General features: G+C 38.4%; 1 protein-coding gene across 1 annotated transcript; it reads right to left on the minus strand.

Moving 5' to 3' along the window:
* Positions 1-16,474: 16,474 nt before the first annotated feature.
* On the minus strand, positions 16,475-50,235 carry GABRA1 (gamma-aminobutyric acid type A receptor subunit alpha1). The gene is made up of 9 exons (XM_009091345.4): positions 50,148-50,235; positions 46,349-46,461; positions 36,648-36,715; positions 32,430-32,650; positions 30,739-30,821; positions 26,058-26,201; positions 22,940-23,092; positions 20,206-20,408; positions 16,475-16,872 (listed from the first exon to the last, which is right to left on the minus strand). Exons 1-9 carry the CDS (start codon positions 50,219-50,221, stop codon positions 16,564-16,566), a joined length of 1,368 nt encoding a protein of 455 aa, XP_009089593.2. The 5' UTR covers positions 50,222-50,235; the 3' UTR covers positions 16,475-16,563.
* Positions 50,236-72,089: the final 21,854 nt, after the last annotated feature.

A 72,089-nucleotide genomic window follows, 5' to 3' on the forward strand; every position in this document is an offset into this window, starting at 1 on the left:
CAGACTCAAAAAACACAGCAAGAAAACCACGGAAAAATCTCCATGTTTTTGTCTATGGCTTCTGTCCTCATGATGGAGTACTGAATGATCATGTAAAATGCCATTGGAGTACTAAGTGTCTGAATAACAACACAATCTGTATTAACAGTCTTTCTGTGATTGTACAGATATAGCTCATTCATACTTACCACTCTATAAAAACCTCACATAAACAATAGAACAGACAGAAAACACTCCATTTGTCATTATGTAATTTTGAAAGTACTTGGACTCTGTAGCTCAAAAACTTCTGAAATCTGAATTCAAAATGTGCTTCACATGTTAATATTTATCATGAAAGCTTGTAAGTTTTTTTCCTCTTGTTTTTTCACTGTATCTTTTTTTTTTAATGCCCTTCAATTCTGGATAATAAACTAATGTGCTGAAACTCAGGAATGTTGGGAAAATGTAGCATACAGTCCCTTGATAACACAACCCATCTTGCTTGGTGCTTGAACTTGGGTCTTAATTATAGAAAAATAAATTACTTATTTACTAATCCACACCATATACCCTAATTTGCTACTTTATCTCACGAAGAATAATTAAGTTCCATCTAAACATCTTATCAGTTAATCCTCCCCAGAAAATGAGCTCATTAAATTAGTGTAGAAGGGTATTTTGTGTCACAAATCCTTCTCCTGGCTGAATAATCAGAGCTTTATTTATGTTGCAGAGAAGGAACATTTTTAATTTCTTGGTGACGTTTTAATTATGACCACTGATGCTACAATTAGGAGCACAATGAAATCAGCACAGTGAGACAAGGCCATTCCCAGACTGTCTCTTGGTTTCTCTTTCTGGTCCACATGAGAATACATGGTAGAGGGGAAACACAGAGGTAATTTCTAAGCAAAGAAAGTGCTAATTAGGGCCATTGTTCTCAGTCCAAAATGATGTGATCTTATCTCTAATCGTCATTTCGTGGCTGCTTTTGTTTCCTGTGAGTACCAAGCTGGTTCTCTGGACTATTCACAGGTGGTTAAACTCAGTGCACAAAATTCCTAGAATGTATCAATTTAAACATGACTGTTCTAGTGAGACCCTTGCTGAAGGCAGGGAGTGAGAGAAGGTGTCAAAATGGATTTGTGATTTCCAGCTACACTGATCCTGAAACAGAAGAATGCTCTTTTTGTGTCAAAGAGTTGGTGAGAAAAACTAGCTTTCAAGTTGCTTTTACAAGTCAGAAAGACCACACTAATTTCTTTAGCCCATGTGTGTATAGTACCTGGACCAACATAGTATTGCCCGTGCTTGTGATGTGAAGCATGATAAAGGCAGGGAGAATTAATAATCTCAGGCATTCAGGAGGAACAGGTGGCTATTCCTGTTAACTTCCCTTTGTTTAAATAAAATAGTACATTATCAGAACTCTGGTAGAGGAAGACATTCTGAATTTTAGAAATGTTCAATCCAGTAGTAAGTTCCCTTTTTATAGTTTGTAAAATCATACTGCATGTATGCTTACTGCATATTTGGAAATACTTGTTTTCTTTGCATATGTTTGTTCATTAGTTTCAACTATTGCACAGATATTCATGAAATGAGTTATTCTGTGCAGGTGAACTCATTTAATTTTTCATTCCTGGATGACTGCATTCATCTCTAAACCTCACTAGAGGTCTCTGCTATGGAAAAGCTGACTATGTCTTTAAATGCCTGTCTTTGAAATGAATAAAGAAGCATTTGCAGCAACAAAATCTCAATGAGCTAGCACTAGTCTGGTTATTAACAAAATTCAATTTTCTATGACTTTTTTCTTTAGTCTCTTTGAATCTCTACTTTAAGAATCCTGATCATGAACCAGCCTGACAGCTGTCAATCACAGGCTAATTGGAGTGTATCTGTGCAAGAAGCTTGGATTCAGTTATATGTTGAAGAAAATGCCTTAGAACTAACCTTGACTTCTTTTATCTTGAAGCCAGAATAAGGAAAGATGTGTTTCAGTTTTTGGTTGTCTGTTGTTTTCAGAATGTTTTTCTGTATGGTAAGTCAGATCTGGAGAAAGAAAAGTAGATAAAGAATAAGAATGCTCCCAAGTACAGATTTTTCTTTTATGAGTAATGGCTAAGGGCAGAAATAATTTCTTTAGGTGTCCTGCACTGTAACTGTTCTGGAGCCATTGTGGGTTAACAGAATTTTCCAGGTCATTTATGATAATCCTTTTGTGATTGCAAGATTGTCTGGCAGAACAAGTGAGCTAAGATCACTTAAATCTATTTATAACAAGGGCTATAGCACTTAAATTATCCTGGGATTCAGAAGAGACTGATTTTGTATTTGAGTGGTGAGGTCTGTAGGGGATGGAGATTAATTTTATAAAGAGGCTATATGCCATCTCTCTCAAATCTTTGGTTCCAGCAGAGCTGGAAAGTGAGATCCAATCTGTTGTCTCAGCATCTTTCAGTGTCTGAAAGGACATGGAAATAATCTGTGATTGGGATGGGATGGAGGAAGCAGGGGGGTGAGGGGGAAGAGTCCAGGATAGAATTTTTATATCCTGATGGAGATGGAGCGTGGTATGGAAGTGACACTGGGCAAAACTTGGAAGAACTGCTTCTCTTTCTGGTATTAATCTGCTCTTATCTGTGTCTGGCTCCCTTCTCAACCTTTCTTTCTCTTTGCTAATGGCCATTTCCTGGAGAGCTCTCATTTATATAAAAGTGCCTTTTTCAAGGAAGCCCCAGCATTGTCTGGGACTCTGAGCTGTCTGTTGTGCTGGCTGAAACTCATGGGGGGCCAAATGAGCATTTACAAATATCTCTTTGAGCTGGTCATCAATCAAGATGACTCAGGGAGGGCTCCCAGCCTGCTCTGCTCCTGTGCTGTGGGTGCTGAGATGGAGAACTAGCCCTAGAGCTTACACTGGACATGTCAGCAGGATTTGCTGATGAAGCAGATTAATTTCCTCACCTCAGATTGGGAATTTGGCTTTTCTGACAAATAATAATTCTACCTTTACAGAGGGTATCCCAGTAGGGCAATTAATTTGACTTTGCTGCATAATATTCATGGGTTTAGTCAACTTGATTACTGCTTCTTAATGAAACAGGTAGCATGTCATTTTATGTGTAGTTGTTCAAACTACTGCACAGATTCCTTGTTCAGACCACATATTTTAATCTCTCCTATTCTATCAGAGACAGTTTTTAATTTTTAATTTATTATATTTTAAGAAATCTTTCTGATCTATATTAGTTTTATGATGTACATTAGTTGTGGTGCTCAGACATTTCTCATTTTTTGTCTGTTTTCTCATCCAGAATTGAACAGGATTTCTGTGTTTTTTAATCTCTTATTACTGTAGATGAAAAAAAAAAAGTAGATATCAGCACTAATTCATTTTATTTATTTTCCACTTCAGTCTTTTTGGAGCTCTGATTTCAGTTTGCATTTTCTCACTTCATGACTGCACTGTATTGGGTTGAAATTTGTAAATTTTCAGCAGCAGCTCTCAAATCCCTACCCTGGTTAGTTTGCAGCAGCATGAGCCTAGACCTCATGGCAGTGATTTTACTGACATGTGTTTTACTTACAGTTTGTTTTTCTGTTTTATTTTCCCAGTTTGGGTTTGTATGTTTTTATTTTATTGCTAGCTAATAGGATCCTGCATTCATCTGCTATTTCTATCTGCTAAGCCCAGGAAGTAAAATGATACTATAATCCACTTCAAATCACATTATAACAATCCTTATTAATTGAGTCTTTGTCTTTAATCACCTCATAAGATTATGATGATGGAGTTTTGCTTAAAAACTGCCACCCATGCTGTCAGTAGGGCCACTGGATCTCCCTGGAATCCTCTATTTCTGCATAATTGAACATGTTACTTCCTTAAAAACCTTTTTCTTTTATCCCAGCCTGATTCTGGCACTCACTTTTTTCCACACATGACTCAGCCCCATGCAACCTGCAAATTGTACCAAATTTCTCAAATCTCTGTTTAATGTTGAGGTGCCAAAAGCTCACAGATAAAATCCTCCTAACTGTCAGCTCTGATTGTGTGTCTAGAGCTGGGTGATCCAAACTGATACTTCTAATTAGGGCTGAAATTTCTCATTGGATATTTTGGTCAGGTAGGAAATGATCATGGGAATTATATTGATTAGGGTGCAAGAATATTTTTCTTGTTCTTTTTTCTTTTGGGGATGTATTTTCTCCTAGTTAATAAGGAATTAAATTCCATTTTAATTACATTTATATTGGCTCAATTGCTACACTAGCAAAATTTTGTGATTTGGCTGGAGAGGGTCCTAAGTCAAATCACTACTTAGGTCTTGCTTTCTTAACATGAATAAAAAATGTAGAAACACAAATCCAACTAACATTCTGGGATGTACATTTATATTCTCAAACCTCTGGTTACTGGTGGATGGAAGCTCATTCCTTCTTATATCTTTCTGCTCTAGCTTCTTTCAGTCTTCCTTGTACTGCACATAGGGCTTTTTTACTTCTTAATGCTTCCCAGCTGAATCTCTGAAATCCATCACCTGTGCTGCTTTTTTCTTCCTCTTTCTTCTTGTCTTTCGTACAGAATGCTTTTTTATACTATTCAGTATAAAATACAACACAGACTGCAGATAGAACAATGTTTTATATAGCAGAATATACCTAACATTTATAGTATGCTTTATTAACTCATGAAAGTTGAGCAGAATTTTATTGGTCTGCCAGCTACTATTTCATGTGAATCATTTGATAACACAATAATAGAATTGCTACATTATCAACCTTGCATTTTAGTGATCATATATAAACCCACATTTTTTTCATAGCATCTTATATTGCCTATTAACTTAGAAATAAAATACCAACATCATTTCATCAAAATCTTTTTTAGAGCAAAAATATACTGCTCAAAAGAAAGTATATATGTATCTTTTAAAGAAAAAAACCTTATGGAGCACAGGCAGTAAAATTTTATGTTTGAGTATTTACCAGGCTATTTTTTATACTGATAGCTCAGTCTTGCACAGATTGTAGTCTAAACACAGTTTAGACTTCAGCAACTGCACATTGGTCTTCCTAATTCAGGTTTGCCAAATGGTTTGTTCCTGATTCATTAAGATTGGACTACACAAAGGTTGATGTTTTACCTGCTCATCAAGTATCATCTAATCCAAGTAAATTCCAGTATTTGTTTAACACTCACTAGGGTCAAACTCACTTCTCCATTTTTTCAGTCCAAATACATTTGTCATATGGAGGAAAATTATATCAAAAAATAAAAACAAAAAGGGGGGGGGGTTGTACTCATGGAAAAAGATCCAGTTTGGTGATTCAGCATCTTACAGAGAGCAGCAATACACTTTTGCTCCAGAAGTTAATTTTTCATCACCTACAAAGTCTGTGTTAGTTCAGGATAAGAGTCTCAGAATGGACTGGAATGCAGCAACTACTTAGTTATTCCTTTCTATGTCTTGCTGTCTCCTTTGACTAGATTGGAGATGACTAAATGGGGATTTGTTTTGGTATTTAGGCCATATCCAGTTGTTACAAGTCACAGCTCTGGGGCACTGCTGTCCCAGGACTGCTGCTCTCTAATTCTGACACAGGTTGCCTGCAGCCACAAAATCTTTCCACGAGCTTGTTGTGTTTCTTAATCCCACAGTCCCTTGTGGCATGAAACAATCTGTCATCTCACTTTTTTCCTGAGTCTCTTCCCTATATTTTGCTCTAACAACTCTTGGCAAAAGCAAGAGTGAAACAAAAGCAAGCAATTGAAGGTTTAGCAAAATTGAGGGAATCTGCAAGGAACTTCTAGCTCAAATGTTCTATTAATACCACTGAGAACAGAATTTCCATGATTTATTATTTTACCAAGATCTCTCAAGAGTGAAATTCAATATAGTTCAGCCTCCATGGGCCAAGACTTCAGACTGGTTTAGGCACCCACATTTCAGTGGTTAAGATATATCATGTGCTGACTTATCACCCTAACTTTCCTGGGTCATGAGAACTCTGGCTGGGTACACACAGCTTGAGAAACAGCTCTGTAGAAAACTTCAAGACTGCAAAGCAAATTATGCCCACACAATGGGAATTTGTAGAGAAAGGAGGAGAAAAAGGTGGCAAATGAGTGAAGAGTTCTGGCTCTCTCTACCTACTGAAACAGGCACTTAGAATCAGACCTCCAGGTTAGGTGTATCAATGCCATTCACACATTGGAATAGCTCTCCATGGGAAATCAGATCAGAATTTTGGGGTTACTGAGATGGACATCACTCATGAGTAGCTTGCTCTGGCTCATTTAAAGTCATTGTTATGTTTTACATATGGCTTGAAGTAAAAAAGAAAGCTTGGAGTGTCAAACCCCAAACTTTCCATTGGTTTCCACAAAATTTAGGAGCTGTGGTTTGTTCATCCTCCTCAGGAAATTATGCGGTGTGGCATTCTGTGCATGAATTTTCTTGTGTTGCAGGTGTCTAGACATCAAAGTTGAAGTGCAATTTAACACTAATGCTATGACAGATAGAAGAATCACTTGAAATTGAGGAGAAAATTCCTATTTATGTGTATAAATTAAAAAAAACTAATAGCATTTTAATAATATGATTAGAGGTTTAGAACTGTTTCATTAGGTTGGAGAGTTCATCCTCATCATACCACAATTTAAGCTCTAAATACACATATTTAAGACATAGTTATTTTTCCTCAATGACTTTGTGCCCTTGTCAGAGTCCCAGAGCTGATGCAAATTTCTCTAAGGGTCAGCAGGTTTTGCACTCTTTCTGTTATGTTAACCATAGAAATACTTTTGAAGTATTTCACAGAGATAAGCACTCTGCCATCCTCCCCTCCCTCCCCCCCAAGCAAACAGTAATTAGGAGCAATGAAAAAAGAAAAATCTTTTTTTTTTTTTCTTTTTCTAACTTGCCCTAGACTGTTTCATATTTATTGAACAGCAGCCTCACAGTGTCCTCCTTGGAAGATTCAAGAGCCATAAGGCAACTGGTTGCATTTAATAATCTTCTGCATCAGTAGTTTTGCCTTTCGGGCTCCAGAATTGATTTTCCTCATCTTGGCATATTTTTACAGCTCTGCCCCTTGACCTCTGTTGCTCTGCCCTGGCCAGCAGTGACACGAGTGGCAAAGGAAATGTAAGTCAGGCTGGTGATTTCTGGAACATCAGAAATGACAACTGTAGGGTAGAACTGATGGGGAGAGTGAGTTAGGACTGTTGTTTTGAAATATATTACATCTGGGAATCACTCACCACAGAGAGACCATTCCAACTTAGGAAACTTTCTTCTTTAGGAGGAAATTCACTGCAAGGAAGGGAACATGTCTACCCTGCAACCACAAAACCCAAAGGTGTTGTCAAGACATTTTAGGCTTCAGCTAAAAATTCCATAAACTGTGTGAGAACCATCTATCTCAAAAATCTTTGTCTTTGATTTTTCACTAGAAACAGGCTGGGGTAAAAAACTTCTCCACAAAATGTATTTCTGTTTATTTTAGAATTCTCTTTTAAAGCTGATTTAGCCACACTGTATGCTATTGCCTAGTATGGGCTAGAATTTTGGGTGTTAATAGCACATTCCAGGGCTGAGACTTGTAATGCACATGAACATTACCATTACTGTGGTGAGGTTTTCAGCTCCCCTTGCCTTTTTCCAATTACCTGCCTCAAGCTCTGTGTACAGCATTGACTGCTGAGAAGTCCCAGTTGCACACCACAGATCCTGGCTGCTGTTAGAGCTAACAGCAGTAATACCAGCTGATACCTGACATTTTTTCTCAGCAGAATATAAAGGTCATTGTAGAAGCTTGGGAGAGCAAAGTGAGTAGATCCTTGCATGATTTGTTTAAATCTGGTGAATTGCAAACAATTCTCCCTCTTCAACATCATTTGTTTAAAGAGGGAAACATGAGCATCTATAAGCAGCTCAGCATGATTATTACCATTTCACATTACTGAAAAACACTTGGTAATTTGAGTCCTTGGACAGTTAAACCATAGCTAAACTTTTGGGTTATAGCCCTGAAAATATGGAATTGTGACCATGGTGAAGATTTTTCTCTTGACTGTGCAGAAGTGGACTGAAAGTACATGAGTACTTACATGAGTAGTTTCCTAAATCTCAGACATCCTGAGTTACCAATTATTGCAGCTAACAGGTCATGGTCTGGTCTGCCTGGCTTTTTGCCTGGAGAAGTCTGAGTTTCTTGGAAAGAAAACTGTTGGCATACATCCAATGTTAATGGTTTCCTGGACTTTCTGAAACACTTGGGTTTAATTGTAGAAATAATCAAATTAATACAATTAATACATTTAAATAAGAATTATTCAGAGATAAGGAATGGTGTTTCCTGTGAGAACCATTTGTCTCTTTTTGGAGCAAGGAGTGCCCAAGGATAACTTTCTGTCCCTTTCAACGTTATTGCTCAGTGGAGCACCTCAGAGACAGCCCCACAGCAAGGCTGAGCCTTTTCCCCAGAAATCTGTGGCAGGCACAATCCTGCTGTGCCAGGTCACTCCTGCAGGGAGCCTCTTTGGGTCAGGGGCTGCCAGGCAGAGCAGTGGCCAGGGAACCAGTCCAGGTGGCTTGGGCACACAGGCACTACCCAGGAGTCATGGGTCAGCAGCTCTGACCTCATCTCCTCCTCCCCTCACACAGATGCACACTTGCTGCTTGCCAGCCTCCTTCAGCCTGTGTTGAGCTGCTTCAAGTCTGATTTTACACCTTGCTTCCTTTCAGTAATTCCCTCTGGTGTGGTACAGGCCAGGTTTGTGTGTTGTTCCCTCTGTGTGCACTGATAGAACAGGGTGTCCATTCCAGCCATGCAAAGGGCACTCTGTAATGGCTCAAGTACCAGAGCTCAGATCTCAGGCAAGTTCTTCTCTCTTCCTATACAGAACCTCATAGTAGTAGAAACAAGATCTATTTTCCATCTGAGATTGTCATGTGATTTGTTGCAATTCTATTTCTGCTGTGCTGCTTTCTCTTCAAGATCCTTCACTGCACTGACCTTGATGTAAGCTTGTTTTCCTTTATTCCTGCCCACCATCCAGCCACAGTTATGGTGTGAAAAGAAATCGATTATTATTTGCTTTCCACTAACTGTACTTCCAGATACTATCAGCTGTTTTATCTTTTAAATATACATTCCCAGCTATTAAATGCTAGATATAATAAAACAAAATAATAGCTAATAATCTGTGTAGCTTGCTTGCAATACAGAGATATAATAGCTTGTCTGACATTTTTTAGAGCCAATATTTACCTTTATCACTGGCAAGTGCCTCATGAGACTCATTATTCATGTAATTCCCATTAAGAGGCAGTAGTAAAACAGGCTGTTGTCTTACAGCTCTTGTTGTTAAGTACATTATGTTTAGTAATAAATACGTCAGCCTTTGTTACATCAGAGAATTATTATTATTTCTTATCTCTAGACATTTATAAATAAATGAATCATGTTTATTTATAAACTTCTTTCTATTTATTTCTTGCAGTAGCCAGATAAAACTCCTTTTCACTAGGTTATTTTTCTTGAAGCTTACTTATCCCTTTGGAACCTAAGGCTGTAACAAAATTAATTTTCTTGCCTTTTCTATCTTGTACTTTTTCAGTCAACCAAGGATGGTATTCAGGAAAAATAAAAGTTTTATTGGAAACTTAATTCTGACAGTTTAGAATAATCTGGTAAAAGTATCTCACAGAATTGACTTGGCTCTCTGATTGGTATTCCTACTGCCACTGCTAAGGCCTGATATAGGAACATAACAAGTAACTTGGGTCTTAGATTTGTCTGATCAGTGGTTCCATGCAGATCTATGAAAACCCTCAACATAAATTTCAAGCTCTGTTATATAATTAAGAAAATATTTTGCAGTAATGTGAATTTCAAAGTCATGAAACCCAAGTTTCCAAGGCTTGCCACCTAAGTGTTTATGGCAGTGTCCATGTAGCTGCAAGAGGAAGATTCTTAGCTGCATGCTCTGGTAGAATTCAGACTCAGAAAATTTTGTTAGTAGAACTTGCTGCATGATCTGATGATGTTTTTTGTGTTATAATTGCTTCTTAGCCTCACCAGTATACTTTTAAAAGTCATTCTGTACATGGATAGAAATAATGAGGTTTTCAAAAGCATCAGGCACCTGTTTAATTCTGCTCATATCCACTTGAAAGCATTTTTGTTGTTTTAATAACTCATTTGCTAGGAGCAGACCAGGGGACTGCATGATGGATGGTTAGTTATTAACTAAAGCTATGATAAGGACTTTCCCAGTTCTTGGTATTGTCCATAATGACCTTTCTCTTCTCTCTCAGTAGTCTTAAAATTACTCTTCTCTATACTGCTTGGGAGTTGCAAGCCAAAAATCTGTCTGTTCAAAAACTGGTAAATGGATGCAGATCTTTTGGCCCTGCAAACTTTGTTGGAAAAGAAACCCTGTTAGAATCAGAGATTAACATAAGCATTGATATTCAGTGATCAGAACACAGCTCCAATACACAGCTCCAACTTTGAGAAAGCTGCTAGTGAAGTCATGGCTTCCATCATCCTCTGAGCTGGGAAATACTCACCTTTTCTGCAAATCTGGCTGTCTGTTGAGGGATAGATGATGTGGATGTAAAAGAAGTTCTTGCAGGTGAGAACATTCTGAATTTGCAGCCACTAACCATTGCATCAGTACATTTTTTACTCACACTGTCCTTTAACTGTGGAAATGAAACATTGCTGCAGTTACTTGATCAAAGTTTTCTTTGCCTTCCTCAGAGAAGAGGAGAGGTTGGTCAGGAACAAGCTGGTGAAGGCCAAATTGCCCAAAGTCAGATTTTACTTGGTCTAAATTAGCAGAGTTCCTACAAATCAGGGTTGGTGAGGCAAGGTAGGGATGGATTTCCATCAATGGAACCAAACCCTGCCAAGACCACGTTTTTACATTATCTGTGAATTATTTTCTCTTGTCCAGGAGGTGTAGCTGAGCATTATGTGTAGCTTCAAAAATACTTTACATGGTCATGTTAGAGGTAATGTTTGTTGTAAGATTTCTGTTTCCTGTGAAATACATCACTACCTTGAGGAATGGTGTCCTTCACCTTTTCATGCCTGCCCCAGCTCCTCAGGCAGAACAAAGATTAAACCAGAAGAGGAGGTTTGTGGGGTTTTGTACAAAAAAAAAAACAAAAAACCAAAGCAAAACCCTCTCTGAAACGCCTCCTGAACTATTAAAATTAACAATTTCATCAAGAAAAAGAGATTAACTCTCATTTGATTATGTTTAATTGATAAATCGTAGTTTTCTTTCTTAAATTTATGTTCCTACAGCAGATCCTAATAATTGGTAGTGGCTTTTACTGTGACCTCCATTGTCTTTTTCTCTGATACAAAAGGTGTATTCATATGGAAGATTCTTGGCTGAAATCCATTTCACTGTTTCTATAAAGTATTTCATAAAAAGATAATTTAATTAAAGAGAAAGATCTTTCTATTGTATTTTCACGATGTTTAATATTTGGTTTTAGATAACCATAAAAGATTTTCTTCCCTTTAATTTTTTGTTCTGCAACTTTTCATATCCTTGCAGTAAATTTGTTACATTATAAATATCACTACAATGGAGAGCCATCCTAGAAGCTCACCAACCCCCTCCTTGAAGTGTGATTCTGCTGCTATGGGCAGTAATGGAACAGCATCTCCAAGTATGAGAGGTCTTGAATCAACTTCCATTAATTCCATGGCAGCTGAATTATTTTTTCCTTTGAGGCATGGCAGGGATCTGGTGCTAATCAGATGATCCATGTAAAATCAAGAGTGTAGCAAAGGTGGTGTGCTGGGGAGCCAGCAGCAAATCACTGCTGAACCAATGGAACAGCTTGGGGCTGGTTTAGATCCTTGGGCTTGTACCACTTGAGGCTGATCAAATATTGCATTATAAGGACACTGGAAAAGGAATTGGTTGTATCTGTTTACATTCAAATGTCCCTGGCTGAAGAAGGAGCTCAGCAAACACATCTTTGCTCCCTTGACAGCACATTGAGAGAAGCTGTGCCCTGTGCTGGCTGGTCTGCAGGTTTTTGAGGGGAAGTATCTCTAGTCTTTGGGTGAGGTGCCCATAACAGCTGTGCTGCAAGTGCAAAACCCACTCAGAGCATCTTCAAACGCCTTAAAGCACTTTAATCAAATAAATTTATCAGCATCTCTGAAGTCATCCTGCCAGTTTGGATGGGGCTATGGCCAGAAAGAATGAGCCTACAGAAACTTGTCCTTTCAAGACTTTTACCTCTCTTGTTGTATTTGATGTAGTTTGTAATCAGATGGAACATGACAGCAACAGCTTGACAAGCTGATAATACACTTCACTTGCAAAATTCATGTGCTAGGACTGTAAACACATTTTTATTTAAGCTATGTCATGTTTATGCATAGCACTAGGAATGTTTCTTCCGTGGATCTGCTATAGAAAGTCAGAGGAGATCTGGCATTTTTATATTTTAAAGTATGACTGATATTTCTACAGCCCATAAGAAAGAGTTTGACTTTGCCCAGTCACACTAATTTATTTGGACAGTCATTCAGATACAAAGCACAGGCTGAAAGAAGTTAGCTTGTTACTTGCTCCTTGAAGCATGTGTGCCCCATTTTCCAGACATTAGAGTGTTTCATAAGCTGTTATTATTTATCATATTGATGAAAAATAGGAGATGGAAAGAAAATCAGGTTTTTCAGGTCTTAGAGTCCAAGAAAAAGAATTTAATTAGAAAAGCCATTGGGGGTGTAAAAAATCACTAGAAAATTCCTGCAGTAGCTTCTAGGGATGGTTCAAGGAAAAATGAAGGAGCCTCTGTTGAGGTAAGATCAGAACCATCACAGAACTCCCAAGTCAGGGTGCCATGCTGGGCTGACTGGTGGCTGTGAATCTGCCACCTGATGAGGCTGTTCTTCCACACTGTGAAACTGAATAGTGGTTTGGTTTTTTTTTTTTTTTCCTCTGAGTGAAATCTTGTTGCCTCTATATTTTGACTCATTTTTACTGGAGTAAAATTCTGCCTAAAAATGTCTGAGCAGTGACCAAGATGTGAGAATCCCCATGTATGCTCTGCATCTGGCATGTGAACATAGGAGGTGGGTGTTCAAACGCTTTCTTTACCATCCTCTTCCAGAAAAGCCCGTGTGGGTTTTCATAGGGATTCATCTCCGTGGAGTCAGTTGTAGGAGGCAAGGAGCAGGGATTCAGGCTGCATTATCCTCATTCAAAACAGAGGAAAGCATAATAAATTAATAGAACCTGAGTCCTTCCAGGCTTTCCTTCCATTTTGAAGAAGCCTTCTCTAGGACTCATGCTTGAGAACACTAGGGATATTGTTATGTGAAATACACACTTTTATCAGCCTTTGGGATCCTCTAAAGCTGTGTGTCTGTACAGGAAGACCACAAGCCTTGCTTTCCAGGATCATTTCCAAGAGAGTTTGGGGGCTGAATGCACTGGAATGACTTTTCCTCTCCTTTTTTCTATTTGGAAAAGAAAGAGGAGTTGAAAACTCAAACTTCCAAGGTATTCATTCCTATGCTTGTTTTAAAGTTATTCCTACAACTAAAATAAGTGAAATATTGTTTTATACAGCCTGAGGTTCTTTTCTAACAGTCTTCCTTAGATCTGTGTTTTTATTTAACCAGTAAATATCTAGCTTAAATAGTCATACTTTTACTCTCAATCTCTGGTTTATCTGCCATTTGATCTGGGAGAAAATGCATTTTATTTTGTTCCTACCTTGTATGAGTCAATGTTGTGCTACAAAACCTTAGCAATTGTTCATCTGATGCAATTAATTGCCTTACTGGATATACATGGTACAGAGTGAGCTATCTTTTCTGAATGTCAAATCAGATTTGGGAAACATTCCTGTTATATTTGTCCCTGGAAAACACTGGACAGAAAATGACATCTATTAAAACTGCATTCATCACCAAATCCAAGGAAACGAAGGCTTTGAATGAATAGCAGCTAATCAGGCAATGTGTCATAAAAGGCAGTAACTAAAGAAAACCAAAGTAAAACATTCACTTGCATTATTGAACATTTTTAGCTTTATTATTATAATAGAATTACAGTCTGACATAAAATAAAGAGCTTTTGCTAAACTCTGTAAAGCAATACATGCTTCTGCCATAAACAACCTCTATTAGATTTAGGTTTTATTGCCACATCACTGCACTGAGGTGCAATAAACATTCAATGTCATCTTTTTTAAATTATCTCAGGAGTAAACAGAAACTGTCCTCTATAAGAGTGTATCATTATTTTCAAGGAAGACTTACTATTATTACATGGTTTAGCAAAGCATTGTAAAAAAGCTACATAGAGAATACCTTGTCTTTGATAAACTGTGCAGTCAAGTTTATACAGTATAATACTATTGGCATAGACTAACTAAGAGGTGATATAATGCAATCATTGCATAGCAAAAAGCAGACTAGGTAAGTAATATTCACATCTAATGTGCAAAATGCAGACCAAAAGGTAGCTATGAATTGCTAGAAAGATAAAATGCCCTAAATGAACACACTAGTTTAACGCCAAAAATAACAAGATAAACAAGTACACAGAAGGTAAAGAGCCATAGTTTATTTTTTTCTATACATATATCTACACATGATACCAGAGATGAAACATCCCCTTTTAAATAAGATCCAATCAGATAACTTAGCAAGTCAGACAGGACTAAATGTTAGACAATGAAGAATTATTTAAAAAAAAAAAATCTCTAAATAAAACATTAAATATTTCCTTTTGTAGATTGAGAATGTCAACTTCTTGATTTATTAAGAGTTTAGAAATCACTGCCTGTTAAACTTGACTCTCAGTAGCTGTTTATCTAGAGGCTCATGTAGCACTGTTTCAAAATCCATTCAACAGCATAAATTACATTTTTTAATTAATTCTTGCAAATATCCACCATTCTTCCAGTCTCTTTGAAAAAACTTTATCTGAAAGTTTATTTCTAAGAGTTAGCAGTAATGATACTGACTAGAATTTTTTTAAAGGGAGCACAATACCTGCAAAATGGACATCTTGTATTTAAAGCCCTTACATATTGTTCCTACAAATATATTGCTACAGTAAAAATGAAATGTAGTAAGTTTACTCAATAAAATCTATTTTCCTGTACATTCTTTTATGTATGACTTCTTTGTATTTAATGCTACATATATTACATCGCTTATTGTAACAGTTATGTTTCAGCAAATATAGCAGTAATATACAGATGAACTTCTGTCTTAACAAATATTTCACCATTTTATCTACCAAATATAATCCCATACTTTAGTGTTTATGCATGACCTGAGCAGACCAGTCATTAATCTAATAGTATACGTTGGATGACATTGTCAAATTGCAAGCTGCTGTACACTTCACCACTTTACAAATGGAATAAATTCCAAGCACTTTCTGCTTATTGATTTTTGTAAGCTTTCCAGTACCACTGATTTTTTTCTTTTCCTTTAATTCAGGCTCTAAATATGTTTTATTGAGCATTTAACAACATATTAAGAGCTAAGAGGTGAATCCTACACAATGTTTTAAGAACACAACTTTAAAAAAGTAAAAAAATGTACAATCTCATGCTGCATATTTACAGATATTATTTAAATACTATATTTTATCTTTCTGCTATTCATAAATCTCAGTCTAAAGCTTCTTTTAATGTATCATTTTATAAAAGAATACATTCAACATATCTAGAGCTTGCAAAAATTTTGTTGTTTGTTTTTTTTGTTTTAACTCTCTAAAACATAGTGATGAGTAAAAGCTATCTTTAAAGCATCCAGGAATTGTTTGGATTACACAGGTGATAGTAGAAATTTGGGATCTGCACTTGGTTGTGCAGCTGGTTTTAAATCTAGTCTAGTGACAACTTAATGCTTGGAACAAGCTTGCGGTAAGAGAGCAGATTAAAGCATTTGTTACCATTAGATCTTATGTGCTATACAGTGACAAACTGTACCTAGAGTGAGTAGATTTCCTTTCTCATTAAAGACTATTTAATATTGCAAGTCAGGTAGTTTGGAACATAGAGAAAAGGGATTAGGAAAATAAAATATCTTAAGGGATTCAGCAAATGGAAAGCTTTACATCCTTGAAAAGATTATAAACAGTGGCTGAATAAATGACACAGTCTAAGATGTGCATCAGGAATGTCATAAAGAATATTTCCCCCATCCCTACAATCTTCTGAATAAAAATATCTTTTTCATGTACCTATACACTATCTTTTGGGGATATTCAGTACTAAGCTTGCTACAAATGGTTTCTTTTTTTTTTCCACCCTCCCGTTACTCTATAACTCTTTTCCATTTCCAAAAATCATTTTTCCAAAGTATATAGTTTATAACATTCTCTCCCTCACACAGTTTTTTTTTTTAATATACAGTTATATTTTACCTTTTGCTAACTAAAGAAACCTTTATTTTCTTTAAGACAGAGGCAATGAAGCAAATGGGAATTACTGTATGTGAAAAGGGGAAGCAATTCCCAGAGCCAAAGACAAAACAGAACTATACCGAGAAATGAGGTTATTGATGTGGAGTTTGAACCTTTAGCTGGGGCTCCCTGTTTAAATAGGTGGCCCAGTACACTAAATTAAAGATCCCAAAAAGCAGAGGGAAGGCTATTCTCGATAGCCGATCAATTTTACTGACGCTGTTAAAAGTTTTCTTGGGCTCTGCAGGTTTTGTTTCTGGCTTCACTTCTTTGGGCTCAATTGTTGCACTTTTAGCAATGGTTGCCAGCCCAGGGTCCCTTGCAATGTTAGGGGTGTAGCTCGTAGCTGCAGCTGTGTATGTGTTGTTTTTCTTGATGAGAGGATCCTTCACTTTCTTTGGCTGAAGAAAGAAGAAAATATTTCATTCTCAATGCTTTCTCAACAGATGAAATTATGAAAAAGCACTGTAACATTTGCAATTAATCTATTTCAGATCACAAAGTTAATGAGCTCTAAGAGAGAAGTTAGTTCTGGGTATATAACTAAGGCAAAATATTTAGGTGACAATAAATACAAAATTGTCCATTTGTATTACTTGTATTAGGTTAATCAAATTAGGTGATGGATAAAAATGAGATCTGATACTGGGCTCCCTGGCAAAATCACCTTTTATGATAATAGCAGTGACAAAGCACTCACAGCTCAATATTCTCACAAACTGTTTCCCTTGCTCAGGATAAAAACTTACAAGGTGCCAAATTCTTAATGTAGCCTTCCAACATTAAGGCATATATTGTGATATGAAGAGTTTTAACGTAATTTATACACAAAAATACACACGAAATTATCATGTAACCATGCACAAAAGGAGTGGTTTACTCAATAAGATGCAAAGCTCAGTATTCTGCTCACTAATGGTTTACACCAGAGACTCATGAATTATGGATTAGGAACTTAATGTTCCTCTCTGAATCTTAAAATTGGATCATAATGGCTGAAGTGGCATTCCATATGCAAAAACTTTAATGCCTGTATGACTTTTTCATCCACCTACTTATATTGCTAAACCAAGAATATATTGAATATCTTTTTGGGGAGGAAGACTTACTGAGCTTATTTGAACTTATTTTATTCCTAGGTCCTTATATTTTCTAATATTCTATTTTTGGGATCTAGTTGTAGGAACAAAATTAAAATTTGATGTTTGGGTATACCAGTTAGAATTCAACTGTCCAGTTTCTGGCAGAGCAAACCCATTCCTCAGCCACTGCCCAAGGGAAATGTAGTGGGGTCATTAAGAAGGTGTAAGGATTCCTCCAGTTATGAGGAAAAAAACCCAACAACAAAACTAATAGCAAAAACCAATTCCAGCGGCTTAGCAAAATCTTCAGGCAGTATTTGCCACAAAAAGAAAAGGCAAATGTTATCCATTTTATCCTCTTGGGATGGGGGAAAGATAAGGTTGAAGAGAAAATATCAGTGGAATTTGATCTGTTATGTCATTTCACAAGACAGCAAACACAATTCTCTGTCTTCAAGAAGCAGGGAGGCAAAACTTTTGTGTGGACACAGTACCTTTAAGGACAGATCAGACAGGCTAATGGCTACTCTGACCCCCTAAAAATGGTGAACGTTTCAGGGAATGGAGACACTCCTGCTGCACACATGGGAACAGGAAATGAAGCTGCAGAAGCCTGAGGGCAAGTGGGGCAAGGCTTGTGGAGGAACAGCTTTGGAGCCCCGTCCTGGAAGGAAATGGAGGCTCAAATGTTACAATTATGCAACTTAGTAAGGAAAGGGATTCACCTAATGACTGTGATGTAGATGTTTTTTAATTCATGGCAATCAAGTTCTTAGCTTCAGGCCAAGTAAAAGCTTCAAATCTCCAGAACAAGCAGGTTAAAAAAAAATATTCCAACAAAAAAAAAGGCGTGTCAGGTTTTATTTTGTTTGGTTTTGTTGTTTATTTTGGGGTTTTTTGTTGTTTTGTTTTTGGTTTGGCTTTTTTGTTTGTTTTGGGGTTTGTTGGGTTGTTTGTTTGTGGCTGTCCATTTTTTCCCCTCCCAGGCAGGGAGGCTGCTAGCATGGTTGCTGAGTGTAAAAGCAGTCCAGTTTGCTGCTCATTCAGATATTGTGGTGAGCAGCAATAAATCCAGCAGAAAAAGAGCAGCTGCACTGAAGTCTCAGAGCAAAACCTTTCAATAGATTTAAATGTCACTAGAAATCTGATCCACAGAAAACCCTGACACCAGCCTGGGTCTCAATATTTCATGTCCAATTCAACTTCATGAACAAGCAGTATGACAGCTAATTAGGGCTCTAAATTTGATTAAGCTGTGATGCTCTGATCATGGTGAGCTTGCCTTGCTCACTTTTCCTCACTGCAGAAAATTCACAGGCACCAGCAAATGACACACAAAGCCCTTTTTGGGCTAACAAGCCCAAAGCCATAAATCTTCCAGTGTTTTAAACTAGGTTTGTTGTGGTGGGTATTGTGTAGGGCTTTTTTTTTTTTTTTTAGAATGTAATTTTCTTGGTAACAAATGAACCAGCTCATTATAGTAACTACATTACGAGGGAGGATAAATTAGCAAGGCAATATTTAATATTTAAGAATACAGTTACATCAGTGCAGTTCATTTTTATAACAAGTGCCATGAAAACACAAAAATAATAAAAAATATTATTTTCAGTGAAAGTATCATCAATAATTGAAAACTCAACATTCAGCAGCAATTGTGCAGCTCATTACTGTAAGTTTGTTTTGATACTTCCCTCATTTGTTCTACAATACTTTCGTAGTAGTTGCCATTGAATAAACGCCCTAATTTAATTTGGAGGGTTTTTTCACTTACTTACACAACCAATATGCATAAATATTATATATGCATATACTCCTGAATTAAAAACAAAGCTTTGCATACCAGTGAGTTACAGCTGCTCCTCCAAATACCTGTTCTGTTGGATCTCTAGTCTGTGAGTGTTCATGATTACCAGCTGGGGAAGTTAGCCCAACTGAATGAGCTTGCTCACCGAAGCAGCTGATATGGTAATTGATAGCAAACAGCAAACTTCTCTTTCATCCCCTAAATGCACTCAACAATTTCTTGATGCACCTGTGGTTTACGGACCAGGTCTGATCCCAGACTGAAAGGAATCAGTGGGAATTTTCTCTGGTGCATTTATGGAGATACAGATCAGGATTGCACACTCCCAGCACAGCTCTCAATTCCTCCTTCTCAATAAACACATTTTTTTCCCATAGCTAAGAACTCCTGTGATGATTTATTTGGTCATGATGATAGAGCAGCCCTTCTGAACTTTGTGCTGGGGAGCACTGTACCTTGGGAACTATCAAAAACTGCAGCCACAAAATTTTTTTCTTACATTTACACTGAGGCATCCACACTTTTTCTTGTTCAAACAGGAAAAAAAAAATTGTCTTCCCTTAAAATATTACACGCTGATCTTTTTTTCTGCTCAATTCCCGGAGTCAGAATCTCAGCAGAACATTTCATCATTAACAGCATTAAGTCAGAATTAGTATTTAGGTATTAAATGTCTAAGTAATCATGGCACAGAAATGCTGTGTGTGGACACAGCAGTAAACTCTTTTGGAGCAATAACTGTTGTGCATAATAGGAATTTTTAATGTGCTAAACCCCCTCCCACAGAGTGACCAGGTGTGGCAGAGGGAGTGTGACCTGCTGGGGGGGCTGTGGGGAGGGGTTACCTTTTCTGGCACGACGCTCTTGCCGTCCCAGGCGTAGCCCCTCTTGGTGAAGTAGTTGACGGTGGCGAACTCGATGAGCGCCGAGAAGACGAAGGCGTAGCAGACGGCGATGAACCAGTCCATGGCCGTGGCATAGGCCACCTTGGGCAGGGAGTTCCTGGCACTGATGCTCAGGGTAGTCATGGTCAGCACAGTTGTCACTCCTGCAAAGCAGAGTTTGTGTCTTCAGGTTATATTTGTGCTTCATTTCCCAGCTGCTGTTGGTGGTGAAGCCTTTTCTACACCCCTGATTCTTACCAACTTCCACACCTGAGCTCAGTTTTCTAAATGAGGATATCAGGTTTTGAGTTCTGTGGAAGTTGCAGGATTTTCAAAACATTTTTCATGCTTTTATTATTTGATGTTGTTATAATAGAATACTATTTTTAAAGGTGGAATGGAAATGTAATTTGTGAGCTACTTTACTCTTCCTGGTATTTGAGGGATTTCGTTGCAGTTCTTTATTCATGCACTGCAAATTATACTACAGATGTAACAGGTTAACATCTTTAGTTCTTTCTTGCAGCAGTACTGGGATGCTTATAAAACTAAAAAAAACTTGTTTCAACTTATTTGGAATACTATACTTCAGATATTTTCAAAGGCACCAAGATTTATGTGTTATTTCATTTTTTTTGAATCGACGGTTTTACAGATTTCTGTCCCTTTATTCATAACAAAGATTTGATGTAAGAGTGACAAAGTAATTTGCATTTCTGATATCAGAGCTTCTCACTGCTGAACCTTTCCTCTCAGCTGGCCCCAGAGAGCAAGCAGGACTGTACTGAATTCACTCTGCTTGCAGCTGCTTGGAAAAATGGATCTGCAAGCGCACGCAAAGCATTTACATCAAATCACATGTCCACAAGTTACCTTGACAACTGCACTGTCATGTCTCCAACGTGTCTGGCAAGTTCATCTTTGCTGCACTGAGTGTTGGTGGAAATGAGCAGTGCTCTAAAACAGGTCAATTAATGAACAACATATTTACGTGCTAGTGTGAAGAGCTTGAATTATTAGCGCCTAATGAGGAAGCAATTTCTCTTTCTTGAGATGCAAACAAATGTGATCTTTGATTTATTGCTAGTGACCTTATGTTTCTCTTACATAGTAGCAGAAGAGAGATTTATAACTTTTATTATCTGTGGTACTGAGTGGGCTAAAAGATCACTGTTGTGCTTCTGTGTGTAAATGCATTCATGCAAGATGTTCTGGAACTTTGTTTCACTGCCATTTTGAAATGAAAAAGCTATCTGATACATAATGATGGAGCAAACCCAAGAGTATTTACTAAATAACTGAACTCTAAAATGAAAACTGAGACATTTTTGGGTTCTAGAGCCTGTGAAAGACAGCAGTTTGAGAACTGTATGGTATTATATATTATCCATTGAGACTAGGAAATTCTGTTCTCCATCTAATGACTGTGAAGTACAGAAATTCAAACTGATGATCAGACATTTCTTTTTAAATAGTACGTGCAAGAAGAGGTAAAATAGTTAAAATTTCTATGGATTTGACTATAAAACTCCCTAGCAGGGTAGTTCTCAGCAAAACTGATGTTAAAAATTCAGAATTAATTTTAGTTGCTAATCTAAACAATATTATGTAAATCAACTTTATTTATGCTATAGTCTAAACCACTGTTCTGTAAATGCACATCTGTCTATCAACAGAGTCACTGCTTGGTTCATGAGGTCTAAGGCTATGCAAGTTGTGATTGATTTCCAGAGAAATTGAGAAACTAAAGCACAGCTGTGAATGGTGCAGGAAAAGATCCATAAAAATAGCTCCTGTTCTACAAGAGCTTCAGAGGCTGTATTTCTCAACAGTGACTCTCTGGCTTTGCCATGTTCAGCATAAAAGGGTTAATTCTCTTTGGCAAAGCCAGAGGGCCCAAAGCATCTTGTCCTTGCAGTGCCCTGAGGCAGCAAAAGGAGTGTCAAAGCCAGCTTGGCTGGGGATGCTTCCACCTCCTGCCAAAGGTGTTCAGCAGTCCCAGCTGGATATCACCAAGGGCTAGGTCACATGGCAGAAATCTCAGCTTCTAGTTTCCCTAAATGAAAATTCATTGCCTTTTTTTTTTTTTTTTAATATGTACTTGACTTGGGTTAATACCTCCAAAGAATATAAAAGGATATAAGAGTTTTAAGTTTAGTATTTGCAAGCAGTGGTTAAATTCTAGGGACCAGCTGGATAACCTTGAGAATATTTTAGCTGCCTGCTCACTGCATTCCTTGAGTGCATGTATTCACTGCTGTAAGCACAATAAATTGTTGCTGATCTAACAGTAGACTGTAGAAGGGATTAAGGAAAAAATTTAAAATAAGAATTTTCCGAGGGCCTGAAGATGCCAAATGACAGATCCCCATTGATTAAAGCCTTTTTGATAATCCCATGATGAATGTTATTGCCATTGTCAGAGATGTTTTATTCATAATGTGATTGTTTTGGAATATTCAAATGGTAATGGACGGCCTGAGGTATTTTCAGGTCTCTTTTTACAGTCAGTTCCAAATCAGTTGAAAAGTTTTGGACCTGTATCTCCACAATGAAATTTGTTATTTCTTGTGTGCTGCAGCATGCCCATGCTCACACTGTTCCCCAATACCCCGTTACAATAACTACATTTACAATAACATTCCTAAAACCCAACTGCCTCATGACTGCCAGGAGGTTTGTAGGTCTTGCTTACCAAACACAGTCCTTGCAGGAACAGATTCTCTGTTCAGCCAGAAGGACACCTGTGACAGTATCACTGTCATGATGCATGGCAGGTAAGTCTGGATGACAAAGTAACCAATCTTCCTCTTCAAATGAAAATGTGTAGTCATAACAACATATTCCCCTAAAACCAAGAAAAAACATTAAAATACACATCAGAGGTCTTTGTAGGAAGTATTTTTAATTGCATTCACCCCTATTATGAAATAGAAGTCTTCAAATCAAAATGGGTCAGCTCTGAAGAAAACACTTAATAAACCTGGTGGGTTTTTAGAGTTTTCATTAATAATACAAAATTAGACATTTCTGGAAAATGCTAATTAAATTTGCATATTTTCTCTGCTGAGTAGTGGATGAAAGTCTGCATTAACTGGTGGCTGTTTAAAGCTCTTGTAGAAAGTCTTATTCCATTAGAAGATGGAAAAGCCACCACAGCAGCACCATGTCAACATAATCTAAAGACTAAATCAAGATAGCCTCCAAAAAATGTTTCTGCTGAGCCAAGCTTAAGATGTAGCTGCTGATGTGATGCTGTTTGCATTACCACTGTTGGTGCCTTATGTATTCTGAGGTGTCCCTGTTCTGCTAATTTAGGACCTTAGTAAATGATTATTCTCTCCTGAAATAAATGATTACTACAAGAATACCTCACAATATTTTCATTAGCCCTAATGCTTTTGGAGCTGCAAAGTTGTATGAGCTGGGTACTCCAAATGCAATGAAATTTAATTGGTTTTTTATCTACAAATAAATTTAATTTATAGTTTCAATAACAAATATAAATATATCTAATATTCTAATATACTTATGTCATTGCACAAACTCTGTTTCTTGCCAGCAGAGCAAATATTGCTCATTTTCAAATCATTATTTTCATAATTTAAAAGGATTTTGGCAAACAGTATATTCTCCAAAGTCTGAAAAACCTCTTGTTTTTAGTTATTAAATATTTTTTTTAGTAGACTGATTCTTCTTATAATGCAATGAACATCTTAGGAATGAAACAAGTAGACATGCAACTGAGTGCAAACTTCTGTCTAGATTAAAGATGACATGTGAAATTGCTGTAGCTCTATTTTAAAATGTAGGCAGATGGAAGGAGAAAACTGCTCTTGTACAGGAAAAGCTTAAACTTGATTGAAAAACTATGTCTAGACCTTGACTGCTTGTGCACAGAGCATGTCAAATGCCCGTTTCTGTAATGCAGAGTCCAGAAGAACATGCATTTGAGCAATCTTGCTCAGTTTCTAACCCCAAGGAAAGCTTATTTATAAGATATGACAATACTCTTTCAATGTAAAAGCAGCAAAGGGAGAAAAGAAAAGAAATTGAATGGTGAAGTAAAGGATATACAAGGAATTTTTTTGATTTCAAAATTAGGAATGGCTGTAGTATAGTGGGAATTATTACTTAAATTTTGCTCACCTTTCTTTAACTTTCACTGAAACAAACTCCTTCTTCTCTGTACCAGAGATTATGATCTTACAAAAGGTGCCAGTCTTGGCTAGGAGAGCCAACAATTTAATTTTATCCACTTAAAATATGACGTGGGGAACTATTTTAATGCAATCAGATATAGAATGCACACAACGGTGTGTCAGAATTAATTCACTGATTGTAGATGGCAAGCTAAGAATACAGAGTGAACACACCACTGTACTCTGATGCTTTATTTAGCTGCCTGAATTATCAAAGTATTTTTAACCTCTGGAAAATGAGAACAAGATCCAAAGCATAAAGGCAATTAAAAAGACAGGGATTACTCTTGTCTGTTAAGCTCTGCAGCAGGTCTGAGCTGGGAGGCAGATAAAGGTAATGCTGGGAGGAGTGAATTGGGCAAAGCAGAGCCTGCAGGAATGCTCTGCACTTCAGTTACAAGGCACAACCATGCTCTGGAGTTTCCACAGTTCCCATGGACTGCACTCATTGGGCACTCACTCGTTAAAAGATAGTAGATGTTTGATAAGATGGATTGAACTGACTGCAGGACATGAAATCACTCCAGTTATTCCCTGCAGCTTTGGCTTTCCATATTTTCTGGCTTTCTTTAATTGAATAGCGTCTCCACATTTGTGACAGCTGCTGATCACTCTCAGAACTTTCCAATTGCTCTGGGATTCTATTTTGAAATCATTGCAATACAGTCATAAAATTCCCTACGATCTAAAATTTCAAAAAGCTCTTGAGCAAAATATTGCCTATATTCACAGTGTCTGGTTGCTAGGCTTTCACAAGCTGTAACTTATACATCTTATATTTGCTTATCTCTCATCTTTTCTTACCCAAGGAAGTTAGAAAGAAAGGTATTTCTTCTTAGATAAATTGTGTTTGGTCCACTGACCAGTCCATCTGGTCGGCAGAGCTCTTGTTCATGCCCAGTGCTCAGATTCTTACTGCATTTAGATCGTCCAAATTATTAAAAAATAAACTTGGAAAAATTTACATCTTGAAACAAGCACTGCAAAGCTAAAAAACAAGGGGCTGTAGCCAGCTTCGAGGTTTCAGGTATGTCATACTATAAATGTCAGCTGTATTTCTGTATCTCATTACATCTTTAGAGTTAAAGCTGGTGCCAGGATTAAAGGAAATCGTGTTTGGATGTTTTTGAAAAAAAATCATGGGTTTTTTTGTGGAAATCATGTTTCAGATGTGTTTGAGTTTGATGACAGTTTGTTTTTCATTCTCTAAATACTTCCTTGAGAAACTAGGAACTTGCTTTTAGTAACTTGACTGTCCCCAGAAATACGAATCTCTGAGGATTCATACTGTTATGCTATTTTCATCAGCCTGTATAGTAAGCAAATAATATGAGAAGAACATGAGGAGTGCTTTTTTATTACATAAATTATTGGTTTTTCTGACTAGATCTGACACTGTAGGAAGCTTTTTAATTGTTCAAATATTTTTACCACCAGTTGAAATGGGAAAATAATCACAGGATGTATTATCTTTTCAGAGTCATGCTTTCCTAATCTGAAATACAGATATTATCATTTACCCCTCACTCTTAGGTCTTTGCATTTTTCAATCCTGCTCTGAATTTCACATTGACAGTTAAATATCACCCTTCCAAAACATCAGTCACAGACCTGTACTGGACTGCACAATCCCAGAGTCCACAGTTTGTCCGAGCAGATCGTACTGGTTCAGTCGAGAGCCGTCTTCAGCCACAACCACCGACCTCGCTGGCTCCCGTGTCCACTCATACACAACCTCTGCTCTGGTATAAGCATCTGATTCCAAAGAAACACACTGCATGTAAGCTTTGCACTTCCTCTTGCCTGATGGCTTTGTCAGAACAATGTTTCGAGCAGCAGTTTGACTATTTCATTCTCTTTAATTATCTGTAGAAACCCCCAACTATCTTACTGGAATTTCTCTATAGGAAGTACAACTGATCTTTACAAAATAGCTAAGTATGTGCTGTAGGGCTGGATTAAGGTCGGTCCTCCATGGCATGAGAATATTTCTCTCATATATTTCCTGCTTATGTAAAGAAGTGAGAGTGAGAAGTGGAATTTCATGAGCATGCAAAAAACCCAATGCTTTTTCTAACTTCTAGCTACTGTAAAGAAAGATGAGCCCCAAACTTTTCAATTTTTCATAGTGTGATGTTGTCTGGGCCTCTGTAAATCCTTCTCAGAGTGGCTTCAGTGATCCTCTCATCCTCAGCCTGGCTACAGCTCCATTTTGGTCATGCCCCATCACACTGTTCTTGCTGTAAAATGGGCCTAGCAGACACTTCTGAGGCTGCCTAGGAGAAAGTGAATTTAAATCACAATTTGTTTATTTTCTGGTTTTGGCTTTGGTTATTTCTGACTAGTCCTCACACTCAAGAGGTGAGTTTGGAGCAAGGCAAAAGAAAAGTACTGTGGGCTCTTCAAGCCCAAGCAGTGTGGTGTGTTATACAAATCATTCAGCAGCATCTACACCTGCCATTGAGGGGCTTTGTGCTGTTATTTGTGTTCTTTCCAGAATCGAGCTACACATAAATATTTTTAATCCTAATTCCGTAGTAAAATTCTGCTGTCATTCTGTGGGGTCTGGAATCTGGCAGCTCTCACTTGGAGCAGTTGGGTGGGAGTTAATTGACTACATAGAGGCAGCTCATGTAATTCTTTACACCTAAAAAGTACCCAAAGACATGAATGGGAATGAATGTGTGGCCAGAATCTGCATCAAGCTTGCAGCCACCAAAGGCAGCTGGAGCAGGATGGGACATCTTAGGGCATCCAAAATAACAGAAGGATTCTACCTACAAGATGAGAATTTCCCTTTTTTCACACTGACAAGCAGGAAGGGAAAGGGAAGAATCTGATTCACTTGACCTCATTTGTGAGTTAGCAATTTTACCTTATCAGTGTAAGAGATAACAGCTAGTAATTGAAGAGTTGCTTGGGTAGAATGGGCTGGTAAATTAATTGCATGGCATTTGATTCTGCATTATTGAAGCTGAAGGGTGCTTTTATCTTTGGGCTTCATATTCCCTAAGCACTGCAACAGATCTGGGAATATGTTTTTGGAGTCAATGGCAAAAGCAAATCTACATCTTAATAATTCTGACTTTAAAAATAATGGCGAGAGTAAACACAGAAATTGACTTGCTAATCTAGTCACATAAAGACAGTAATACAATTAATTTTCAAACATTTGTTCTGGAATATGAGAATAGCTTGGAAGAGAGAGGTGTGCTTTTCTGAGCTGCTGAGAATGACTGGATTGGTTTAGAGGGAAGGGGCTGCACTGGGCAGGGCTAGAACTGAGCTGCCAGATTTGGTGCTCAGTTCTGCTGCCCCCCTCAGCTTCCAATTCTTGTTGCATAAGCAGCAGTGCAGCCATCTGCTCCTGTCACTGCTGGTTTCCAGAGTGGCCTCAGTTTTAAACTGACAATCAGATGTTTGTGGTAAGAGTTGAGGAGAGCATCTGCCTTTCTGATTTTGTTTTGCCAACATATGGCATTTTGTTGTTCCAGAATTTCTTTAGCATTTGTCACATTGAATTTACGCTGGAATAACCTCTAGCTTGAGCTGCTCTTGGGCAAATCACTTTAGCCTTGGAGTTGGGTCAAACATTTATTGGTCCCTACAGTATGGGCAGAGTCCACAGGAGATGTGCAACTCCTTCAGTGTGAGGCTTTTAGGAAACCAGCTCCACAAAGGGACAAGTAACAGTGGAGGACATAAAAAGCCTCTTATCCAATTTAATCTAAAACAAATGGAGCTAGGCAAACACTACCTTGGGGAGCTAAGTGTTAGATTGTAGTTGGCACTTTAAGCATGGATTTTGTGACAATTAAATTCATTCCCAGTAAATTTTCCAGTCCATTAAGATGATTATAATTAATTGTTTTAGTTTGACAACAATGTCCCAAATGTATTTAAATATGATTCTCACTTAAAAAGTGGAAATTAATTATAAGATCTGTTCTTTTTTCATGTCTAACAGGGAGTCTCACTTTCATAACTTGCTTGGATCCAGCCATTTCTCCTGTTGGAGAGATTTCTATTTTTATCAAGTATGAAATATTGAGAGAAAAACTTGATAATAATAGCATATGATCTGATGAGAAGGAAGAGGGAGATCCAGCTTTAAGGACTGTTTTCAACAGTGAATTCTTCATGCAGTATTTGCAGTAAAACCGTGTTACAGAAGGAACTCCTCCCCACGAGGATCCCAAATTAGGAGCTCGCCTGAACTTAGTGGGTGAATGAAAAGTTTCCTTGAAAACTCCTTGATTTTGTCTAATGATCTTTCCAAGCATTTGTAGGTACTTGTTTTTTTAGGACAGCTGCTATAGAAAGTAGTGTTCAAACAAACAAACAAAAAAACAACAACAAAAAAATCCCGTAACACATGACAGTCCACAGCTGTACCCTGAGTATAGAATGTCAGTAGTTGCCTTTGAGTGGTGTAAGAAATGGTCTTTCTGTCAGAAAGATCAATGATGTTTTGGTTCAATTAAGAAAATTAAGTATATTATGAAAATATTTTTTAAGGATAAAAAGATCAATTTAGATACAAAAGATGCAGATACACTTGCATGGTTTTCTGCTGTCTTGTTATTGCCTTCTGCTGTAGTTCTGGACTTTTATGCAAATCCACATTATCTATCCCTTTTATTTAATAATTTCTGCAAATCTTGGTCATTTAACTGAGGCAAAGTCCTCAGTAATCTGGAAAGCTGTGCACTGTGTGAACAAAGAGTACATTAATCTGGGACACAGTGAGCCAGAAGGAACTCAGTGCAGGAAAAGAATGGGAAACACTGCTCATACTAGGGAAGGCACGGTGTGTGGGCTAAGGTTCAGGGATGCACAGATGTTCTGATAGGTGTCTTGTCGTGTCTATAAAATTCAGTCTAGTAAATCAAATTTGTTCCTGGTTTAAATTGTCATTAGCAGGTTTGGTGCAGGATCAGCCATCTCCCTGCCTCCAGTTCCAGCAGGATGCCTGCAGGGACACTTTAGTGAGCACATCAGAAGAAATTCAATCCTGCAGCCACTCCTGATCTCAGGGGATCTTGGGTGCACAGATCTCTTACTAATCGAGAACCCAGAGCAGAATAAACTGGAGTCAAGCTTCCCTCCACTCCACTCTCTTTCACAAAATATTTGAAAAGATTTATTGTAAGTGCTCTTTAAGGAAACTTATCATTCAAGGAGCACACTATTCTTGTCAGTTATACTCCAAGGTTGTATGAGCTTTTTGTTCTCTAAGCCTTATCTAGGAGATGAGCAGCTCTTTAAAGACAAAACATCAGTGCTGTCTCATGGCAAACACAGAGCTATTCAGCCCAAAGTAAATTATCTCCCTGTCGGGTACCATGTGAAGAATGAATTGGGTTTTCTGTTTGTTGACTTCCAAAATTGATCAAGCCGCTAAGTAACCATTATCAGTGAAATGACCCATTTCTGTTAGAAAAATAGCAGCATTGAGAAAACAATTTGTACACTATTACATCTTCCATATATTTTACCTCCCTTGTTTGTGTTAAACAAACTAGAGTAAATTAGATTGTTACTTTTTTTCCCTCTATGTCTTATTTCTAAAAATACTTGATTTAGTTAAGTGTCAGGCTGGTTGCTATTCACATTAGAGTTTTGGAGAAAATTCTCAACTTTCCAAAGCTTTGTCAGTGATTGCACTGATTTCAATTATATTTCAATGACTTTGTTCACTATGTTCTCTCACCTAAGGCTAGGTATGCTGCAAGGGTAGGACTCTATTTGGAGATTTCTGAGATTTTTCACTTCCAAAGATGTTCCACGAGTGTAGAAGAGTATCTTCTAATGCTAGGAAAAATGCTGATCTAAAGACTACAGTAGTTTAGGTTTTCACCTAAACCAATTCAGTTATCCATAGCATGTATTGCTTTTCTTCAGGACCGATATTGGGGTTTAACAAAACAAAGCAACAAGATTAACAACATTTTCTATGTGACAAAATACTTTTCTAGATATTTAGAGCACTGTCATTTTCATCTTTGGTGAATGTCCAGGCATCACACTGTAGAATACTTAATATACATAAAAAGGTCTATTATATCATATTTTATATGTGTGTGTATATATATCTATCTATCTATATATGTATATATAGATATATATATGTATGTATATATAAGTATATATATATAAAAGAATAAAGATACAACCCTGACAGAAAACGTGAAAAATACACAAGATTAAAACCTTGAGGTTTTCTCAGTTGCAAAATACTCTTTTAAAGTGGCCTAAAAATGGGAGAAACCTCCATTTAAAATAAACTTACAGCTTCCAAATTTCAAGGGGCAAGCATGTGCATCCATAGGAAAGTCTTCTAAATGCATTGGACATTCTGCTCTCACAGTCAATCTATAATGGATTAATGAGCAAAAGGACACATTTATTCTAGTTTCATAGAAATAGCAAATAGACTTCTATTAAGACACACAGCATAAGTACAGCACAGTATCTGTTATGTGATTAATCGGTGGTTACAACTGGACCTGAATTGTCTGGCTGAGGGTGCAACTGCTCTGCCCCTCTGCCCTTCCTCATGGTCCATCAGAGGCATACTCAGGCTTCTCATCTGGTGTGAGGATTAAAATCTATTAGTAACTGCAATTGCTGCCATCATTAAATTGGCCCAATCTAGATGCTCAGACACTTGCTGAAATCATTTCATTGCTATCAGCTTGAGTGCAAACATGTTTCTCCATAAAAGAGGTTAAATGAGCTAGAAACAGTCACATACCACACATCAGCAGAGAATGAACAGTACTACTTGAAGAGCAGGCTGAAGATTGCATTAAGGCACTTGCAAAGGTGAGGAAATAGGAATGGTTATGATCAAAAGAAGAGACACATGTGAACAATGTGCTGCCAAGATAGTGCTCCTGAGGATTAAATCCCTAACAGCTGAGCATTTAGAAAGACAAGAAAAATCGACCCAGACTTGTGTAGCTACCAGCCAAGATGACTCTGCTTTAGTCTAGCCAGCCTTGAAAGATGTTGCACAATAAATTGAACATCCCAATGCCTGGAGAACTTGTTTTCTCCAAACACTTGTACTGATTTTAATAAACATCTTTACATTTTTTAAAGAAAACTCAGCGTTCACCTAAGTACTAAGTTACCCAAGTAAGTTACTAAGTTAACTAAGTACTAAGTTACCCTGTTGAAGTAAACAGAGTCCCTTTATCCCTTTTTTTGATTCCATGGGAGACATAAAGGGGGGCTGTGCAGCTCTACAGAGACATCATACCTTTTTTTTCATTTTTTAATTTGTAGGTTTTTAATCCAGAATGTTTGCATGACTGTATATCATCATTATTTCAAAAGGATTTATTTAACTCCTCGAACAACTGGACAGCTAAAGTTCAGTTATCCATGAAGAGAATAATGTATTTCCAAGGAATGCTGTCAGCACAAAAATAATTTTTTCTCCTAACTTTCTGAATGCTTCAATCAATGGAAAAAGAAATGTCTATTTTTATGCTGTCATGCTTTATAATCCCAAGCACAAGAAATATTAAGGAAGGTCAATGAATTCTGTGAGCATCTGTTACTTCTTAGAACCTGCTTTCTATATGATCCAAAGATTAAAGACCCTTGCACACAATTTAGGAGTACAGATTATACTAAACTTTCAGGCTTTATTATACCTGCTGATGGAATCCTTGAAAGCAATGCCAAATCAAGATTCTCTGCAAACTGATGGATTCCTAATACTGTATGAACCTTTTTAAAATCAAGCATTAAGAGACATCCAGGGACTGTAGAGGTAGCACAGCAGGAGAGGAGAAACAAACACTGCAAACAGCTCCAAATTTGCCCATCATCCTAAGGCCTATTGTGAAAATAACTATTAAGCAGGAATCAAATTATGCTCCAAAAAACAACCAGTGTCCTATCTGGAAAACATGCTTTCACAAGTTAAACTGTAAAACTGAATGAAGAATGTAATATTTTAGGGCTCACCTCATGGTGTACAGCAACGTCCCATCCTCTGTGATTCGTAAGAGTTTATTTGGCATTGTCATGTTATGAGCCACTGACTTCTTTCCATTGTGGAAAAAGGTATCAGGCGTCCAAATTTTGCTGGCCATTAAATTATTTAACCGGAGAACAGTCATAGGTCCTTTGAATTTTAATCTCTCATCTTTCCAGCTTTGGCGGAAAAATACATCTATAGTGTATTCCTACATCAATTCAGAAAAGAAGGGAAACGTTTATGATGTCATATTTTGCAATATGAGAACTTGGAAAGTATGCATTCCCTAGAAGCAAGATGACTATTAATGAAATTAGTCATTATCAGACAGGTTATTTTTTATATTACTCACAATGTACCTGAAGCTGGTTATTAAACAGTTAAAATATCATTACTGTGTTCAACACAATAAACATCAGGAAGTATTTCAAAAGTTGCCCATGAGTTAGGTGTAATAAAATGGAAACAAAATAATTCACCCATTTCCCACCTGAACTGTAGATAGCTGCAGAGAGGTGGTCAGTATGTGTGGCACAGGAAATGTGTGTCAGAGTAAAATAAGCCTTGCGAGGCAGGGTCTAACTACAGCCTGATGTGTGTTTTTCCTGCTTTTAGGGTATGAAATACCTGAATTTTTTTTTTTGGTTTTTTTAACATGGAAATGTAGTTTCAGGGGTTGTTCTAATTTTGGGTTCTTTTGGTGGATTTTTAAATTTAATTTAATTTTATTTATATCCCAGACCTGTGAATCATTTGTGTGCATACTTAGTTGCATTTCCATTTTTTTAATCACTTTCTCAGTGAACAGCTGAAGCCTGAGTTTATTCAGCTTCAGTGAAAGCAGATTGCACTTATAACCAATTATTAGCTTCAGAATTTTGCTGGGTCCTGGCCTTAGGTTAAATTGTGACCAAATCCTGTCCCAGCTGTGGAGTAGGAGAGAAGGAGATGTAGGAGACAGTATCCATCATTAAAATTTTGGATTTCCTCTGTGTTTTACAAGCACCAAAGAAAATCTCCTCCTACACACATGGGGAAGGTAAAAGACATGCCCAGGAGGTGACATCACTTCAGCATGTAAGCCATTCCCTTTTTCTCTTTCAGCTGCAAAGAGGGTGAGTGGGAGGTGGTGCAGGTTGAGAAAAGAGAATCTGGTTTTCCACTTCATACAAACACAAGGTTCATTTGTTGGAAAAGGACAAGAAGTCAGGAAAATTTGATAAGGGTCCTGACAGCATAAGATAAAATTCAATTAAAAAGTAGCTGCCAGGTCATGCCTGGCACAGGCTGGATCTTTCCCTATCCCAGGTCATCGTACCATACAGAGTGAATTAATTTTGGCTGAGATATCTCAGCTCCTCAGCTCTCACTACCCACTTAAGCATGTACATTAATTCTCCTGAAATGAATCCTGACAGACAGCTGATCTTTAGGGCTGAGCCATCAGATACTCTGATTAGGGCTTTTTGCTACAGCAGAGGGCCATACAGAGCAGGGGAGCACAGCATTTTCTCTAGACTGTGTACAACAGCAGTGGCACATGTGCAGACATATGAGTGAGATGGAATTTGGAATAAATTCTCCACAGCAGAGACTCTTCATTCCACAGTATGCAGGTTAAAAAACAAGATTCTTATCTGCACTTTGAATAAATTTTATGGTATTGAATATTTACAGCACTTTGACTTAGATGTTCTCTAGTTTACTCTTCTAATACTTCTCCCTGGAGATTGTTTGTTCACAGGGTAGACTGTAGGGGGATACAGGATGGGTAAATGAAGGTGGTATAGAAGATAATCTTATCCTCCAATGAGTTGCAGCTGGACCAATTATTAAGATTAGAAGCAGGCCTGATCTTAACAGGCCACACCTGTAGGCAATAAGGACAAGTGGTATAAAAGAGTGGATTGGTGGGATCTGGAGTCAGATGGCTGCTGCAAGGATTGGGAACAGTCAGTGCTTCGAGGGGCTGCCTGGGAGAAACATCCAGGAGGTATGAAGCTCTGGTGATATGAAACCCTTGCACTATGATGACATTAGAACTCGTGCTCCCTAAGACAATGGTAGATTACTCTATGTTCTACATGAGGTTCTGTACAGGAAGATAGCAAGGCAGATAATCATTCCTAAAAATCTTACTGTACAGAAAAACTGGGAATCAAGGTTTATTAGAAAAAAAAAAAATCTTTACTTTTGAAAAAGTTAGTTTTGAAACACTTCTTATTCCAAATAATATGCATAAAAAATTTCACAAAAATGACAGTTTGTATGAGAATAGCACCTGATGTTTAGTTCAATCCACCGTGCCTGCAAGCATGCTGAAATGATGTCACCTTCTGGGCATTTCTTTTACCTTTCCCATGCCTGAAAACCTGCCAAGCTTCTCCCAAAACAATGATTTAATTTTTTAAAAAATGATTTTTTCCCATATAACTTTATTTACAAGTATAAGAACAAGCCAAGACAATCTCTTTCTAGAATAACAGGCTATGTCCATGATGCTCTTAGAGGAGTGTTGAGAGTGGGTAGGAGCGCCCTGACTTCCCCATGGAAGTGCCTCCCTGGATCCTGCAAACTGGCTGAGGTGTGCTGGCAGCTCAGGTGATGACTGTGCTTTCCTAACACTCAGGGTGAGCTGGAGGAGCCCCTGGCCAGCCCCAGCTCAGCTCATCCTCCCCTTGGCTGCCTAAAGCCTCCCCCCCCAGCCCAGGCTGCACGTGGGCACCAGGGGAGCCCAGCTGAGGTGTCTGCTGCCAACCTGTCTGTGCTCAGAGCACACTGCACTGAGTGTGCACTGAAATTCATATCAGCTCTGGGTTCTGGCCAACTCTGCAATTTATCTTTCTGTCTCTGGTTTCACACCTAGTTCCTCAAGCAAAGGTTTAACATGAGTGGGCTGCACACACGTTGCTTTTTATGGGAGGTGAGTAGGAGTTTTACTCTAAATACTTTTCTGTGAATTCCTTAGTTTTCAAAATATGTGAACACCTGCCTCTGTGTTTCTTGGTCACACATTTTATTAAGAAGATGATGAATTCTTTCTCCTGTTTAACTTACTGAAAAACAGGAGTCAACATGGTATGGCTATCTTGGCATTTATAAATTTAACTGTACTTCTGTAAGTACTGCCTTCCAAACGTTCAAAAAATGGTGTCTTTTCATAAAGTTCACTTAGGAAAATAACTGCCTTGTAAAAGTTACTTTTTCTGGTTTTCTATCCCTTAACAATGTTTTGAGTAGTCAGAAACGTGTAATAACCTGGTGTTTAAGGCTTAGCTACATTTTTACTTCAAATTAAGCAGCTGACAATTCTGTAGTCAGAAATGGAACTTGTTCCCTTTCCTCTACTGAACTTTTTCTTGAATCTTTCTTTTGCTAAGTGTATTTAGGTAAATGTAGCCGGCTACAAGTTTGAACTGCTTTCATTTCTTCATTTAGATCAACAAGGATGTTCCTAGCACTCATCCTAATACAGCACCCAGCAGATACTGGGGGCTGCAGACCAGGCTTTACCCCTCTCAACAGCACCTACTTGTGCAAACCTCAGTTATATGGAAAATTTTAAGTACCTTATCCATATTTCTACACAACTCTTGGTATCTCTTAAGACCAGGGCTCACAACATCTTCATTCAGTTTTCTGAACATCTCCATTCCCTGCAGTTATCTGGCAATTTGATTTTAATATTCATTCTATAAAGCAGTGACACTAATTCTCTCATTAATCTTCTCTTTTCAGCAGCCAAGATCTAGGAAAGTCACTTTCCATTGATCAGAAGCTTTTAATATAAAAATACAGGTTAGACTGTACAGATGTCACACCATAGGCATAAGTGTTAATTGCATTTTAAGATGATGATCTTTCTTGGCAAATTGGATCAGTGATGTGCCAGCAAGGACCTGAGCAATCACCCTCAGAAGAATACAGATCCAAACCCTAATGCATTTCATAATATATTATGTAGCAAATATAAAGTCTGTTAAAACACGTTATTAAAGTCACTGAGGCTTCTAATTTCAGGGCACTTAAATGCAGTCACAGCAGCAGGAATGGCAGCACATAAAACCTGATGGCATCTTCCAATCAAGGGCTTAAAGAAAGCCCAGCCTTAAAAGGGAGAAATAAGTTATTGCAGAGATTTCTTATCCTCCAAATTAAAAAGGCAGGAGCAAATGAGTGTTGTGGAAATGCAGGCCATCACTTACCATGTCATGGTCTGAAACGGGCCCAAAACTGGTGACGAAGATGTCAGTCTTCACTTCAGTTACACGCTCTGATGAAGCAGGAAATTAGGACAGTGAGTGTCTATAAACAGCCTTCATTAGATCTAACCACTACCAATTTTCACAATAAACAGAGAAATGATTGGCTTTGATTAGCCATTCTGAAATTGGTCTGCAATACAACCCTGAGAATTTACCATAGAAGGAATTTCACAGTCAATATTGTCAGCAATGGGGTTTTTTTACAGTTTTTCCACAGAACTTTTGAGGTGCAGAAGCAGCAGTGGAAGCAGTTCCACTGCTGTGGAAATCTTTAAATAAAGATTTAAGATTTAAAGATTTAAATAAACCTTCTTGTCTGACACTGTAACCAGTGCTGAATACTGTACACAGTACTCTAATAGCTCATTGGGTTTCTGGGCAAGCTAAAATAAGGTCTCCAATAATTAACCCTGGGTTTGTGAGTGATGTGTTTTGTATGGAGACCAAGAGCATGGAAGAAAGAGAGAGAATACATTATGGTGTATATAAACATGAATATACTTTATTGCTACAAGTTAAAAATGGCTGTACTACCCCTCACTTCAAGAAACAAAAAGGAGTTGAACTCTTCCAAATAAACATTAGCTAAGCTTCCCTTCTGGAATCATCTGTGTAAATGTTTTCAGAAAGAGAGCTCTTCAGTCCTATAGGCCCTAAATCATAGATTAGCACAAATAATACTTCAGAAATCCGTAGCATGCACGTAACACAGATTATATGCATATGCTGCATCATCAAGCTGGAGCCCTCCATGGTTTCCAGGATATCCGTTCTCCCCATGGCACAGTGACATTGGATATTGCAGAAGAAACCAGTGATTTCAGTGGTCACAAGTGCTGGGATGCCTTAACTGGGGGTGATCAAAGAGAGAGGTCAAACATCTGGCTTCTCCAGATGGACTGGCAAAAGACCTTGTGAGAAACACCCAGGCTTTACTCTCCCCCTTCCTCTCCTCTCCCTCCAGACACACACAGGATCAGTCTCTTCTGAGCATGCTGGTATTTTCTAGGGCACACAGAGCAAATATTCCCAGGATGCCAAATATCACAATAACCCTGCTGAATTAAATATAGCTGCAGGAGTAACACCACCTGGAGGCAGGAATCCAGGCAGTGCTGAGTGCAGCTAACCCCATCAGCTTCCCAAAATTAAGGTGATTTAATCTGAATACTTTCACTATTGTGCTCCACAAGCCAGCAGAGGGGTTTTGGTAGAAGTTTCAAACATGGAGCAAGTGATAACATTTCTGAAATAACTTTCAAAACTAAATAAATTGAGCAACCTGGAATATTAAAAGTAATCCTAAAGAAAGCACTATAGTAAATGTATAGCAGGCAGACAGCAGCAGATGACATTTCTCCTAAGACAAAGAAATATATATGTGTAGCTACTTGTGTAATTTTATTTAAATAGTGCAAAATAATTAATGAAATTGTTGCAAAATAATTAATGAATTTAATTAAAAATTTAACACAACCATCTGATTGTGTCCAAAAGACTTTGGACTGTTTATTTACAATTTGTTCCATCTGACAAGAAAATTCAGACTGAAGGGAAGAAAAAAAGAACTCAGGATTAAGAACCCAGTTAGAATAAACATTTCTGTCTCTGTGCAAAAGGTCTAATGAGAATCAGTGTTCCACTATGCTCTTTCAGATTTTTCACTTTTATTCAAAAACTGTGCAACTTCTAATGATATGAAAATGGAAACAGTTTCCTATAAATATCTAGTATAGATACAATAAAATATGTCATTTGTGAGACAGCAAAAACCAAAAAAGTAATATTAGATTTGATTCTACTGTTGGTCTAGGAATGCAGCTGATGAACCATTTTCTGTTAATAAATTAATGCAAAAATTAAGTGCTATCAAAAGTAATCTTCAGGGCTCTTTAAAATGATGATATTTCCAATGTATTAGTCAAAATCAAGGAAAGTAAAATACTGTGATGTGGCTGAACTGCTTTATATTATTTTTATTCTTTATATCTGTCACTGAGAGGTGTACAAAATACAGCAACTATTGAGAAAAGCACTGGATAGGGTGACATTTCCTCCTTAGGTGCCCAGTTGAATTAATATGTGACCTCACAGTTTTTACAAACTTCAACTGACTTCAAGAAATTTCAGTATTTTCTTGACATCTAATTGTCTCTGGACTTGAAGAAGCTCATGGTGAGAATTTGACTTTCTGGAGCTGAAAGAGGCATATGGCTGTTCAGATCTTACTTGGCTTGGGAGGAAAGGATTCTGTCCTTCAGCCCATCACTGTCACCAAGGTCAGGAGGCTGTGGTCATGTGGGAAACAGGGCAGAAAAGGACAGGGACAGGGTTCACTAAAACACTGCTGAAGGGACTCCAGCTACCCAGTCACCTTTCCTTAGGACTGAGAAACTGCAACCATCCTGAAATCTACCAGCCTTTCACTTACTGAAAAGTGAATCTCAAATAGCTTCTAAAGACCTTGGTCCTCACTCCTCTTGTCCTCTTTCCTCTGAGGCACTTTGGGAGAGAGAAGATTCTGGAAGCTCTTCAAACACAAAAGGATGGTGAGTCCCTCAAGGGTCCCAGCTCTGAGCAAGGTTCTATTTAACATAATTCAGCTGGACTGCCTGCACAAACACAGAATATGCTCCTTGAATCAGCAGCATATCATGTGTGCTATCCTCAGTTCTGGCTTTGGGAGACTTGGAGTCATGGAACAGAGGCTGAGGCTTAAGGAAACCACTTGTGGACACAAAATGGAATCTTAAGACTTTAGCACTAAGAAGGAAGATTGCCAAGGGAGTGAAAAAATAAGTGATGCTTTTTATTTCTGTATAATGTTGAAAATAATTTAAGCAGCACGTAAATCACATGAAAATTAGAAAATTCAGATTGTGCACTCGGAAGATATTATGTTATCTTTGAGGGGATGAGGTGCCCTTTTGCAGTGCACCTCATCCCCTCACATGCAGATAAACCAATGTACAGACCACCAATTATTTCTCCTTTGGTGTGTGCCTCTCTTTCAAGAGCAATGAAGAATGTATCAAAGCACAGAAACAGATCACTCACTCCAGAGCCATATGGAAGTTTGGAAATTTTTGTTTAATGTTTCACTAATTAGATGATTCAGCTGTGCTTAGTTAAGTGCTTCAGAAGTTCTGAGTCACTCCTGCACAGGACATGTGTTTACTGATACAGTCGAGCTATGTCTATTTAGAATCAAGGTTACCCATGTTCAGTTTGCATCTTCATTGCCATGGGAAGGCTCCAATTGTGCTTCAAATGCTCAGAATGCTTTTTTCAGCAACCACAAATCCTGAGCTGTGTTCAAAACCTTCACAGTATCCCTGAGAACTGGAGAAAAGTCTTAGTCATTGAGCAAACCAGGCTTGCTGAAGTGAAATCCAGCAGCTCTCAAGATGCATAACTGTGTCTGTTGACATCTGTCTCATGAACAGGAGTGACTAATGCAGGGGTATCTGTGGAACAGGTAACAATTTCAGTAAAAAGCCCTAGGGAAATTAATAATGGCTTACTGGAATGGCTATAAGGCAACCACAGGTCGAAGCAGCTACTGAGCAGCAAAAAAGCAGCTGAGCACCACACCCAGCCCCTGGGGAACACAGCTGTGGGCAACTGACCCAGGTACAGCTGGGAAAGCACCAGTCACCCTCAACTGCTGTGATTTTACTGTTTACAAACAATGTGTGTTGCTAATGATGCTAGACAAGCGTAAACTCAAAATTAGTAACAATAAATATTTTGATTTAAACTCCCAGGGATCTCATTATTGCTAGAATTGCGACTGGATTATAAATTGAGAACAAAATAAGAAATACAGATTTATTTTAACAGCAGGAAATAAGCCTATTTATCAGGAGAGACCATACATGAAATATTTCCCTTTATGATCTGCCAGTATTTGAATATTTAAACCACCAAAATTGCACATTTTGGTGGTTTAAGTTAATTCTATTTTTTGGTAATGCACTTGTTCCTGTATGTCTCATGTCTGTCTGTGCTATAATTATTTATATGGAGGAGACATTTCCTCTGGCTTTGAGTGAAAGGAATTGTGATACCTGTACAGTGCACACTTAGATTAATCAGCCCAGCTGTGTCCTGTGAGGTATTTTGTGAAGAACCCCAACAAATGCACCAGTAGGAATTTTGTGCTGCTGCATTAGGAAGAGCAGAGAGCAAAAGGGAGAAGAGAGAGCTGTCCTGTGATCAGCACTGCAGTCTGGGCTGAGGTTACTGGGACCTGCACATGCCAATTAACAGCTCAAAGCTGCTCACATCCTACCTACCTCCCCACTCCTGTATTAAATCTGTTTTCCTAGGATTTTCTAAGGCTTTTTACAATTGGCCTTACATTAATCTGGTACCTACAGAGTGGGGAAAAAAGACCAAAATCAGCCCCTTCAATTTTAACTGTAGCATCTGGTCCTTCTTTACTCACAGAATAATGTGTAGGGGTGAGGTCTTTTCATTTAGAGTAGAATCATTTAATTTTATCTTCTTATTATGCATACAAACAAAACCCTTATTTTCCCTAAATTTTACATTAGCTCAGATATGTTAAAATCCAAACATTTCCATTGGGACCTCAATAACCCAGAGGAAATTTATATGTTTAATGTTCTCATACAACTGAAACTTGAAATCTAATTCACATAATATTGTGAGGTTCATTTCCCCAACCCTCCCACTCCGTGGAAGTAATGAATTGCCTGAGACTGACTGACATTCCACTTAAGGAGAGCCCCACTCAATCCTGATGAACATCACACAGCAGACATCAACAAATATCTTTTACTGGCAGCATAAAACAAGTATAATTTTGTTCAATACTCAAGTTGATAATCTACTTGGGGTGATCTACTGGGCATTCAACCCAACAGTAAAACCAAATTTAATTCAGGAAGATTCTGGTCTGTCCAATCAAAGTCACTGCTGTTTGTTCTGTATTAACCTTTCTACTACAAAATCCCTTTCAAAGGGATAAGCCACATTTAACTTTATTCTGATTTAAAAGGTCCTAGAGCGTGTGGTGTCCTTTAGTTTTAGGGAGATGAAATGAAAATGGTGAAAGTCTTAGAAAATCTGTAGCTGCCCCTGATTTCATGTTAATGAATCTCATCACCAAATACAACCTGCCCTAAGCAAGTCTTCCCTGTCTCCACTGTGGCACTTCAAACCTGCTGTGGGATCATGTCTATGCCCCACATGAGGACAGCCCTGAACAAAAGGGAATGGCATTCCATTCCTCCATGTACCTGAGGAACTTATTTTCCCACCCTTTTTCATTGTTCTTCAATATTTTAACTCCCCCTCTAGACACAATGCACTGCTAGGAGAGATCACTACACACTGCAGTGAATCTTGCTTCTTATTTCTGTTTGATCCTTTGGTTTTTTCAGGACTGTGTATTTGAATAGAAATCAACATCTTTACTATTTAGGCCATTTTTGATCACCTCTAGTTCTACAGTCCAGGCAGCTTCCACAGAAAATTGTGCCATTACCTCAGGGATTCCCTTGGGTTTTTCTCCCAAATGTCTGACACCATTTCCTCTTTCCAGCTTCAATGTGTTACTCTCTGCAAATCCTCCTCCTTGCTTTTTGTAAATGATTATCCTCTCATAGAGTCAATAGGTGTCCTCTAGTGTCATTCACAACGTTTTTACATCCATTTTGGAAGTTCTGTTTTCCATGTATAAATAACTAAATGTAACTATTTGTTCATGTTTATGGTTGGGTACAACAGATGCTATTTCCTAGCAGAGTCTGCCTAAGTGACTAAGCCCACATATGATGGAGGCAAAATAAGTCAATAACATAATTTATATCGATAATTATTGATAAGAAGTGCAAATGTGCTAATGCCTAACATGGTGTTGCGTGCTCTTTTAAAAAAGAATCAGATTAATTTTATCAATTATGCAATTTTTTGAATAACAAGCATATTCAATCACTATAATTGTTCCCTGTGGGTCACCAGCTGCACTGTATAAAATTCTGGTTAATGAAAAATAATTCTTTCTTTCTCTCTTTCCCCCTTGTTTAATGGCAAACTGCTCAGAGGTTCTCATTTATCTTCACATATGGCCTTCTTGGGTTATCTGATGATAATTTCCATTCCCATACTCTTTATGGAGAATATTTGACTTTTAGGTTCCCTTTTGAAGTAAAACCTCACGAGAAGATGCAAAAAAAGGCAGGGCAGAGTTAATTGTAATCTAGTACTTAATTCTGTGCATGCTCAAAGAGTGACTCAAAACTCAGCACCTCTAAATCTTTCATTATCTTAATGCTCCACCTTTCACCCTGGCTTTCCCATGAACACATGGAATAGCTGCTACAGTCAATCTTTGCAATTGGATTTTTCCAGAAGGTTGTTCTTGGCTTCATGGTGTCTCACTGGCTGCACCAGAACACTTCTACCAAACAGTCAAACTTCTCACCACACTAACAGGATGTTTGCAAACCTGGGATTAAGAAATATCATTGTGTTTGTTTCAAAAAGGATTCATTTACTCCTCTGAATAAGTAGAACCAAGATCAAGATCAAATCCCTTTCACTATTCATTACAATTTTTTAGTAATTAAAAGTAGCTTTTCATCACTGAATTCTTCATACATCCACATAATGGCAAGGAAGGAAAAACAAATAACCTTACTGAAGGAACTATCATATCATCTACCTTTTATTCCAAAGGTGAGAAGGAGAGAAATAGGTTTATTTTCTGTTTCTGTGGGTGTACAGATTTGAAACCCTGCAGTACAGGAGGAGAGGTACTGGGATAAGCAGAGTTTTCTGCAATGTGCCCTTTCCTGTAAGACAGAGTAACTGCACCAGGCATTGTTCTACCTCAGCTGCTGCTTCTCAGAAGGCACAGAAAGAATAGAATTGAAAGTTTTGGATGATGGGAAGAGTGCTATAGTGCACTCAGTGATACACAGGTGTAACTGTGCCTAACAGCATGAAATTTATCAACAGAACATATAAGGAGGGTCTCTGGCCTCTTAAATTTTCTGATGGCTACATCACAGCTAAAATGGAAGGAATGAGTTTTGGAGCTAATTCTATATATCTAAAAATATTGTTACATTGGGTAGATTTCTTAACTTTTGTCTCAGAGTGGATAAAAATTGTGTTCTGATCAAAATGTTTAACAAGGAGCCATCACTGATGGTGGGAAGAAAAATGAAACCACTGCTTTTCCATGCAGTTTAAAATTTCCAGTATCAAATCATGCTATGATGGAAGGCTACTGAACTTCCAACTCCAAAACCCATGCTGTATTTTATATATTGATTTAGATTTGTCACTGAATATTTTTATGCATGGAACATTTCAGAATACATTTCCCCATTATACTGAGAATCCAACTTAGCTGTCAAAATTGAGTCATCCTGAGGTTCTTCACTCAGATTTAGATACCTTAGAAAGAAGATTTTGAAGATGTGAATTTCCAAATTCCTATGCACACCCTTTATTATAAGTTGCTACCAGGACTGAAAACATCAGCCTAGGTATTTGTCCCTAGTTTTTAAAATCTATAATTTATATCTTTTCATTAATGCCTTATTCAATACTCAGAAGTTTATCTGCTTCTTACTGTACTTGATTTCAAACATTAATTTACTGCTCACAATTTAATCAGATGTGGGATTTTTTTTTTTAAAGCCTTGGTACTCTTATTTCTAGTGTTCAAAGCTGACAAACATAGGAGAGAAATTTGCTGAACTGACACCATGAAAATAGAGTACGTTGTGCAGAAGAAAAATTGTTAATTTAAGGTTCTTGGTTACAGGTAGGAAGAGGCAACACAATTCAAAAAAAATGAAGGATGCACAGAATATTTAAATTTCTCTAACCCTTAGTTAGAGAACCTACTCCAATCCTTCCTTCCCTCCATCCCATATTTCCCATCATTCATTGTTGCTTTCAAAAGCCATACATATTGCCATTTAACTTGGTGAGATTAATTTCCTTCCTGTCAGGAGTAAGTTTTAACTGCACCAGATGATTCTTTCTTGAGTACACCTTTGAAGTCTGCATTCAGAAACATATACATGAAACAGACATAGGAGCTGATACTGCTGTGCTTAGTTCTCTAAATTGCAATCCAGAGAGTGAGAGAAAATCCTGCCCCTGCACCTCCCTTTGTCTTCCCTTCTAGTATCTGTTAAAAACATCATATTAGCTACAAAACTCATATAAGAAATCATCATATGCTCAGATTTTTCTTGTAGACACGTACCAGACTAAGTTTACAGTCTCATTTATTTATTGCCTTCTGTACTTTATTTACTGTGACAGAGTAGCTGACTGAACTCCACAGTTCCATTAACCAAAGAATAAAGGAACATTTATCTACCCCAGGTCAAGGGTTCACAAGAAAGCAGGCAATAATACCAGCAGATAAAAGTAAAAAATGACTCTTATTTTGTCGTCTGTTACCTGAAATTGCACACAAAGATTTATACACCAGTACATTTTTAAATGTGACAATTAATAGTTTTTAATCAGATTTTTATCTTTAGCCATTTCTCAAAATCAGTGAAGCCAATTTATTGAAGAGCCTGGCTCACAATTCAAGAAGAGCTGCAGGATGGGAGCCTCCAACCACACCATAACCTTACTCCTAATTACCTTCCATTTCACCCACAGGAGATGATGGAAGAATTCTTAATGTAATTCCCCCTTATATTGCAGTTCCTCTGAGAGTGAGGAAAACACTCTGAACTGTATTTTGTAGGGTGGGTTGCTCTAATTTATTTTATCTGAAGAGTCCAAAACAAACCAGAAAAAGGATGTCTGAAAGAAGTAAAGCCAACCTTTCCATGCACTGGAAAAAACAGATTTGTGCTTGTCCCTTTAGAATTTCCATGTTTGTGAACAGAAAGCTTTTAAGACCCAATTTTGGGACCATGTCACAGTAGAACAACTCAAAGAATGAACACAGAGATGTTGATGAAGACCAGGTTTTGTAACAATGCTTTTATAAAAGACATAATTGCTGTGTGGTTTTAAGCCTTTCTCTGGATTCAGCACCAAGAGAAGAAAGACATTTTTATCAAACTGTGAAGAAAAAATGTTACAGAAACAAATCCTTACATATCTAAGTAGCAAAAACAATTTTAAAAATTTCTCTGAGATAGTCTACTAGGATAGATTGATACTTTCACTTTTAAAAAACAAATCCTCATGAAAATAGAGATAGATATATGAGGCCTATTTAGGCCTCATTCATCAACTTATCATTTGTCAGGTCACAGGTTGTATTTTTTATCTTCTATTCTTTACACATTCAAAGTTTTATTACCCATTCAGAGGTCTTCTTGAATTGTGAACCATTTCTTCTTTTGGGTATGTGTGTGAGAAAACCAAGTATGCAAAAGACAGGGAAGGCATGGGGGAAAAAACCTATATATCAGCATAACTTTATGTGAATATATATAGAGAATTAAAACAAGTATATTATGGAAAAAATGATAATGTTTTAACTGACTTTTCCTCTAGCATGTAACATTAAAAATCATAATGCAACACACCTCCCAGTCCTGGTCTCTATGGAAAAAATGATAATGTTTTAACTGACTTTTCCTCTAGCATGTAACATTAAAAATCATAATGCAACACACCTCCCAGTCCTGGTCTCAGGCGGTTGTCGTAGCCATCCAGAAGTCGATCCAATATTCTGGTGAACACTGTGGTGTTGTCTTTAAGTTCATCTTGGGATGAGGTTTGTCCATAGCTGAAATGCACAACAGTTAACACTGAAAAATAGTAATCCACCAATAACCTTAGAAAAGAGTCATTCCAAAATCCATTGAATCTCACTCATACAGGTTTATGGTCACATAACCTCCTCTGTATAACAAGATTGTAGTGCTTTGTAGGGTTCTTGCATGTTTATATTTTCTTCTTCAATTGTAAGATTTTAAAATCATAAAAAATCAGTGCCCTTCCATAAATGGAGAACAAACAGATTGCCAGTTCCTTAATGTTTCTCTCATTACTCCTTAATGTTTATAATGTGCTAATATGTGTTTTCCTCAGGAAAACGCTCATTTGTCAGCAAAGAGTAATGTGTTTAATTCATAATAGCTCCAAATGGTTTGCATACAAAGAAAGATACAGTAATTTAGAACACTGACAAGCACTGACAAAAACAGAGATATCTTCTTTTTAAATACAGAAGTAGATTGAGTGAGTGAACGTTTTCATAGATCGAGTCGTAATTTTGCTTTTATTTCTCATTTTCCTGCAGCAGTTAGATTTGGAGGAGTATCTCCATCTTTGCCTTTCAAATACGTAACAAAACCATCTGTTGATATGAAAATCTCTTGTGTTTAAAAAGCTTCCCTTATAGATCCCTAGGCATATCTCTAACTCAGTCAGAGGTCCTGAAATTTTACTTGAAGAAGGATAAAAGTAAAGCTCTTTGAACTCAGCTACCAAAATCTTACTTCCATCAATAGAAATCAGAAGGAAATCCTTAGGCTTAATGGTTTCTGTCTGCTGTAGATGACACTAGAATCAACCTTTTTCTTAAATCTGAGACCTTTACCTAATACCCTGTCACAGATGATTCCCTTAATCGTAGATTACACTTGTCTTAAATCCTAACCCAGCAGAGGTTTTTCATTCACTGCTGGGAACACTTCCATTACAAACACGTAGAGTCATCAGGGATAAAAGCAAAAGTGCTACATTTCAAAACATCATTTTATTGCACACATTACTGCTGAACTGGAGAAACAGTGAGGCACCAAACCCTTTCCTTAGGATCAGGTCCAGTGACAGAAGTGACTCTTCCACTGGCCAGCCTGTTTCTGTTTGGGCCATGTGATTCTTGGTGCCCTGCCAGCCCTTCCTGCTCCAACCACCAAAGACCTCTCAGGAGGAATATGATACACAAAGGGATCAGGTTCTTTTAAATTACCTATGAGATGTTTTTTCTGGGAGCTGCATCAGTCAGACATCCCTTGTGTACCCCACACTTGGGTTCCACTTGGATCAAAACAGAGGGAAGGAGGAAGGATACCCTGTACATAGGTGCCCTGGAAATGCTTCCAAGTTTATTTTGCAGAACAGGTTTGAGTATTCAATACAACAAATTTAGATCAGTTTCAGGACTGACATCCACAGAAGTCTTAATAATTTTTGGTTTATTTCCATAGGGTGGGATGTTTTAGTGCATATTAAATCATTATTTCTAATGAAAAGGAAAAATACCTAACAGTTCTTTAAAACAAGTATTAATTTCTTCTAATAATATCATACAACTTCATTTATTAAAAAAATGGGTTGATTTATATTTATTGCTCATGCCTACAATTGAATTTTAAGTCATAGACAGTATATTTTATGCTTCCTCTATGTTTCCAAATAGCAAGTTCTCCTGCTGTCTCTAGCAAGGATTTTATCTTTTAAAGGATCTTTCCTCATACACCTTCCCCAGAATTTCAACACATGACCTTTATTGAATGAAATTTTATATTAGCACTCATTGTAAGGAAAAAAGCTGCTCTTCATACACATCTCAAGGATAGGAGAAGGTCATCAGTATCGAGGTGGAAAAAGGATACAAAACAACTTCAGAAATGTTAATGGTAAATAAAAGAGGATGTTTGTGAGGAGGCAGCAGGAAGATGGGCTGCAGGCAGTGCAGGTGTGCCCCACAACCACGTGGAAGTCCCATTTCTCAGTGCCCTCACCTGCTCTTCCCACCATCTCAGCCCAGGTAAAAAGCACCGTGAGGTTTCACTGACACGGACACAGCAGGAAGATTCTGAGCATTTGTGCATGGATGGAGCAGGCTGTAACTCCAGAGGGAGTGTGGTTTCTCATTCAAAACACACACATTAAAACAGTCTTATTGCTCGGCTTTTATATGATAACAAGAGTGACATGGGAAGACTTTCTGTAAAAAAGACACCTTATCTAATTTATCAGTAGTTTTTTATCATAAAGCACTAACAGCACTCCAGAGGGAAAGCAAGGCAACTGACAATGACAAAATGGCTTTAAACCCAGATCCACTTGGTGTAAGGTGTGTACATTTTGAAGCAAAAATTACTGCATGCAATTGTGTTTTCACATTAAAGCCCAGTCTCATAAAAAACTGTGCACGGACTCCATCTACAGGTCATTATATTCCTGACACACCACTGGATTTTTAAACTCTGGTCCAATGTGTTTTAATTCTCACATTAATAATGCACATGCACCCATTACAGCTACAACAAATATATGTTCACAGATATATTTGGAAATATCTGTAGAATAAATGTGTTTTCACAAAATTCTCTAGCTAGGTCAGATGAAACACTTCAGGCATAATTCAAATCTTAATATACTATAAAACTAAAGGTTTTGTTCCTAAAAGATTATTTGATACAGCAGCTGTTATATAAATATCCACACTTATTTTTTTTTTTTTTTTTTAGGAAATGCTTGTGCAGATGAACCTTTGTCCATTACCACTCCACACAAATTTAAAATCTTCAATGCAGTTAGAAAATAAGTTCCTCCAGAACTGTGAATGCATAAGAAGACACAGTGGAGATCAAGGCACAAATAGATCTTTTAGAGATCACTATTGACAATAGAAATATTCTACTGCTTCCTGGTCATTAGGTAACATCATTGACAAGCACATTAATGTTTTTTATAATACAAAAATACATCTGAGAGTCTTCTTAAATGTCTTCACTGAGTTTTGAATTGCAGGTAGCACTTCAAGCATATTCCAAACTGCTTTATAGTCTCTGCTAATAGTTGTTTGAGGAGATGTTGTATGGTTACAGATTTTTCTTAATACTAACATTATTTTTAGATTATGATTGTACCAAATATTCCACAAATACTCAGTGCAGAATGGTCTTTCAAAGATAACTGTCATGGGCTTTGAGCTTACAAATTCTTCTTCATGCAAGCAGTCTCCCCTCAGCGGAAGGTCTACTTCAGATTTTCAATACAACTGCTAAGTGAGCACACAGTCCTGACTGACAAAGTTAAATTATGCCTCTGCTTGCAGGCACAATAAAGTTACTGAAAGCACTTAAATGAGATTAAAAATAACCCTTTATTATACTTTTTCCCCCCCTCTGAAGAAACTTGTATTTCTGAGTAGTCATTATGTAAGAACAGAAAAAAACTGCACAGGTGTTTAAGGGGTAGATTAGTTTCAATTTGTTTTCAGAAAGCTCTTGCTTATTCTCTTCACCATATTGAACAAAAAAGTTTCATGCAAACAAACTGTAGTTTTCTTTTGAACTTCACTTAGATTAGTCCCACTTATGTGGGACTTGAACAGGGATTACCTCCCCCAATACACTCAGGGGTAGTGAAGCCCATGCAGTATTTGTCTTACTCTGCTACTCTAAATTAAAGGCTCCTAAACTATGTTGGTGCACATAAAATATATCTCCCCACCTTCTTTCAGTCAGTGCATTCAGGAGGAGGCTCCAGGCCCAGAGGCAGTCACAAAGCACCAGGAATCTCTTCATGGTGGACTCTGGAACTAGAAGGAAAATAACCATTAACATCCCCCATATTAAAAGAGGTATTAGGTAAAAAATCTGACATTGGAAACTTCTGCAGAATAATTTGATGTCAGGCAGTGACCTCACAACAGGAGAGCTGATGCCATTCTGAATAAGGGTGCATGGCCTTGGCTGTTCTCCTGGTTACCTTTTACTTTTAGACCCACAGACAGAGGATGGGGTTGATTTTGTGGTAAGGGTGTATTCTTTATGCATTACTCTTGAACTTTAGCAAAAAACATTAAAAGTAAAAGCTGCTGTCCCCAAACTCTGTGGCAATTCTTACTCGGTTTCCCCCAGGTTGAAAATGTGTCAAGGCCACCTCCATTGCATTTCTAGACAACCAAGTGTAATTGCCTTTTTTGTTTGACTTGAACCAGCCTGAGCCCTTCTAAACCTCTGGGAAGATGTCAGTGTGGGGTAGTGTGATTGAGGAGAATGGTGCTTCCCTCACAACCTCTGCTTTGATGTGATGGAAGCAACTTGCTTCTAGAGATAAAACAACCCTCCTCTTTCCTGAAATACAGCATCAGAAAAGGATTAAAATGAGCAGATTCTAGCCCTATGATCTGCTGCTACACAGGCACTCTTTAGGGCTAAAGGGCAAAATTCATAATGAAACCATGTGCTGACAACCTACACACTATCTCCTAAATCTCTACCAGTCTCTGAATGCTGCTAGGAAATGTTTTTGCATTAGCAGCCTTCTCCTCCTCTCTAAACATCTCCTGTACTCTCTCCAGACTCCACTGAGTTACTCTCAGTTTACCTTTGAGTAAAAAGTAACACAACTCAGAAAGTTTCTTCTGCTTTCTAATAAACCATAAAATAAAAAGTTAGCTGATATTTGTGGCATCAGTGCTGCAGATTCAACTCACTGCCCAGGAGATGCTGCAGGTCCCTTTACAAATCAATTCAAAGTGTGCTGGAATACAGTGGAATTTAGGATTCATTACATAAATAAGGTTAACAAATATGAAGCCTGTGTTTTCCCCCAGCAGTGAACTGGAGGGGTTTTTACAAGCCTGAGAAAATGAAACACTGTACATAGAAATGTTGTTGTAGCTTTAAATAAATCTCCCCCAATTCACTGCACACTCTCAGGGACAATTTAAATCAATAAAATATCGTTACAAAGTGGAATGTGAGCAATGAGATATAATTAATGCGTTTATAGCCAGATGATCGGCAGATATGCATTGAATGGGGCTGAGCTAATCTAACTGGATAGGAACGAGCTGGCTGTGGCAGGAAAGTGTGGCTAAAGATCTTCAGGGACGACACTGCATCCTAACTTGCCCTGTAATCAGCCCCTTTACAAAGGGAAAGACAACATCTCTGGCTTCAAAAAACACCTTCCCCCGGTCCTGCCAACTTCTGCCTTCGCAAAAGGCTCCTCGAGATGAAGAACAGAAAGTGAATTATTCTGAACTATTTTGATCTGTTGAGCTTCACGCTCGCTCCCCTTCTCCCAGCACCACCCCCTGCTTCGATAAACCCATCCAGGCACAATAAATCCCGAAGAAGGAAAGTTTCTTGCAGCTGGAAAAAGCAAATGTTGATTAAGGTTTTGAATGAGCGTTAAAGCCCAGCAGCCCCCGGCCTCCCGTGCCCGCACCGCCTGAGAATCCAGCGCCGGTTCTCCCATTCAAAATGGGAGCAAGAGCCACGCTTCTGGGAGCGTTTCAGCAGCGCCCACTGGAAAAAAAAAAAAAAAAAAAAGGGTGGGGGGGGACGACTAGAAACAAAATCGGGGGTAAAAGGGGGGCATTTTGATGCATTTTGACTCACTGCGAGAGATTTGCTCCTCTCGGAGGCTTAAATCGAGACTTGTTTTCCTCCCGGCATTTCAACTTTGCATCCCCCGGCCCGGAGCATCCACCCCTCCCACCGCGCCCGCGGGAGGGAAAAACCCAAACCCAAACCCAAACCCCTTCTGCGAGGGACCGGCGGAAATCAGTCCGCGCTAAAAAATAAATAAATAAGATAATTGACAATGCCCATCGATCGCTGCGGATTTTCAAGCTGGAGGGATAGAGGAAAAAATCACCCCGATCCGGCGATACCTGCGGACAGAGAGGAGAGGAGCCGCCCGCGCGCCTGGACGCGGTGCCCGCAGCCGGGAGCGCCCGGAGCGGTGCGGGCGTGTGTCCGTGTGTGTCCGTGTGTCCGCGTGTGCCCGCGTGTTCCCGCGTGTGCCCGGGGGTGCGAGCCAGCAGCCGCCCTTACCGGAGCCCTCGGGCGCGGGTCCGCGGCGCCGCTGCCCGGCGCTGCCCTGACGGGTGCCCGCCCGCCGGCGCGGAGGCTGCGCGGCTCCGGCTCCGCCGCTCACTCCGCCTCGGCCATCGCCGCCGCTGCTCCGCTCCTCCGGGCGCAGCACCCAGATTTCTCTTCCCAATATTCCGACCGCCGCTATACAACAAAAGCTTTCTCTTTACCAAGACAGTAGTAATACGTCCCAGGGTAAACCGGATGTGAAATAGGCTGTGACTTCATGCCAGAGAGATTTTATTTTAGAAAGGAAGGTGGTACCAAGCTCTCATCTAGAGACCAATCCGCCCATTTTTTATATGCAGCACAATTTAACTTCCAGTGCTCTCGTCCTAATCCCTTTCTCTCTGGCTGCAGACTCAAATCCTTCTACAATCTGCAGCATTATTATTACTGGGGGGGAGGCTGCGCGGCCGGGGGAGGCTGCGCTGAGCATCTTTAGACACTCGCAGTTTACAAAACAGTCTATTTTAAGGGTCGTACATTAAAAATATAACCGATCTGCGTTAGCGTGCAACCTTTGATCGAATATTTAGTCTCGGCATAAATATGAATGAAGGCTGGCCAGGGGTGTAGAGGATGCAGCACTACGCGCGTGTGCCTATAGACTATGTACCTATAGGGACCAGGCGGCAGACCACGGCTGTAGGCAGACGGGGACAGAGATGCTGTGCAATACTAATTAAACGCAGGTAACACGCATTTTGGGCGAGCCCCGTAGGAGATCGGCTGCAGGAGCAGGAGCCTCTCCCCCACTTCCACACGCCTTTAGCCGGCAGGTACCGCGTCTGCCCGGCGCGGTCCCGGGGCTCGGCCGAGGGCTGTGCTCGGGGGCTGCCATCCCCTGCCCACTGTCCCGCTGTCCCTCGGGACATCCCGGCCCCGGCAGAGCCCGCGGAGCGCCCGGCTCGGTCCCGCGGCGGGGGAGCTGCGGCCGCCCCGCGGACAGCGCGGTGCCCTGCCCTGCCCTGCGGGACCGAGGGGCACAGTCCTGCCCCACACCAACGTCACTTTAACCCCATCCACACCTCCTCCCTCCGATGGGAACGAGCTGGGCCAGCCCGGCGGGCGCCGGCGCTTGTGCGGAGAAACAAGGAGAAAGTTGGATGCATCAGGTCCGGGGAGGTGTCGGTGTGCGGGGGAACGCAGGCAGCGCTCACCTGCCCAGCACAGGCTATCGTGCCTTTAGCTCGGGGCGCCTTTCACCAGCTCCAAGCCTTCTGCAGAGGTATCACTGCTGCCACGAGCACAGCGTGGTCAGCAGTCCCTGCTCTGGTTAATGTAAAGATAAAATTAAGTCCTTCGTCAACAGCAGCTCTTCCTTATAAAGCACTACCAGCATCTGTGGGGTGAAAAAAAATGTCCTTATATCATATGCACCTACTGGATTTGAAATACCATCTGCTTTCCCTCTTCTCCTTTCAACGCCATTCAGTTTCTCTTCCTTCCTATGATGCTGCTTCAAGGAAGATCAAAATCCATAAATCTTGTCAGAGATAACCTGAACTGATATCTTATATTACAGTTAAGCTATCTGTTGCAAGCTTTATCCAGATTTTTAAATGAAATATTGCACATTCTGTGCATCCTCATGAAAGGCATGATCCATTTGTAACAGCACAAGAAGGTTTTGATTTGACCCAAGAAACCAATGACATTCATAGCTAAGGCTGGCAATAACTTCCAAGGTGGCAGTCATTTTGGATAAGTGCCTGATATAACAGTCCAAACACTGCAATGATTTCCCTAAGCACAAGGAAATTTTGTTTATCAAAGTCCCTTGGTGCACCAAGTTACCCAGTTATTATGATCAGCACTGGATAGCCACAGGTTATTTTAAAAGCTTGCAATGGACTTTGTGCTTAGTTTCCTGGCATTTCTAATGTGGTTCATCTCATTTTGATTCAAGGCTGTTAGCAGTGCACAGAAAAGTAGGGAACAGAAAAACCTACCCACTTCCCAAGGAAATGATAAGTAGCAACTTTTCAAATCACTGTTGCATAGACATAGTCTTAGTGGCTAGAGGGATTTTTTTCAGATATGCGATGTTTTCACCTTCATTTGCTCTTGGCTAACACAATTTACTGGTTTTGTTCTTCCACTGAAGCACAAGAAAGCTTTGCTTAAGCAACAAGTAAACTGTGATAAACTCAGCTGAGTTTACAAAAACAACAGAACAGATTTTTATTGAAGTACTTGGACATTTTGTGGCTGTAAAACCACTGAGATCCCTTTCCCTGTCAATAAGGCATTGATTGCATTCTTAACATGACTTTAAACTATTTTTCCTAGATTCATAGTATATATTTACAAAAATAATTAAATATTCAATGTAGCTTTCTTATTTAGTTTTGTCCTTCATTACTCATGGACAAAGAAGTTGTAAGTGTATTTGCTCTGTGTTTGTCAAAGGCAGCTGGGCAGAAAGATGGGCTGAAAGGTGGGTGATGGAATGGACAGAGATTCATGTAGCTCTGTGCCCTGAAATCTGAGCAACTGCAAAGCTGAAGCAGTTTCAGAGCCCATGAGACATAGCCTTGCATCCTATAGTTTTCCTGATTTATTTTCATTAATATATAAACAACGGCAACTGGTTTTAGTTTACTTAAGTGTCAAGGGTTACACATAATGTTCTTTGCCTTTTTGCCTCCATGGACACAATTGCTGTGTGCCAAAGGATTTTATGTTTTCCTGAGTTCTCACTGGGTGAAAATATTGACCTAAAATTGGAAGTTGCTCATTCTCTCTCTAATTCACATCTGCTCAGAAAGTAGGACAAAACTATTTTTCCTCCATGGCTGAGATTCCTGTCCATCAGTGCTCACATGTAACCCAGATTTTATCTTTTCCTTTCAAAAGCTGTTATCGCAGTTATCATGTCATTCCATAGTAAATGCTAAAAATATTGGGATGTAATCAAACAAATAGGCTGGTTTGTGGGTTGTGTTATCAAAACAACTGCTTAAAAAAATAAAAGAAAATACAAATTCTTTTTACCAGCAGAAGTGCTCTTTTGAAGGAAAAAAGCTAAGTGTCTTACGATTCTTACTTTTTTCTTTTTCCACCTGAATTCCACTGACCTAATCCAAACACAACTAGGGGTACTGCATTTATCAAACAAGTCCAACTGTGGATTTCAGGCACCTAACTTAAGAGAATATCTTTGAAAATCTCAAGCTATATATAGGAATGTGCAGAGCACCAGTGAGTCTTAGGGTCATATGATTTCATTCCTGAACAAATTGTTCAAATGAGAGAGGAAAGATCCCTTTGAGCACATGTCTCCAGGTAACTCAGGATGAGGTGATGTGCATCCCTGCACTTTTACTGGCACTTTTAGAAAAGGAAGATGTCAGGCAGATGTGTTTTTTCAAGCCAGCTTTACGACTTCATATAGTTTTCAAAAAGAGTTTATAGAACTATATCCTTTCTAAACAATATTATTAAATATAAACAGCCAAAGCCAGCCTGGCACAGCTCTGTGCAAGGCTTTGGTGATGTTAGTGCAAGTGATTAGTAGCAGTGAAGTTAAACCAATTGAATCCTAATTTGGTAAAATATATTTAGTTAATAATGGATTAAAATTGACATGGAGAAAGATTTTAAGCATAGTTACAACTGTTTTTTCTTTTAAATTTCTAGTAAGCACTTTTTGAAGTCTGGCCTGTTCCTTTGGTATACATTCATATACATATATATCGTATTTAAATAGGTCACCTGGAGAGAATATATTTTTTCAGTCTTATGGTTTTTATCACATTTTCTTTGTGTAGGCAAAATATGTTTTATTTTAGTTTAGGGATATATAAAACAACTGAAATTCCATAGCAGAATGCTTTGACACAATGTGTCCTGGATAGCCAAGGGATTTGAATAAAGCAAATGAAACTCAGAGATTTACTGGCATACAGCAGATCAGATGAAGAATTAAAACAGAAAGACCATCTGCTCCAAAGCTTTGAGCTCTGTTATTTACAAGTCCTGCTCGTGTGATTAAATGGAAATATTTGGTAAAATATATGACTCCAATTTGATTTCTATTTTAATGTGTTTCAGTAATATATCAAAAGCACAGTTGTTAACCTTTTAGTAGACATAAAAAAATTCAGTGCCTTAATTTTTTTCCCTCTTTAATTTGTAGCCACAGTGAAGAAAATGGGACATGTACTTGTCACTTAGTGGTGGATTTTTGTTTTGTTTTGTTTTTGTAAAAGGCAAGTGATGATATATAAATAAGTTCATTCTTTTTATTCCTCTTTCGTATTAAAATAAGGTTTTATTCATCATCTCTTTCCTCTTCAAAAAAATTAGTATATAGAGAAAAAAGAGTAGAAATTTCAGGGAAATGCAACTGAGAATCTTCATGAAAACAAGTTACAGTCTTTTCAAAGTGTCAGTCTCACTTACAATGTCCATTGAAGACATTTCTTTCTAGAACTGTGTGAAAATTTGAAGTAGCACTTCTTTGAACCCATTATCTATTAAAAATGGAATAAAGAGAAAAAATAGCTGATGCCCAGAAACTTAGAGATGATGATTGTCTCTTGAGTTTTAAAGTCTTTGAGCACAGTATTTCAAACAGAAAACCCAGTTACTGACAAGTTTCTGATTTTCTAATCCACAGAGGCAACAATTAATTATGCCTTGCCATGCTGTTGCCAAACATCACCACAAAGTTTAATCTATAAAGCCAAACGTGGATGATTCTTCCCTAAATAATAACAGGATTTCTTCTTTGATGTCAGAAAGGAAGAATGGGAAATTAATCTATTTACTAAAAAAAACCTATTGTGGAATTTACAAAAAAAAAAAAAAAAACACCAAAAAGAACAAAGGTCACAACTTGGAGATTTTGTGGATTACAGGAGACTTGTAAATGCAGTGGTGAGCATTGATGAGATCTTTGTTAGGAGATAGATAGATAGATAGATAGATAGATAGATAGATAGATAGATAGATAGATAGATAGATAGATAGATGATAGATAGATATGATAGATAGATAGATTAGATAGATAGATAGATAGATAATGATAGATAGATAGATAGATAGATAGATAGATAGATAGATTAGATAGATAGATAGATGATAGATTAGATAGATAGATAGATACATAGATACATAGATAAATAGATAGATAGATAGATAGATAGATAGATAGATAGATAGATAGATAGAGAGAGAGAGAGAGAGAGAGAGAGAGATAGATCCAGCAGCTGGATCTATCTGCAGTGGAATACAAGCACTATTTGGGGTTATCTCCTACTCTCACTCTCACTCTGCTGCTGAGGTGAAGTCTTGACCAGAGATCTGCAGTCCCCTGGAGCATTCTCAGCACAAGATCAGCTGTCCTTAAACAGCAAGGCATCTCTCCCCACGGAAACAGAGGTGTGGGCTGCTGGCCTTGGGGTGTGTCAGTCACTTGTACTTCAAACAGAAGTAAATAATTTTGTGGCTTACTGTCCTTCCTGCTCTGCAGATGGAAGAAAAGATTTGTTTAGGACTCAGAATGATGACTTGCAGTTTGATGTACTTAATGAGAGTTCATGTTCCTGTGGGTCCAAGAATTCACCTGTACTTCATGGTTTCTTAAAGTACAATATTGATGATTTTTTCCTATTGATGAATAAGACAAAAATCTATGACAGGTGAAGTTCTAGATTACTCAAAATTCTTGAATGCTTATACTTCTTTTCTTGAAAAAAATTATCAAACCATGGAATGTTTAATGCATTAAGAAGCCTTGATACGATTATTTGAAAATAAGGAAAATTAGTGATTATGAAAGGAATGGGAGTAAACTGAAATAAATATTAACATAAATAAGAAACTATAAAATATTTTTTAAAAATTAACAAAAAATCATTTAGAAAAACTTCAGTTCACCTGTTCTACAGATGCTTGCCTTTGATTGAACTAAAAGATGTAGAGTGAGAATATCTCAATCTCATCCATTCAGATGGATGTCTAAAACATGTTTAAATCCGTCCCTTCTCAGCCAAACATTTCAGAATCCACTTAAGGCCATGGGTCATAAATATTCTTAAACTTAAATGTGTCCCTCTAGGCTGAATTTTGCTGCTTTGCAAGCCCAATACCCTGCTGACTTCTCAGGTGACCTTGGGCACGTTTCCTTTCTCTCCCTGTCTCTGTGCCTTTATCTGGACTGAGAGGAGTGCAGCTTGTGAAGTTCAATTAGCCCAAATGCCTGTAGATTTCAGTGGGAGCAGTGCTAGGCTGGAGCTTCCCTGCAGAAATGAAGTGACAGGAGTTTGTGGAGCAGAGGAGGCACACATTGCCTTGCCAGGTGCTGGATCCCTCCCCAGTTAGGGGCAGAGTGCTCCCCTCACCTGCTCCTCCTGCTCCAGCACCTCCCTCCCTTCCTAGGGATGGTGACCAGGAGATTCCTAAGATGGATTTTCCTTCCATGCCCTCCCTGGCTGCTGCTGTCACTGCCTGGAGCTGTGCTTGCACACCTGCAGGGCACTGTCAGAGCTGCCCTGCCTGCACCGTCCTGCTCCAGAGGTCCAAGGCTGTTGTAGAAACAGCCACATGGATATTGCAGTGATATTCACATGTTCAAACTGCATTTCTGCATGACCTGCTTAGTGCTAAAAATCCAAGTGTAGTGAGGGATAGCAAGTGGAGATGAGGAATACACTGGGGCAATCATTAACAAAGGGATTTAATTATATGATTTTCAGCTTAGCTTTTGCATTCATCTCTTTTATAGTCCTTGTCCAAAAGACAAATCTTCTTCATTTTCCTCCTATTTTAAAATTATTTATGTTTAGCTTTATATGTACTGAAATTACATGGGCAAAACCTGTGTAATTTCCCCAGAACAGCTGTGCTGGGAAATTGAAGCTCCAGGTGTTAGTGGCAGGCATTTAAAGGCAACAGAAGAGCAGAGTATGGTAGATGGGAGCTCTTCTTCTGCTCAGAGATCCTTGTTTCTACTCATTTTCCTCCTAAGGTGGGTTTCTCCTGATTTATTTTCTGGTTTGTGTTGCTTGTTTTTTGCTGCTAGAGATTAAATCATGATTTATATGTTTTGAATTTCTTTGCAGAGCCCCTGGTGTTAGGTAGAACTTAAATTTTTATGTTAGTTAGAGAGCTGCTTGATGAACTTTTAATTTTTTTTTTTCTTGTTCATTGAACCACACTGATTGAACTATAATTTCTATTCCATCTATTTAATGAATAGAAAGATACCTCACAATTGTTATATTGATGTGGCAGGTTTTTCAACATCAAATCTGCATTTGCAATAGTTTGCATGGATGCTTATGTTGTACTGGGAAATGATTGTTTTCATCCAGAAGCAGACAAAAATAATCACTGGGCTATAGATTCAAACTCCCCAAACAATTGAATATCAATATTTTTTAGACATTAATGAATGTAAATATTAGTTGGAATTGAAACTGTTTTATAATCCAATCTGCCCTTTATTCTAAGGGAGAGCTCCACCAATACAATTCCTGAAGGTCTCTGATAATCCAGGATGATCCAAGTGATATTTTTGAATGTAACTGAATAGGGTTTTTTACTGTTGAATAGTATGAACAGTGTTGTAGTGGAAGGATTAGCTGCCCAGTACCTGTACCCAGCCCAGCTAGGCTGAGTTCAGCTGGGTTGTTGAGCTTGGCCTGGTCCCTGCCCTGTTCAGACAAACTGGGAGCTGATATAAGCAGGGAGTCCTGCTTAGGAAATGGGGGAAATGAGCCAAGTTCATATGGACCCATATTCAGCATCCATAGTCTTCACTTGCTGCTTCCATAAAAACTCTTAAGATTTACCAAGGCTTTGCTGCAGGGATCTTGGTGTGCATTTTTACCTCTTTTGAGATTTCATGTCCCAGCATTAATTTGGTTTTGGTTTAGAATTTAAACTATTGCTAATGAAAATTAACAAATGTGTCTGCATGGAAACTGGGCCTCCTAGGTCAGTTTGGTTCCTTAAAAAGGGGGATTGAGCCTTTTCTCTTTTTACTGCTTCCAGTCAAGAGCAAAGCAATCGAAATTAGAGGAATGTTTGGGTTAACAGTTACTGGTCTGACTGGGTGGAAGCCACTTTTTCACTTGTGTTCTGCTGTGGGGAAAAGAGGTCTGTATTTCTGAGAGTAACTTGCTGGCAGGGTCATGGAACCATCCTCTTGGTGGCCACTGTCTACTCTTAGCAAAGAGAATGAGGCTGCACAGGCTTGGGACAACACAAGGTTATTATTAGCAATATTTCAGAGACTGACAAAAAAGTTTTCATGACTTTCTCATTTTGTGGCAAGGTAACCACTAAAGCAGTTCATTTTCCAAGTAAAACTGTTTTGCAGGTTATTAAAGGCAGGGTTCATCTCACCCATCTTCAGCTGTCACTAATTAGATTAAAAGCCTCATGTAGACACCATTTGTAATCGACAAAAAATGAGATGTACCCTCACAATACCAATAAACATTTAGCTAAAACTTAGTTGCAAAAATGCAATACAAGTCTGTAAAGTCAGACCTATAAAATGTTGCTTCACTTTTGTAGCAGCTTTGGTGGGTTGTGCTTTTCACACTTTTTAAATTTCTATCTCATCAATTGAGAGTTTGAGGGCAAATATGCAATACAACAATATTTTGATACTGAGCAGTGTGTGATGCCACAACAATACCCTGGTTTTTTCAGGACAAAACCCCAAACCATATTGGTGTACAGGATCTCTTTATACAAAATTAGAAAAAGTATGCCAAGTAAATATAATTGCTCTTAGCTAGGGAACAATACTGCTCTCAACAGTGAAAGGAAAAAAAAATCTGTTTGGGGAAATGTGTGCTAAAATGGGATTATAACTCCAAGTATTATTTACCCAAAAAGATTTTTACTGGGTTATAAAGAGAGACAGTTTTTATAATTAAGGTGAATGGATGCATTTATTTCAGTATGCCAAGTTAATATCTTCAGAGCAACTTCTTTGACAGAAAAGCTGTTTAAAGACCACTGCAGTGAAGAATGACTGACAGTGTGAGCAGCACAGAAGGGACCTCATTAGTTTTTTAGAGGAGGAAGAAATTGGAAAGCTAAAGCTCTCTGAGGGCAAGAGTCAGCCAATGTAACAAGGAAGTCCTTATCAGATGGTGTCTGTTCATTTACTATACAGCAACCACTGCAGTTCAAATTCAAGTGAGAGATGTCTGAAGGTACTGCAGAGAAATGTGAAATCCGTTTGTGAGATGTCCAATCCTCACCAAATGATCTGTTAAAGAATTCAATGTGAAAATGCAAAGATGCAGACAGAGCCATCCTATAATGAGTAAGAAATAAATACTTTTTAACTATAAGATGTTCTTGTTTGATGGCAATGATGACATCATGGTAAGAAATAAATATCAACACCAGATGCTGTTATGTCATTCATACAGTAGGAATAACTTGGAAGACCTTTAAATGCTGTAGTTTGGAAGCTGTGCTTTACAGTAGGAGTGAAACTATAAAGCAACAGCAAGGATTCAGAGCTGAGCAGGCATTTCAGGTCATTCTACTCCATTTGTATTAAAATTTAGCAAAATAAAAAAAAAGAACAAAATTTATGTTGAAGCTCTTTAAATTTGCTAGAAAATATGCTGGATTCTTCCATTATTATAACCACATGAGAGAGTTTTTCCAGTGAAATGATGGGGACAGGCAATTCATAGAAATGCACAACAGGCAAGCTCCCTTCAACTTGTCTTAACACATATTTACTGCTGAGGAGGAAGAAACATTAAAGCAGTGAAAACTATAATCTTTAAAAGACCCTGAAGGGTAAATTGTCATCTTTTTCCTCTCTGACCTTCAAATATAATATCTGCATGTATTCTCTACTCCTTGATAATTCTATCAGACTATTGTAGTGTGGAACAGTCCCACACAAAAGGAGTGGTTTATGCCCTGCCAGCACTGACAGAAAGTTTTATTTCAGTTTTTCTTGCCTCACCACCAGGCAGCCTTGGTCCCAGCATGGCCTGTGCAGAAGCATTTGTGTTTCAGCAAGGGAGCAGGACTTTACACCCCTGAGCTGGTCACAACAAGTGTAAAAACAACCTGTGACACCTGAGAGTGCCCATGCATTGACATCTATGTTTCAAGTGTGCAGTCATGAGACATAAACTTGCTAAGTGAAGGAAATTTGCTAGTAAAAAGTATAGCAAGGGAATTAAAGACAAGGCTTGCACAGAAAGGAATCAGCAGAGGTGTAGCACCACAGTAGGAGAAACAAGATGTGGAACACATCCTGATGCAGCTACTGCTCCTTTGACAATATGGGATTACACATGTGCTTCTGAATTGAGCTGAGAATAAATCTAACCAGGAAAACACCTTATAGATCCTGCTGTAACAAAATGTGGAGAATTGCAAGTCAAAGCTATGAAACACTGTCCAATTTGTGTTGGAAAAAAATATTGCAGAACTATTAATGGGTCTGGTCTTGAACTTTGCATCCATCATTTTTTTAGGCCAGAATGTTTGTTAAATTCCTCTACAGAAATTGCTCTTTGAAAGAGCATTAACATTATGTAATTTTAATACATGCATTATATGCTCAATTCCTACTCTTAATCTCCCAGCACCATTCTTCAGCCATTAATGCATTTAGTTAAATAAGTTCTTATACAGGGCTAGAGATGTAGTGAGTGTATGCCATGGATGAATTATGGAAGCAATTTAATATTCTAAACATTTATTTATATTGTGACATTTTTCATCAACTCAGAATTTGCAGTTGTTTGCTCAGAATAGAAACCACTCACAAATCAGGAAGTAAATCAAGGTTTCTAAAATTCAGTGTCAGTATGTGATAATTGATGTTTAGCCATTACAAAGGACCAAGACCTTATTCTTGGCCTGGTTTTGATGGTGTAACTATAGTTACACTTATATCTTATGCCCTAGGTTATTAAGGATCTCTCTAAATCAAAGCTTGGGGAGCTCAGTAAGTTTGATTTATCTTGGATGCTCATTAGGCAGAAAATGGGTATGAACTTGCTCTTAATGAATGCAGCTATAAGTGTCATTTCTGCCTCGGCCTTTTATGTGCATTTCCAAAGCCTTGAGTTGGTTTTCAGAGGAATTAATGTATTGACTTGCTGGGGATATTGGCACTTGTCTTGCTGCCACTTCAAAGCCCCTTTCAAAACTCTTCAGAAGATTAGCACCAGGCATGAGCAGACAGATAACTAACCTTCCCAGGAAAATGTGTGTGCCTTTTAGGAGCAGCTTTCCAGTTTGGTGATTTTTATTTTTTGGTAAGACTATTAAGAGAAGTATAAAAACACATGCACTCAAAATATCCTAATTTTCAGTGCCTTCAGAATTTCAAGTCATACCTCATAAACAAGAAAAGCTCTAGCATTAAGCATTGACTGAATGCTAGAGCTTTTTCCAGCAAAATTGTTATTCTGCATCTACACTTTGCAACCACAGCCTTTGACCAGACACCTAATAAAATAAATCAAAAAGGAAATACATGAGTTTATAAAACAAATTCTTTGTAACCTACATTCATTCTTTTTAAAACAAGAAAAAAAAAATTAAAAGAATCTCTTCTCTTTATGCTTCCTATCAGTACCTGGACACCTGCTGACATTCATGTCCAGCCAATAAAGTCAGTAGCAGAACAAAGCACAGGAACTGATATAAAATGTGAAGCTTTGGTTCTATTTCTTTCCCTTGCCCAATCACATCTTTACACCAGCCTAACCTCTCTTTTCTTTGTTTTGTTTTTGCCATATTTTTTGGTGTGATTATTTCTCCCAAGTTCAAGGAAAAAGACTCTTCACATACAAGATGAGAGTATTGACTGTCAATGCCACTTATTTGTGTGTCAAGACATAAAACTGGTATGGATTGTCAAGCTGCTAGTTCATGGTGTTATTTTTCATCTTCTCAGTGAAAACTTACAGTCTGAAGATAATATGGATGAGATTTCAATAAGCAGGGAATAATGTCAGCTTTCTTCCTTCCCTTGCTAAAATTTAAGGACCATTCTTAGTAAGAAATTCAGTTTGGAGCTCTAAGCTGGGCCTCTTTTGCCCTTGAAGTGTTTGTCTCAGTCCTTATCTCAACTCATGAACACTTTGTTAACTTTTTATCCTCTCCTCTGCCCAGCTGTGGCAGGGAAGGGTGAGCAAGCAGCTTTGATGGGTGCCTGGTGTTGGGCCAGTGTCAAACCACAACATCTACAAACAGAATATATTAGTAAATAGGTGGGTTTCTTTCTCTTAAAGGGTATTTTTCCACTTAGTATTGTTTTGCTTCTGTGCTTTGAGGAGATGTTTATGTAAAAATTCACCATTAAATTTTAAGTTTAGATACAGAATAGGGCTTATAATCTATAATGATATGTGCAAGATTTTTTTTATTATGTTAATGGAACTTTAACAATAATGGACAATCTCTGAGACATTTAAAGATTTTTTTCTCAGTCAAAATTCTGCATTCACATTTTATTTCAGTTGTTATGTCTAACAGACATAAAAGGCTCCAACAGAGCCTAAATAAAGTAGCAATCTTGATAGTCTGTTTAAAGCATGACCATGGGCTACTTTTGGTATTCAGTTTACACAATCACATCCAGATCTGCTACAATTTCTGCAGTATATTTAGCCAGTGGATACAAGTATTCTTCACTGGAAGCTCTAGAAACACTTAAAAAGGAAAGTATTTTTTAAAGATGAATACAAAAATCTTTTCCCAGCACCTTCGTTACCAATATCTCCTCCTCAAAATGGATTCAATTCCATCACAGTGCCCTCACACATAGTCTTGGAGGACTTCATATTTTAAGCAGGTTAAAAATAAATCAGCCAAATCTTTCTGCCTTTGATATCAGTGAACATTTTTCCTCTTGGTTTCAGTTGTGTTGGTGACCTAATTGGTTGGAAAGTTTTCAAGACTTTGAGTTGTTTTGTCAACAGCATCTCTGAGATGAGGCTGGTAAGCTCCAGCATTGCTGGAGGCATCCACTGCCAGGACATTTAGGAGATCTGGACCTTGTCTTTAGGCATTGGGCTTTTTCTTTGTTTGTGGGGGATGAGTATTTTTTTTAAATGTGAATTTTACCATATGCCCAGAATACAGTTTCTCTGTGAATATATCTAAGCAGGTCAGCAAAAGAAGAACCCTTACATTTGGGTGCTGGAGAATATTATTAAAATACAGTAAAGTGTGACTAAGTATTTTCAGATTAATTTTCAAACCAGAGTAATGTTATTTTAAATAAAAGAAAGTCTTGAAGATATTAATGCCATTGGCCTAATCACACAATTAAAGATGCTGAAATGCTTATGGGTTTTTCAGGATGAGATGCAAATGACATAATAAATAGATTGAAATTGGGCTGTCTATAATTAAACCAAAACAGAAGTCTTTAAGTGCTTCCAAATTTTAGTCAATGGCCAGGTAGAAGTGTTCAATTTGGGTACAGAATACTTATTGCTTGATTCTCTGATTATAGAGTAGGATAATGAGAGACTGATGAATGATTTATTAGTTCTCTTAAAATACATACCATCACTTCCATTTTAGCTTCTACTCCTGTTCACTTGCTGAGCTAAGTATAGATTTGAAGGTCTGAGGGCTTTGCCAGGGATTGTATTGTCTTTATTTATAACAATTTTAAATATATAGCAGTCAGTGTTTTAACAGGTATTCTTCATTAAGTCTGTATTCTATTCTCTGCCAGTCTCATTCCTACTCTGTGCTCAGCAAAATCAAGTCTGAGCACCTGTGAGAGGTGAAGTAGCAAACACCACCAGTGCCTGGATGTTTCCATCTGCTCCTCCTGGAACTCCAGCTGTGCTGGCTGGGACAGCAAAGCAGCCCCTGGAGGGGGCACAGCCTGGCTCTGCTCCTGAGTTTCTTGGTGGCTGGGTTGGATTCAGGGCTGTGCAGTCAGGCTGGAGATGCCCCTGCTCTGGGCTGGTGAGAGCCACTCCAGACTGAGCTGGGGCAGAGAGTGAAATCTTTCCAAACTCATCATCAGCACAGCCCCTCTGGCCTTCAGCCCAAAGCACACAACTTCAAGTATGTGAACAGTCCCAGTTAATTCAGAGGAGCTGACCCTTGAGTATTTTACTGAACTGAAGCATCCCCTGGATCTTTGGTCTTTGATTGTCTTGTGTTGTTTCTATTTAGGTAATAGATATTTTTAATTTCTTAACTCCTCTATGCAGTGTCAAAGATAAATGGCAAATATAAAATTCATAGGGATTGTGTAAAGGATTTTAAATATTTCAAATTGTAGTTAAGATCTAACAGAATAAATCCATACTCTATGACAAAGTAAGAAATGGCTGTTTCTGCTGGGATGAAATTTTAGTAGCTCAAATCCAGTTGTGTCATTACATGAAATCAGAGATTTTGTTGTACCATTGTACATTAAAAAAAATTGTATTTAGAATAGTCTTGTTCAGTATCTGCCCTTTGAAGTGGATGTGGACCTGCAGGATGCATGTGCACAGAATCCTTGGGCTTGGAAGGGACCTCTGGAGATTGTCCAGGGCCAGGGAGGGTCACCCAGAGCAGGTGACACAGGAACTCATCCAGGTGGGTCTTGAATCTCTAGAGATGTGTGTAAATGTAGCAAAATAAGAGCATAAATGTTGGCCTCATTTGATATTTTTTATTAATTGAAATCAAACTGATATAAATATCTGAATCTGTAGCCATGATTAATTAAAAATAATTATTATAAATTAATAGTAATAGCTTCAGGTCACAGTTGAATTTATCTTTGAATTTATCAAAAAAGCCTTGGCTGCAGAACCTAATTGTGAATTCTCTTTGTGGTGTAAGAAAACAGTATAACAGCCTCTGATATGTTGAAGTCAGCAGTGGTTTTGAACCCACCCAGAAACCATAGTTTGTGTGGTGAAATCTGAAAGGATCTGGCAAATTATTTTGGCACTTGAAGATTGCTAATTAGGACATAAACACTAAACAGAGCCAATAAATTTCCTCTTGCTATTTCTCCCAAGCAGAGAGTAACATCCAGCAGGACCACTGAAGCCTGCTCTAGTGCCATGTGCAGCCATCAGATCCCCAGTTTCCTCTGTCCTGACTGGGAGGTGATGGCACAAAGCTGCTCCCCAGGCTGGCTCTGCTGGCAGAGCCCACGTGCAGGGGGTGCCTGCTCTGAACTGGTGCCACAGCAGAGCCAGGGCACGGGGCAGGAGCCCCAGCCTGGGGCAACATCTCCTCCCTAAACAGGCAGAGGAGCTGGGTGCAAACTCACAGCAGTTAAAGGAGAGGGTCTAAAAATGTCCTGACTCTGAATACATTGAGCAGGGGGAGGAATAACAGGGAAACTCTTTTGCTGAGATCCGCTTTATTTTAAGCATATTTTAAGGAGAAGGCAAAGCCACTTAGCAGACCAAGTCTCAGAGAGTGCCCTTGCTGGAAATGTTTCTGCTTTTCAGAAGGGGATGCTGTGCATGCTAATATGCTGGTGCAGAGCTCAGCTGGGGGAGATGGGTAAAGCAGAGGAGTAAAGACCTTGTAGGGAGGTTATCCTCCTTCAGGAACAAGTCCTCTGGAAATACCTGCCATTTGGGGCAGCCTGATACCCTGCAAAAGAGAGATTTTCCTCTGCAGAAGCCTCTCCCTCAGCTCCAGGGAAAAGTCATTTCTAGCAGGGATGATGAAGCAGTATCCAGTAAGGGATGTGCTGTGTTGGGGACAGGAAATCAATCCTGCCTTGGGTTTGGTGGTGGGATTCCAAGGAAGGCTGGTAGAGCCCTGAGAGCCCTCTGGCAGAGCTGGTGCAGGGTCTGAGAGCTGGGCTGGAGGAGCTGGTGCCTGCTCACTCCACACTGGGAAGTTCTGCTTCTCTGTTAGAAGGCATTTAAATTCACTTGGCAGTCTAAGCACACGAGTTCTTTCTGAAAAAGGTTTACTGCTGAAGGTTATGCTCTGCTTTTCATTGAGTCACAGAGTTTTAAGTATTAGAGTTCTGGATAGTAAAACCACAAGTAATTTCTATTGACCATGGTCCACTAGAAACTGTTAACTGGATTCTTTTTAGGTAGGGGTAGTTTATCACAGTTCTGCTGATCTGTTCTGCAGACAGGAGAAATTGTTGCAGCATCTTGATTTCTTTACTGCATATCAAATATATTCTATCTCATCTGTTTTTTTTTTTAATTTTATTTTATATTACAATGGGAGCAGAGTCCTTAATCACCCATCTCAGTTCTCAAACGTCTCTGTATGGAGTGTGAGAGAACAGAAAGCTGTGAATGGCATTGTGGCAAATATGCTATAGGAACTGTTTTAAGATGGAGGCCATTTTTACACGTAAGAATATTTTTTTTACAGTGTTTCTAATTAGTTAATTTCATTAATTTCTGAATATATTCTTCCTGTACAGTATCAGCCTCCTCTCCTTCGAAATACATAAAGAGGGAAATGACAAACAATTTCCACATTAACCTCAGGAAACAAGTGTTGGTACTAAAATGCATTTCCATTTTCATTTTATTTGAGAGTTATGATTTTTTGTGAGTAACATTTCTCCTTACTCCAAAAAGATATTAAAGCAATAAGGAAAATGGAATATTGGATTGGAAAATTAGTCACTTCTATGAATAAAACTTCCCTTTGAAAACGGGAACTTTAATTATTAATCACCTCCAGACACTGTGCCCCAGAGGTTCTATGAGTTTTTCTTTATTTGATTATATATGTTTTTGACTGATTAACCAATTTTTTTTATTCTTCTGAGTCATAAATTAAGGCACCTGCTGATTAAAGTGGAATTTATCAAGTGTAGGACAGCCTCTTGTGACAAAGCAGTTTAAAGAGCAGAGGAATAACAGGAACTGTTGCATTTCAAAGTGTTCAACACATAGTTCAGAGGAATTTTCTCTGTCTCTCACACACCTTTACTGAAGACTGAAAATTTCCAGGCAGAGTCAGATTTCCTCTTTTCAGTTCCTCTGGTTTTGTTTAAAGAAACTGAAGATAAAGAGAAGAATTTTTTTCCCTCCATCCCAAGTTGTTGGAGGGTCTCTTAGTTCTCTATTTGATGTTGTCCTGCCCTGCAAGCAACACCCTTTTTCCAGCTGGAGAGGACAGCAGTGATGTTTTCCATGGCTGCAGTAAGCACCACCCTGGGCTGTGCACAGGAGTTGTTTCCAGGTAACCAAAGCTTGTGCTGCAGGAATGCTGATGGAAGTGGATGTGCTCAGCTCCCTCTTTGCTTTGCATGTCAAACTTGTCTGGTTTATTCCCCAAGTCTGGCTCATAATTTAAGTAGTAGGTTATCAAATACTGAAAGCATTAAATGCACTGCTCTGTGGGCTCGTGCTTGTCTCTGAGAATTTTTCAGGTAGGAATCCAATGAAGCTAATATAAGAGAAGTTTTTCATGGTTTTGTTTCTTTTTCTTTCTAGATTTTCACATATATTATGATTTTTTTCCTGAAATGAAAGATTTCTTCAGGTCTGTGCTTAATTCAGTAGCTGATGGCTGCCAAAAAATGCCCTTGTAAAAAAAGTAAAAGATGTGAGATTGACCTCTTCCATTGCTGTGCCTTGAGTTTGTGAAATTCAGAGTGGTGGCATCATTGGGCTTTTCAGGGGTGGCTGGCTGGCCCTGCCATGGGCAGAAAGGATCTCTGTTAGGAGATTTGGGGAAGGATTTAGTTGTTCCTCAGTTTATAGCAGCTGTCAGGACCATATCAGTCAGGCTGGCTCAATAGACTGTGGGAGCTGGAGAAGGTCTGGCAGAATCCTGTCCCAAACCTGCCTTAAGGAGTTGAAAATCATAAGGAAAGGATTCTCACTGGAGACAGACTCACAGAAAAGAATAGCTTTTAATTGGAGAATGTGTTTACTTCCTTAGCTTAGGATTTTGGCCTTTTATTGAGCTGAGATTAAGGTCAGATAAATTGGTCAGACTTCTGCAGAAACAGGTTGGAAGTGGGAGATGCAAAATACCATAACTCTGTCAGTTAAATCAGCATTACAAGCAGTGGTGGTCAGTGATGAAGATACCAGAAAAGTGGCTGTGGTTTGAATCACTCTTGCTCTGATTCTGTTCTGGCTCTGGGTTTATTGCATGCAGGGGCACAGAGAGGCACAGGAAGAAGTTGTGTTTTTACTGCAGCAGGCCTTCCTTTGCTTGGCATGTTAAATCATTTCAGAATAAACAGCAACTGAAATGACTGAACAGAATGGAGTCTGCTAAAGAATTTTGCACTAATGATTTCTACAAAGGGAATTCAGGCTTGTTAAAAAGTATGTGAAAAGTAAGAAGCAATTCTAAAGCCCTCTGATGTCAATTGAAGCCTTTCTATCTCGTATATGTTTGCTTTAGAAAAGCAGCTTCTCTACAGTGCAATGCTCACAGCAATTTCAAAAACAGCAAAGCAATTAGTTTTCTTAGGCTGGGGTTGCTGAGGCTATGTAAAAAGACAAAATAGGAGGTATCTAAGGAATGGCTTGAGAGGAGGATGGAATAAGGGTCTTTTATGGTGGAAAATCAAATTTAGCTTTCAAGTCTCTCTGTGAATCTTAGTAACCTACAGTCTAGCAGCAAAGTCATTAAAATAACACTAAATTTGCCATGTGATAATGATCTATATAATATTTTATCTCACTTGTTCACTTATTATAAGTTATAAGATAATAGTTCACTTTAATTCCTACAAGAAATGACAAGTGAATAAATATTTAAATGAATATAGCTTATTGTGCTGAAACCTTTATGTGAAGTTGGGATTATCTTTCCTCAATCTTTCCAGGGATCATACCATAACTTTAAACATATACTTGTTGTTTTTTTATTATTTTTATATTGTGCTTCTAGAAATTAATCCTGGAGATAAAATTGGTTCTCCATAGCATAAAATACATATTGTACATAAGGCCAGTACTTCAAATTCAATGGTCAAACTCATCTAGTTCTTTTTACCTGTCTTAAGTGAGGATGGTTTTGCCCAGACAAGAAACAGGGAGCAATTTTCTTTACTCTTCACTCAGAGAACACAATAAATCCTTGTGTTTTTTTGCTTGGTGACCCATCCAATGAACCCATTAGTGAGAGGCCCTGTTTTGTGACTGTCTGTGAAGCATGATGTACCTAAAATACAGCAAAAGCCTTCAAAGAACTGTACTTATTCCTGGGAGAAACAAATTATCAGGAATATGTTAATGGCCAAAGCTATAGTAGAACAATAGACAATTCTTGAGACAAAGAGAAAAATATCTACCTTGATATTAGGAATTAGCAGAATGAAGGAATCTGTCTGGTGATACTCAGTGTTCAAAAACAGGTATAAAAATACTCATTTTTGATCTGTCTGATCACTTCTTCCATATGTTATGGCTTCAGGTATGCACTAGACTGAAGATGGAACGGTAGGGAATTTTCCCTCACCTAATTTTAACTCCCTGCCAAAGAGGTGCCTGCATCTGAGCTGCTCAGCTAGACTTCCCCACAGCCTCATTCCCAGGGTATAATTTTTGTCTGCTGGTTCAGCCAGTTGCCCCACTGTGGGAGAAGCTGTACCCAGACCAAACCTGGCTCTGCCCTGTGT

This window comes from Serinus canaria, chromosome 13, assembly GCF_022539315.1.
Source record: "Serinus canaria isolate serCan28SL12 chromosome 13, serCan2020, whole genome shotgun sequence".
Classification (NCBI taxonomy): Eukaryota; Metazoa; Chordata; class Aves; order Passeriformes; family Fringillidae; genus Serinus; species Serinus canaria.

Excerpts from the sequence above, each read along its gene's own strand:
- GABRA1 (XM_009091345.4), bottom strand. The coding sequence starts at position 50,221 with ATGAAGAGATTCCTGGTGCTTTGTGACTGCCTCTGGGCCTGGAGCCTC. Across the intron at positions 36,716-46,348 it reads CCTGAGACCAGGACTGGGAG|AGCGTGTAACTGAAGTGAAG; the intron begins GTGTGTTGCATT and ends CTGCTTCATCAG. Across the intron at positions 30,822-32,429 it reads ACGTTGCTGTACACCATGAG|ATTGACTGTGAGAGCAGAAT; the intron begins GTGAGCCCTAAA and ends AATCCATTATAG.